Below are 61801 nucleotides of genomic sequence, written 5' to 3'. Positions count from 1 at the left end.
GTGACCTGGCAGAACAAGGTGCCCTGGGGGGGTGGGAAGTTCTGGGGTGCCATTGGGAGGTTCTGGAGGGCCATGGAAGGTTGTGGGGGGCCATGGGAAGTTCTGGGAGGCCAATGGAGGTTCTGAGGTGCCATGGGAGGCTCTGGGGTGCTGTGGAAGGTTCTGGAAGGCCATGGGAGGTTCTGGGGTGCCATTGGAAGGTTCTGGAGGGCCATGGAAGGTTCTGGGGTGCTATGGGATGTTCTGGGGTACCATGGAAGGTTCTGGAGGGCCATGGGAGGTTCTGGGGTGCCATTGGAAGGTTCTGGAGGGCCGTGGGAGGTTCTGGAGGGGCGTGGAAGGTTCTGAGGTACCAAGGAAGGTTCTGGGATGTCATGGGAGGTTTTGGGATGCCATGGGATGTTCTGAGGTGCCATGGAAGGTTCTGGAGGGCATGGGATGTTCTGAGGTGCCATGGAAGGTTCTGGAGGGCCATGGAAGGTTCTGGGGTGCCATGGGATGTTCTGGGGTGCCATGGGAGGTTCTGAGGTACCATGGAAGGTTCTGGAGGGGCATGGAAGGTTCTGAGGTACCATGGAAGGTTCTGGAGGGCCATGGGATGTTCTGAGGTGCCATGGAAGGTTCTGGAGGGCCATGGGAGGTCCTGAGGTACCATGGAAGGTTCTGGGGTGTTGTGGGAGGTTCTGGGGTGCTGTGAGATGTTCTGGAGGGCCGTGGGAAGTTCTGAAGTGCATTAGGAGGTTCTGGGATGCCATGGGAGGTTCTGGGGTGCCATGGGGACCCCCTGGATCCAGCCTGGCCCAGGGTGCTGGGGTTGGGACGCAGAGCAGCTTTCAGCATCCCTGTTTCATCCTTGCTTCCACTCTGGTTTCCCAACCTTAACCCCACCTCCAAACCCCAAAACCAAGCGGGTCAACACCTCCCAAACCCTTCTAAACCCCACCCACATCGCCTGGGGATACATTCCCTTTCCCAGTTAAAGACAAATAAATAAAAAGAAATAAACCACAATAATAAAGAACGAAACAAAAGCAGTGAAATCTTTTGAGGCCCCGGCCATTTGCCAGCTGTGACTCAGGAGTGCGGCGCTGATTCACGGCACTCGTGCTGTGCTATAATCGGCCGGGAATGCGAGCCCGGGTCCCGCGGGATCCCGTCCAGGCCGGCAGAAAACAGAAACAGCAGCGCCAGGGAGGGCAGGGACCCAGCCGGGATTTGGGATTTGTTGTGCCCTGGGGTTGGGGAAAATGAAACAGGAAAGCCTTATCAATATGATTGTCTGGCAAAAGATTTTGAGAATATGGAAACTGTAAGCGAGATTGAAATGAAAGCAAGCTTTGAGATCCCTCAGTTACTGAACAACAGGAAAACAATGGTGTGGCCAGCTGAAGGTGATCCCCTTTGGATGGAACAACACCCTCTGCTTGCAGACAGGCCCAAGGGTCAGAGCAGACCCTACAGCTTGGCAGAAGGGGCCAAAGAGGAGTTTTTAGGGTTTAAAATGTAACACAGTGTGGTAATGTAATGATTCTTATAGGCTGTATGGAAATGCTGTAGGATTTGTATGTTGTACTGGATTGGTTAGTGAGAATCAGAATATTCAATACAGAAGGAGATTTATTGTATTGGAATGGGAACCTCACTCTCTTACCCTTTTACTCTCTCCCCCTCTCATCCTCTCTCCCCCTCTCTTCTCTCAGCCTGCTCTGAGCTGTGTTTGGCAGCTCCCAGCAGGGCCCTGCACCCAGGCCCTTTGCAATAAACCCCAAATTCCAAACCTGGCTGCAGAGATCTCTCATCTCCATCCATCCTGACCATCCTCATCAATCCTGCACCGCGGGGTTTTTGCAGCCAGAGGTGTTTATCCTGCTCATCCCACCCTGATGAATTCCTGGCAGGAACAGAGCTTGGAGCAAAGCCCACTGATGTGGTTTGAAATTGCATTTTTGGGGTGACGCCGGTGTCCCCCTGTGTCTCGGTTTGGAAAGACAGGAATCTGTAAAGTGTGAAAAGCACCAGTCACGTGTTTTTAAAATGTTAAAACTTGAATAGTAATAAAATGGTTTTAAAAATAGGAATACAATTAGAGTAATAATAATTTGGACAAATTGAATTAGGAAAATATGAGACAACAAATACAAAGAGTTGTGGACATCCGGGTACCTTTTCTGGGCAGCAAAGCCCGAAAAAGGATCCACATTAACAAAGGATTAACCCTTAAAAGCAACAGCCTGTTGCATATTCACACACTTCATACATGATGCATAAATTCCATTCAAATACAGGATTCTGTCTGGTCATCATCAACTTCTTCCTCCGAATCCTAACAGCGCCTTCGAGGCAGGAAAAAGTTCATTTATTCTGATAATGGAGAAATAAATTCTTATTCTCTGAAAGATTCAGGTGTCCTGTGGCTGCTATCTCCCTGTGAGTCCTTTCTTTAAACAAAGTATCCTACACAGCATAGTTTCTATTTTAATATTTTTTATAACCTAAAACTATATTTAACACAGTACTTAAAAGAATTAATACACCATTACTTTCTAACACAACACATATAATATTCATTTGAATATTTGCAAAAAGCCAACCATAAAATACATGCATTTTTCACACTAAGGAAGGCAGGAGCCTCCCCTGAAATGGAGAATGTAAACCCTCCTCACCCCTCCAAATTGCTATAAATTTTAAATTAAGGGGCTCTCAGGCAAAAATATGGGGGCAGGAAATAACAGTTCTTTAATAGGGAAAAGGAAAATAAATAAAAGGATAAAATAAACAATGCAGTGCACCAGAACAACAGTGACAGAGTCAGAACCCAGCCTGACACCCTGTGGGTCAGGGTGTTGGTGGCAGTGCCATTGGAATTGTGGCTCAGCCCTCCTGCAGTGCCAGGGGTGGTTCTGTTGGAGCAGGGGGATCTGCAGAGAAGGATGTATTCTGCCTCTGAAGATCCAGTGGAAGGAGAGGCAGCTGCTGTTCCTCTGGGGAATCCAGTGCAGAAAGCCGTGCTGGTGTCTCAGAACCTCTGGATTATATCTGGGTAGCAATGCTTGGCTCCTCCCTCTGGGCTCACATCTCCCGATGGGATGTTACAGTTCTTATCAGCCATGCAGGGACATTCAATAGCTGTTATCAGCAATGTCCCCTCCCAGGGAGGTGTGATTGTGGTCACTCAAAGAGAGAGATAAGGCAAACTGCCCACTTGACAAAGGTAATCTGCCACACAGATGGTGATGGAAAACATCTTGCATTGCAATCTTCAACACCCTGTCCCCAAAGTCCTCAGGAAGAGCTTTATCCCCCCCAAACACAGCCCAGATGTGTCCCCAGCTGTGGCAGCAGCTGCCCAGGTCTGGAACCACAGCATAAAACTCTGTCCCAGGCTGCTCAGGTGCTGTCCAGATGTCTCCCTGCATGCGCAGATGTTGCTCTGGCACAAGCAGAGATTGTCCCAGGAGCCCCCAGTGGTTGCTCTGGGTGCCCAGATGTTGCTCAGGACACACAGACATCACCCAGGGTGCCCAGATGCTGCTCTAAGAGCCCAGATGTCCCCCCAGGAGACTCAGGTGTCACTCCAGATGTTGCCCAGATGTTGCTCCAGCCTGCCCTGCTCTCGGGGGCCTCAGGGCAGGCTCAGGGTGGGCACAGCAGGAATTTCCCCACGGAAAGGGTGCCCAGGCCTTGGGAGAAGCTGCCCAGGCAGGTTTGGAGTGCCCATCCCTGGAGTGTCCAAGGAATTCCTGGATGTGGCACTCAGGGCTCTGGGCTGGGGAAAAGGGTGGGGACAAGCAGAGCCTCGATGATCCCAGGGGTCCTTCCCACCCTAAACCCTTCTGGGGTCTGTGTGAGTGAGGCTGCACACTCACACTCACACTCACACTCACACTCACACTCACACTCACACTCACACTCACGCTCACGCTCACATACTCACACTCACACTCACACACTCACACACTCACACTCACACTCACACTGACACTCACACTCACACACTCACACTGACACTCACACACTCACACACTCACACTGACACTCACACACTCACACTCACACTCACACTGACACTCACACTCACACACTCACACTGACACTCACACACTGACACTCACACACTCACACTCACACACTCACACTCACACTCACACTCACACTCACACTCACACACTCACACTCACACACTCACACACTCACACTCACACTCACACTCACACACTCACACTCACACACACACACTCACACTCACACTCACACACTCACACTCACACTCACACTCACACACTCGCACTCACACTCACACACACACTCACACTCACACTCACACTCACACTCTCGCACTCACACTCACACACACACTCACACTCAGGGCTCTGGGACTGGCACCTCCCGGCTCCTTCTGCTGCCCCTCCCCGGTGTCCCCTCACTGGGGACAGTCCCCTGGGTGTCCCCGGGTGTCCCTCTGCTGGTCAGCCCCGGTTAGCCCCGGTCAGCCCCGGTCAGTCCCGTTCAGCCCCGGTCAGTCCCGTTCTCCCCGTTCAGCCCCGGTCAGCCCCGGTCAGCCCCGGTCAGCCCCGGTCAGTCCCGGTCAGTCCTGTTCTCCCCGGTTAGCCCCGTTCAGCCCCGTTCAGCCCCGGTCAGTCCCGGTCAGCCCCGTTCAGTCCCGTTCAGCCCCGGTCAGTCCCGGTCAGCCCCGTTCAGTCCCGGTCAGCCCCGGTTAGTCCCGGTCAGCCCCGGCACAAACGGTTAACAGAGCCCGGCTGCCCCGTGGCTCCTCCCGGTCCCTCCCCGCGGGCCGGCCCCGGTCACGGCCCGACCGCCCAGCCCCAGCCCCAGCCCCGACCTCCGCCACCGCCCAGCCCGGTTACACCGGCCGGGACACCGGGAGCGACACAACCGGCCGGGACACCGGGAGCACCGGAGTCCCGAAACACTCCCGAGACACCGGCGGTACCGGGGATAGCGGGGGTCCCGGGCCATGATCTGCGGCAGGAGGGCGCGTCCCGCCGCCGAGCAGCTCCGAGCCCCGTCCGACGGTGCCGGTGGCTCCCGCCGGCCCGGGAGAGCCCTGAAGAAAATGGGTGAGTCCGGGGGGAACCGGGCACGAACCGCGGCGGGGATGGGGCAGGGGGGTCCGGGAGGGTCCCCGAGGTTGTTGGGGACCCCTGTGACAGGAACGGGTCCCCGTGGCTGGGATGGGTCCCCAGGGACGGAAGGGTCCCCCAAGCAGGGAGGGGTCCCCAAAATATCTGTGCATGGCCCCAGCCTTTGGGGGACAGCAGGGTCGGGGTTTGGCCACATCACAGGCGACAGGAGCCCCCCTGCTCAGGGCATTTGCTGTCCCCAAGGCTCGGGTGCCACTCCCCAACACCGTGCCTCAGTTTCCCCTGGCACAGGGGGCACAGGGGGCCCGGCAGGGTGGGAGCAGCAGGAAGGGGCAGGGCTGGCCCTGTGCCCCCAGCCTTGGACATGGGGCTGTGTGTCTGGAGCTGCTGCAGCTCCGTGTGTCCGTGTGTCTGTGTGTCCGTGTGTCCGTGTGTCCGTGTGTCTGTGTGTCCGTGTGTCTGTGTGTCTGTGTGTCTGCGTGTCCGTGTGTCCGTGTGTCCGTGTGTCTGTGTGTCTGCGTGTCCGTGTGTCCGTGTGTCCGTGTGTCCGTGTGTCTGTGTGTCTGTGTGTCCGTGTGTCCGTGTGTCTGTGTGTGTGTCTGTGTGTCCTTGCACCCATCTGTCCCTGTACCTCTATATCCACATATCCATGTGTCCGTCTGTCCCTGCGCCTCTGTATCCATGCATGTCTGTCTGTCCCTGCCTCCCGGTGCCCGTGTGTCCATGCCTCTCCTGGGCAGTGTCTGGGAGCACCCACCCCTATGTCCGTGCATGTCCATGTGTCTGTCTGTGCCTCAGTGCTTGTGCACCCACGTTCCCACATGTCCGTGTGTCCTGCAGCAGTGTGTCCGTGTGGATCCATGCATTCCTGCATCCTGTCAGTGCATCCCTTTGTCCACTGCGACTGAACACCTGTGTCCATGCACCTGTGCATGCACCCACCCTCCTGAATGTCCGTGTGTCTGTCTGTCCTTCCATCAGCAGATCCCCATGGATCCACACATCCCTGTGTCTCTGTATCCATCACCCACGTGTCCTGGTGTCTGTGCACCCACAAACCTGTGCCCATGGATCTGATATTTCCTGTGCCCATCCCTGTGCCCATGGATCTGACATTCCATGTGCCCATGGATCTGATATTCCTGTGCCCACCCCTGTGCCCATGGACCTGTATCCATGTGTCCATCCCTGTGCCCATGGATCTGACATTCCTCGTGCCCATGGACCTGTATCTATGTGTCCCTACATCCCTGTGCCCATGGCTATGACATTCCCTGTGCCCACAGATCTGACATTCCTGTGCCCATTGCTGTGCCCATGGACCTGTATCCATGTAACAATCCCTGTGCCCACAGATCTGACATTCCTGTGCCCATCCCTGTGCCCACAGATCCGACATTGCCTGTGCCAATGGACCTGACATTCCCCGTGCCCACAGATCTGACATTGCCTGTGCTCATCCCTGTGCCCATGGACCTGACATTCCATGTGCCCATCCCTATGCCCATGGAGCTGTATCCCCATGTCCCTCCCTATATCCACGTGCCCATCCCTATATCCATGTCCATCCCTATATCCATGTCCATCCCTGTATCCACGTGCCCATCCCTATGCCCATGTCCATCCCTATGCCCATGTGCATCCCTATATCCACGTGTCCATCCCTATGCCCATGTGCATCCCTGTATCCACGTGCCCATCCCTATGCCCATGTGCCCCCAGATCCCTGCAGCCCCCTGTTTGTGTCCCCATGTCCCCATACCCTCTGTCCTGCACCTCGGGCAGGATGTGACCGTGCAGGGGGTGCTGGCAGCTGTGCCCGCATCCCCGAGGCCACGGTGGCTCACGGTGTCCCCAGAGCCCCCAGACCACCCTTTGCCAGCCCACGAGTGGAATCTCCATCCAGAGCAGGACGTGGCCACTGGAGATCTTGGGAATGGCTGCCAAGACAATAAAGGGAGGAAATAACCATGCTGAGAACAGATGGAAAAATCCTGGCTGAGTGAGGCGTGGGCCTGCCAGTCCCCCGAGGCCACCCTGTCATTGTTCCCAGCCTGAGCTCTGCTGCTGGCACCGTCCTGGCGCTCTCCATGCAGGATCTGGGCAGCTTTGCTGGGATTTGGCAGCTGGGCTGTGTCCCTGCTGTGCCCTGAACAGCCACACTGGGCTCCTCGGGGGCCCAGGGCAGTGACATGTCCTGTCTGTCCTCTCCTGCCTGTCCTGTCCCATCCCATTATCTCATTCCCATTCCCATTCCAACCTGTTTGTTCCACCCCATCCCATCTGCTCTGTCCCATCCCATCTGCCTCATCTTGTCCCTGCCCACCCTGTCCCATCCTGTCCTGCCCACTCTGTCCCATCTAATCCAGTCTGCCCCACCCCTCCTGTGCAGTCCTACTTGTCCCATCTTGTCCCATCTTGTCCCATCTGCATTGTCACATTGTGTCATTCACGTCCCACCCCATCAGCCTCCCCTGTCCTGTGCCATCCCTCCATCTGGTCCTGTGCCATCCCATGGATCCCATCCCATGGATCCCATCCCATCCCATCCCATCCCATGGATCCCATCCCATCCCATCCCATCCCATCTCATCCCATCCCATCCCATCCCATCCCATCCCATCCCATCCCATCCCATCCCATCCCATCCCATCCCATCCCATCCCATCCCATCCCATCCCATGGATCCCATCCCATCCCATGGATCTCACCCCATGCCACCCCATTCCATAGATCACATCCCATGGATTTCATCCCATCCCATGGATCCCATCCCATGGATCCCATCCCATGGATCCCATCCCATCCCATCCCATCCCATGGATCCCACCCCATCCCATCCCATCCCATCCCATGGATCCCATCCCATCCCATCCCATCCCATCCCACCCCATTCCATCCCATCCCATCCCATGGATCCCATCCCATCCCATCCCATCCCATCCCATCCCATCCCATCCCATGGATCCCATCCCATCCCATCCCATCCCATCCCATCCCATCCCATCCCATCCCATCCCTCCTCTCCCATTTGTCCCATGCCATCCCGCAGGATACAGATGTGCACCCAGATGTGCACCAATCCCCCCCAGCCTGTGCCCCCCGTGCCCCCCGTGCCCGCGCTATCCCAGGGCTGTCCCCGCAGGGCTGACGGAGGATGAGGATGTGCAGCGGATGCTCCAGGGGTCGCTGCTGTGGAAGGTGAAGGCCCGGGGGGGCTCCAGGGCGCGGCTGTTCCGCCTGCAGGAGGACGGGGTCACCGTGTGCTTCGAGGGACGGTTCCGGCGCGCCCGCGCCCCCCGCAGCTGTGAGTGCTGCCACTGTCACTGTCACAGTCACTGTCACTGTCCCAGAGCTGTGAGTGCTGCCACTGTCACTGCCACTGTCACTGTCACTGTCACTGTCACTGTCACTGTCCCATCCCCGGAGCTGTGAGTGCTGCCACTGTCACTGTCACTGTCACTGTCACTGTCACTGTCCCATCCCAGAGCTGTGAGTGCTGCCACTGTCACTGTCACTGTCACTGCCACTGTCACTGTCCCGTCCCCAGAGCTGTGAGTGCTGCCACTGTCACTGTCACTGCCACTGTCACTGTCACTGTCACTGTCACTGTCACTGTCACTGTCACTGTCCCATCCCAGAGCTGTGAGTGCTGCTGCTGTCACTGCCACTGTCACTGTCACTGTCCCATCCCAGAGCTGTGAGTGCTGCCACTGCCACTGTCACTGTCACTGCCACTGTCACTGCCACTGTCACTGTCACTGTCACTGACACTGACACTGTCCCAGAGCTGTGAGTGCTGCCACTGCCACTGTCACTGTCACTGTCACAGTCACTGTCACTGTCCCAGAGCTGTGAGTGCTGCCACTGTCACTGTCACTGTCACTGTCACTGTCACTGTCACTGTCCTTGTCCCAGAGCTGTGAGTGCTGCCACTGTCACTGTCACTGTCACTGTCCCATCCCAGAGCTGTGAGTGCTGTCACTGTCACTGCCACTGTCACTGTCACTGCCACTGTCACTGTCACTGTCACTGCCACTGTCACTGTCCCATCCCCGGAGCTGTGAGTGCTGCCACTGTCCCACCTTGGGGCTTGGGGACGCCAGACACCGCCTGGGCTGTCCCTGTCCCACCCCAGACCCATCCCTACACCCCACCTAGGACCTGACCCTTACCCAGACCCCACCTGGGACCCCGATCCCAATCCAGGACCTCGCCCACAGCCTTGGGTCTGGATTCCCACACAGAATCCAGATATGGACATGTCCATGTGAGACCCAGACCCCAACCCAGGAATCCAGACCCTACCCCAGGACCCAGAACCATTCCCAGCACCCAGAACCCCCCTGGATCCTGAGCACAGCCCAGTTCCCAGACCCCCACCCAACACCTGGACCCCCACTCAGACCCCAGACCCCTCCCTGAGTTCCAGGACCCAGATCCCAGCCCAGGACCCAAATCCCGCAGTGAGAACCAGGGGATCGCCACTCCTGGGACATGGAACTCCACAATCCAGACCCCAATTGTGCCCCAGGTACCCCCTGGGACCCAGATCCCAGCCCAGGACCCAAATCCCGCAGTGAGAACCAGGGGATTGCCACTCCTGGGACAGGCAACTCCACAATCCAGACCCCACCTGTGCCCCAGATTCCTGCCTGGGTCCCCACCTGTGACCTGGACCCAGACATCCCCCCTCACTCAGACCCCAGCTGGGGACCCAGACCCCAACCCTGCACCCCAATCCTGGCCTCCAGACCCTCACCTGAGCTGAATCCAACCCAGAATGGGGACCCCCACCCAATACCGGCCCTCCAGCACCCTTCACCCAGCGGCTCCCAGAGCCTTCCAACCCTTCCCAGCGCCTCCCAGTACCTGGAGCTGGGAGAGCCCCCGCCCTTCCCCATCCCCCCGAGGTCCCGTCCCCATCCCGGCCAGACTCTGTCCCCCTCCCCAGTGTCACCCACCCGGGACGGGTGCCCGGGGCACGGCGGCTCCGCCCCCTCCCTGGCAGTGTCCCCGTCCCCATCCCCGCGGGGACAGCGGCTCCTGGCGCGCCTGGGATTAGCGGAATAAGCCCGGCAGCGGCGCCGAGCGGGGCCCGGCCTCGTGCCAGGGGTGTCTGTCTGTCCCGGGGGGTGTCTGTCTGTCCCGGGGGTGTCTGTCTGTCCCGGAGGGTGTGTGTCTGTCCCGGGGGGTGTCTGTCTGTGCCAGGGGTGTCTGTCCGTCAGCAGCCAGGGTGTCTGTCTGCCCCGCGGGTGTCTGTCCCGGGGGTGTCTGTCTGTCCCGGGGGTGTCTGTCTGTCCCGGGGGTGTGTGTCTGTCCCGGGGGGTGTCTGTCTGTCCCGGGGGTGTCTGTCTGTCCTGGGGGTGTCTGTCTGTCCCGGGGGTGTCTGTCTGTCCCGGGGGGTGTGTGTCCGTCCCGGGGGTGTCTATCTGTCCCGGGGGTGTCTATCTGTCCCGGGGGTGTCTGTCCCGGGGGGTGTCTGTCTGTCCCGGGGGTGTCTGTCTGTCCCGGGGGTGTCTGTCTGTCCCGGGGGTGTCTATCTGTCCCGGGGGTGTCTGTCCCGGGGGGTGTCTGTCTGTCCCGGAGGGTGTGTGTCTGTCCCGGGGGTGTCTGTCTGTCCCGGGGGTGTCTGTCTGTCCCGGAGGGTGTGTGTCTGTCCCGGGGGTGTCTGTCTGTCCCGGGGGGTGTCTGTCTGTCCCGGGGGTGTCTGTCTGTCCTGGGGGTGTCTGTCTGTCCCGGGGGTGTCTATCTGTCCCGGGGGTGTGTGTCTGTCCCGGGGGTGTGTGTCTGTCCCGGGGGTGTCTGTCTGTCCCGGGGGGTGTCTGTCTGTCCTGGGGGTGTCTGTCTGTCCCGGGGGTGTGTGTCTGTCCCGGGGGTGTCTGTCTGTCCCAGGGGATGTGTGTCTGTCCCGGAGGGTGTGTGTCTGTCCCGGGGGTGTCTGTTTGTCCCGGGGAATGTCTGTCTGTCCCGGGGGTGTCTGTCTGTCCCAGGGGATGTGTGTCTGTCCCGGAGGGTGTGTGTCTGTCCCGGGGGTGTCTGTCTGTCCCGGAGGGTGTGTGTCTGTCCCGGGGGGTGTCTGTCCATCAGCAGCCAGGGTGTCTGTCTGTCCCGGGGGTGTCTGTCTGTCCCGGGGGGTGTGTGTCTGTCCCGGGGGTGTCTGTCTGTCCCGGGGGTGTGTCTGTCCCGGGGGCTGTGTGTCTGTCCCGGGGGTGTCTGTCTGTCCCGGGGGGTGTCTGTCTGTCCCGGGGGGTGTCTGTCTGTCCCGGGGGTGTCTGTCTGTCCCGGGGGGTGTCTGTCTGTCCCGGGGGTGTCTGTCTGTCCCGGAGGGTGTGTGTCTGTCCCGGGGGGTGTCTGTCCATCAGCAGCCAGGGTGTCTGTCCGTCCCGGGGGATGTCTGTCTGTCCCGCAGGGTGTCTGTCCATCCCACGGGGTGTCTGCCTGTCCCGAGGGGTGTCTGTCCGTCAGCAGCCGGGGTGTCTATCCGTCCTAGGGGGTGTCTGTGTGTCCTGGGGGGTGTCTGTCCTTCCCGGGGGGCATCTGTCTGTCCCAGGGGATGTCTGTCCGTCAGCAGCCGGGGTGCCTGTCCATCCCAGGGGGTGTCTGTCCGTCCTGGGGGGTGTCTGTCTGTCAGCAGCTGTGTGTCTGTCTTTCCCAGGGGGTGTCTGTCTGTCCTGGGGGGTGTCTGTCCGTCCCAGGGGCTGGCTGTGTGTCCCGTGGGGTGTCTGTCCTTCCCGGGGGGCATCTGTCTGTCCCAGGGATGTCTGTCCGTCAGCAGCCGGGGTGCCTGTCCACCCCGTGGGGTGTCTGTCCGTCCCAGGGTGTGTCTGTGTGTCCTGGGGGTGTCTGTCTGTCCGTGCCGGGGGGTGTCTGTCCGTCCCAGGGGGTGTCTGTCTGTGTGTCCTGGGGGTGTCTGTCCGTCCCAGGGGGTGTCTGTCCGTCCCGGGGGGTGTCTGTCCGTCCCAGGGGGTGTCTGTCTGTGTGTCCTGGGGGTGTCTGTCCATCCCAGGGGGTGTCTGTCCGTCCCAGGGGGTGTCTGTCCGTCAGCAGAACGGGGTGTCCCGCAGGATGCTGGCAGGTGTCTGACCCGCCCGCTGTCCCCCCTGTCCCCGCAGTCTCGGTGGCGCTGATCGAGGCCGTGCGCGAGGGTCGCCGCTCCGAGGGGCTGCGCAAGCACGGCGCCGCCTTCCCCGAGCGCCACTGCTTCAGCCTGGCCTTCAAGGGCCGCCGCAAGAACCTGGACCTGGCAGCCCGAGGGGAGGAGGACGCCCGGCACTGGGTGCAGGGGCTGGGCAAGCTGATGGGGAGGCTGCAGGCCATGAGCCAGATGGAGAAGCTCGACCAGTATCCTTGGAGGACGGGTTGGGGACAGGGTGGGTATATGGGATATAATGCCAATATTTGCCAGATGGAAAGTGCCTGGGCTCATCTGGCCCTTGCTGCTTGACCAAGGGCGGCAGCTGTGGTGGTTTCACCTCAGAGACACCTTTGGCTGGCTGGATGCTGCAGCAAAAGTGAGGGCGCCACCTCAGGGGTCTCTTCCCTGACTGATCCATCCCCAGGATGGAGCTGCCCCACGTTGGGCGCCAGTATATTGGAATTAAATACCAACATATTGGAATTAAATGACAATATAGCTGGATGGAACATGCCTGGGCTCGTCTGGCCCTTGCTCCTTGACCAAGGGTGGCAGCTGTGGTGGTTTCACCTCAGAGACACCTTTGGCTGGCCGGATGCTGCAGCTGGCACTTGGAACAAGTCCAGTCATGCAGGAGCTCAGGTTTTAACTCTGGAGGAAAGGCTTTAGGCGAGGTGAAGGAAAAGGACACGGGTCCTGCCGGAGGGTTTCGATCCAGAGTTTTTTTCCCTGCCCTCAGGCCTCTGAATGCTGCAACAGCTCCAACAGAACAAGAACTGTGTGGTTGCTGTGAGTTTTAACCCCAGGGAGAGGGGCAGGGAAGGGTAGGGAGCCACCAACCAGGTAAGGAGGGGGAAGTCTCAGGGGACAAATGACACCTGGATGGCTCAATGTCCCCCAGGGCTGAAAGGCATCTTTTGAACTCTGCCAATCACACGATGCCCTTGCTGGCATACCGAGATTGGCTGACAGCTCTCAGCAGGTAGCAAGGGAAAGGAACGGAGAGGGTGTTGGCACACCTGGGGGAGGAACTGGGATAGCTGAAACAGGCTATTCCATCCACTGCAACAGGTGGGGATGGCTGTGGGTGACTCTGAGAGGTTTCCTTAGCCCGGTGCAGTTGGATCCACGGGGTCCTGCAGCGAGCAGACAGGAACAAGGACAACAAGATGTCCTTCCGGGAGGTGAAGAGCATGCTGAGGATGCTCAACATCGACATGGATGATGTCTACGCCTCCAAGCTCTTCAAGGTACCTGAGCTGCACCACCCAGTGCCTCCTTCTCTGCATTTCCCAGCACAGAGAGCTGACAAACTCCTCACACCAAAGCCACCAAGGGCTGGGTCCCACCAGGAGCACGTGGTGGAGAGGGGTGAGGTTGGCTGAGCTGTCCCAGCCACTGCTCTCTGTGTCCCCAAGGTGGGACATTTCTCCTCCATGGAGAGCTGCTCCTCAGGGCATCTCCCACACATGGACATGTGTTTGTGTGGGTATAGAGGAACAAGGACAGATGGACACATGGATGTGTGGATATAGAGAAACGAGGACAGATGGACACATGGATGTGTGGATATAGAGGTGCAGGGACAGATGGACACATGGATGTGTGGATATAGAGAAACGAGGACAGATGGACACATGGATGTATGGATATAGAGAAACGAGGACAGATGGACACATGGATGTGTGGATATAGAGAAACGAGGACAGATGGACACATGGATGTGTGGATATAGAGAAACGAGGACAGATGGACACATGGATGTGTGGATATAGAGGTGCAGGGACAGATGGACATGTGGATGTGTGGACATGGGGACAGGGCACGTCCCTTGGGGATGGTGAGGACGGGCAGGTGGTGGACTTCCACATCTCATGGGTGGTATGATGCCAGTTGTGCTATGAATGTGTAGATATAGAGGCACAAGGACAGAAACTGAGGCACGGGGCTCTGCTCTGCTCCATCCCAGAGTGGGGGCTCAGGGGGCTCTGGCAGGGGGATCAGAGGGCACAGGACTCACCCCACTCACCCTGCCCGCTCCAGGGACAGGCAGAACAAGGCAAGGGGTGGCTGTACCCCGTCCCCACAGGCAGGGGACAGTCCCTGAGGCTGGGCTGTGCCACCAGGAGTGCGACCACTCGGGCAACGAGCGGCTGGAGGGCCGGGAGCTGGAGGAGTTCTGCCGGCGGCTGCTGCGGCGCCCCGAGCTCGAGGAGCTCTTCGGGCGCTACTCGGGCGAGGACCGGGTGCTGTCGGCCGAGGAGCTGCAGGATTTCCTGAGGGACCAGGGCGAGGAGAGCAGCCTGCGCCAGGCCCGCGCCATCATCCGCACCCACGAGCTCAACGACAAGGGTGAGGCGGGGGATCGTGGGGTGGGCGCTCATGGATGTAGGGATGGGGCTCTGATTTGGGGTATCACCACCCCAAATGGGTATGGGGTCCTGCAAGGTTCCTACACTGTCCTGGTACCCATTTCCAGTGTCAACCATCCAACACATGGCCTGGCTGGCACCTGGTGGATGTGACACCATGGGGACAGGGCACGTCCCTTGGGGATGGTGAGGATGGGCAGGTGGTGGACTTCTGTGTCTTATGGGTGGTGTGATGCCAGCTCTGGCATGAATGTGACACTGCTGAGGGACTTTTGTCCTCCTCAGGTGCCACCATGGCAGATGCAGGGTGAGCACAGCTCTAGGGGACATCATGGTGGGGATGAAGGAGCTCCATGTCACAGTAGTACCCTTAAGGCAGATGTGGCACTGATGGAGGACATCAGATGGGAGATGGGACACAAAGGGGACCTCCCCTGAGTGCTACAGTGCCAGGTCTGGGTGACACAGCACTGGGAGGACAGAGGGCATCAGGGTGAGGACAGGGAACCTCCACAGCTCATGGGTGTCACCATGCCACATCCAGAGTGAATGTGGCACCAGCAGTTTGGGTGACATCAGGATGGAGATGGGACACACTTACACGTCCCCTGGGTGCCACAGTGCCAGGTCAGGGACGAACATGGCACCTCCAAGTGACATCTGCCACTGTGTCCCACAGCCAAGCAGCAGGACCTGATGATGCTGGATGGTTTCATGATGTACCTGCTGTCAGCTGCTGGGGACATCCTCAACCAGGAGCACACCAAGGTGCACCAGGACATGAGCCAGCCCCTGAGCCACTACTTCATCTCCTCGTCCCACAACACCTACCTGACCCGCAACCAGGTCGGCGGCAGCAGCAGCACCGAGGCCTATGTCAGGTGTGTGTGTCCTGGGGCCAGACGGACAGATGGACACATGAATGTGTGGATATAGAGGTACAGGGACAGATGGACACGTGGGTGTGTGGATATAGAGGAACAAGGACAGATGGACACGTGGGTGTGTGGATATAGAGGTACAGGGACAGATGGACACATGAATGTGTGGATATAGAGGTACAGGGACAGATGGACACGTGGGTGTGTGGATAGAGAGGAACAAGGACAGATGGACACATGGGTGTGTGGATATAGAGGAACAAGGACTGATGGACAGATGGACATATGGATGTGTGGATATAGAGGTATAAGGACAGATGGACACGTGGGTATGTGGGTATAGAGGAACAAGGACAGAGGGATAGACGGACACGTGGGTATGTGGATATAGAGGTGCAGGGACAGATGGACACGTGGATGTGTAGGTATAGGGGTACAGGGACAGACGGACATGTGGATGTGTGGATATCAAGGTAAAGGACAGATGGACAGAGGGACACATGGATATAGAGGTGCAGGGACAGACGGACACGTGGCTGTGTGGGTATAGAAGTACAGGGACAGACGGACATGTGGATGTGTGGGTATAGAAGTACAGGGACAGATGGGTGGGAGGACACACAGCCACAGGGACACACGGACACAGGGACACACAGCCACAGGGACACACGGACACAGGGACACAGGACACACAGCAGCTCCCGTGGCCCCAGGGCACAGGGCTGACCGGTGCCCGTGTGTGCAGGGCGCTGCGGGCCGGGTGCCGCTGTGTGGAGCTGGACTGCTGGGAGGGCCCGGACGGGGAACCTGTGGTGTACCACGGGCACACCCTCACCTCCAAAATCCTCTTCCGAGACGTCATCGAGAGCATCCGTGACTCTGCCTTCGAGGTGAGACTGGGCGGGAGCCCTGGGGGTGCCTGGTGCCCAGTGCCCGGTGCAGAGTGTGGAGTGTGGAGTGTACAGTGCCTGGTGCCCAGTGCTGAGTACGGAGTGTGGGGTGCCCGGTGCCGGTGCTGAGTGTGGAGTGTGGGGTGCCTGGTGCCCAGTGCTTGATGTGGAGTGTGGAGTGTGGGGTGCCCGGTGCCCAGCGCTGAGTGTGGGTGCCCGGTGCCCAGTGCCTGGTGCCCAGTGCTGAGTATGGAGTGTACAGTGCCCGGTGCTTAGTGCTGAGTGTGGAGTGTGAAGTGCCCAGTGCCCAGTGCTGACTGTGGGGTGCCCGGTGTTGAGTGTGGAGTGTGGGGTGCCCGGTGCTCAGTGCCCGGTGCTGAGTGTGGAGTGTGGGGTGCCCAGTGCTCGGTGCCCAGTGCTGAGTGTGGAGTGTGGGGTGCCCAGTGCCGGTGCCCAGTGCTGAGCGTGGTGTGCCCAGTGCCCGTTGCTGAGTGTGGAGTGTGGGGTGTGAGGAGTCCAGTGCCTGGTGCTGAGTGTGGGGTGTAGGGGTGCCCAGTGCCTGGTGCCCGCTGCTGAGGGCTGCCCTGCCCACGCCCAGAAATCGCCCTACCCCGTCATCCTGTCCCTGGAGAACCACTGCGGGCTGGAGCAGCAGGCCACCATGGCCCGGCACATGAAGGCCATCCTTGGGGACAGGCTGCTGACACAGCCCCTGCAGGGACAGGACCCCCACGAGCTCCCCTCACCAGAGGTAAGGCCACCCGTGTGCCACCACCACGGCGTCCCCGCGTCCCCTCCGAGCCCTGAGCTCGCACCTGCCCTCTGCAGCAGCTGAAGGAGAAGATCCTGGTGAAGGGCAAGAAGCTGCCAGAGCTGTGGCAGGAGCCACGGGGTGTCACCTCCCTTCTGGACCCCGAGGAGGAGGAAGAGGAAGAGGAGGAAGAAGAGGAGGAGAAAGTGCAAGAGAGAAGCCCCCGGCGGGTGAGAGACTTCCCCAGGGATGTGGTTTTGGGGGACCATGGAATCCTGGTGGTCCTGATGGATCAGAGCATCCTGGTGGTGCCAGAGGACCATGGAATCCTGGGGGTCCTGGATCAGAGCATCCTGGTGGTTTTGGGGGATCACAGGATCTTGGTGGTCCTGATGGATCAGAGCATGCTGGTGGTTTTGGGGGACCATGGAATCCTGGTGGTCCTGATGGATCAGAGCACCCTGGTGGTGCCAGGGCATCCTGGGGCTGTCCCAGGTGGGCACTGCCAGCTCTGCCATGCCCTCTGCAGCCTGGCTCTCTCCTCTTTCAGTCGCTGCAGTCACTGCAGGAGATCAAACCTCTGCAGGTGGGTGATGCTGGAGCTGGGGGGGCTGACAGGGTGGGTGCTGTGGGGGTGATGAGTGACTGTCAGAGGGGACAGAGCTTGGGGACCTCTCAGCTGTGCCTCCCTCTTCCTGTTTCTGGGGTTTCCAACACTTTGATTTCTCTGTCACCTCAAGTTCTCCATCATGTTGGGCCTTCATCACATCCAGGGTGACCTCTTGGGGTTGGCATCACTTTGGGGTCTCTGTCACCTCAAGTATCCCATCCTCTTGGGGTGCCCATCACCTCAGGGTCTCCAGCACTCTGGGGTCTTCTTCATCTTGGGGTCTGGAACATCTTGGGCTGTCCATTCCCTTGGGTTCTCCAGGTTCTCAACCTCCTTGGGTTCCCCATCAGCCCTGGGTCCATCACTCCATTGCCTGTGGTTCTGCACCCCTTTGGGGTCTCTGCCACCTCAAGAATTTATCCTTTTGGGGTGCTCATCACCTCAGGGTCTCCAGCACTTTGGGGTCTCCCTCATCTTGGGGTCTGTAACATCTTGGGCTGTCCATCCCCCTGGGTTCTCCATGACTTCGGGTTCTCCATGACTTCAGGTTCTCAACCTCCTTGGGTTCCCCCAAGCCCCTGGTTCATCACTCCATTGCCTATGGTTCTGCACCACCTTGGGGTCTCTGTCACCTCAAGTGTTCCATCCTCTCGGGGTCTCCAGCACTTTGGGATCTCCCTCATCTTGGGGTCTGTAACATCTCGGGCTGTCCATCCCCTTGGGTTCTCCAGGTTCTCAACCTGCTTGGGGTCCCCATCAGCCCCAGGTCCATCACTCCTGGGGTTCTGCACCACTCTGGGTTCTCCACAGCCCTGGGGGTCTCAGCACTCAGCACTAGCAGGGCAGGGGGTCTGTAGACCCTCAGATGGCACCAAGGCCAGCTTGTCCCTGTGGCTCCCGCAGGCCAAGGACGCGTCGCAGGTGTCCCCGGAGCTGTCGGCGCTGGTCGTGTACTGCCAGGCTGTGCCCTTCCCCGGGCTGGCCCAGGCCCTGCGCCACCCCCAGCCCTGCCACGTGTCCTCCTTCAGCGAGAGGAAGGCTCGGAAGCTCATCAAGGAGGCAGGTGAGGGCCACCAGATGGGGACAGGGATGGGGACAGGGTGGGTCCCCATTCCTGAGTCACTGGGATGCAGGATGGGCTGGGAATGGTGGGCTCGGTCTCTAGGGTGGCTCCATGAGGGGACAGGGCCACGCTGGTCTCACCCAGGCTGCCCTGGATGGGTGGCACTGGGGTCTGCTGGCAGGGCCTGAGGCCAGGGATGGGGTCACACAAACAGGATAAAGGTCTGGGATCAGGATTTGGGATGTGGCATCTGGGTCCAGGATCTGGGGATGGGAATAAGGTCTGGGTCAGAGTCCAGGACTGAAGTCTGGAGTCAGGGTCAGAATCTGAGGTCAGGGCCTGAGATTAAGATCTGAGTCAGGTTTTGGGTGTTCAGGGTCTGGGGGCCAGGGTCAGTGTCTGGAGTCAAGGATTAGGATCTGGGTCAGGGCTTGGGGCTGGGAATAAGGTCTGGGTCAGAGCCCAGGGACTGAAGTGTGGGGTCAAGGGCTTGGGGTCAGGGTCAGGGTCAGAATCTGAGGTTAGGCAGGGCCTGAGATCAAGATCTGAGTCAGTGTTCAGGGTCTGGGGTCTAGGGTCAGTCCAGGATCTGGAGTTAAGGGTTAGGATCAGTGTCAGGGCATAGGCTTGAGGGTCTTGGTTTGGAGCCTGAGGTCCAAGGATCAGGGTCAGGGTCTGGGTTCCATGGTCAAGGTCCAGGGTCAGGGGTCTAAAGTCCAAGTGTGGGGTCAAGATCACGATCAAGGGTCAGAGGTTTGGGGTCAGCGGTCCAAGGTCAAGGTCCAGGTTTGGGGTCTGGTTTCAGGGTCATATGTCAGGCTGTCCCACCCATCTGGGCAGGCTCTGTGTCCTTGGGCCCCTCAGCCTCTGTAGGGACCCCCAGCAGCCCCCCTGAGCCGTGTCCCCCTCCCCAGGCCCAGCCCTGGTCCGGTACAACGCCCGCCAGCTCAGCCGCGTGTACCCGCTGGGGCTCAAGATGAACTCTGCCAACTACAACCCCCAGGAGATGTGGAACGCTGGCTGCCAGCTGGGTGAGAGCCCAGTCCCCCTGACCTGGCACCCATCCCTGGAGGTGTCACCCACCCCTGACAGCCCATCCTGCTGTCCCCGCAGTGGCCCTGAACTTCCAGACGCCGGGCTATGAGATGGACCTGAACGCCGGGCGCTTCCTGCCCAACGGGCGCTGTGGCTACGTCCTGAAACCGCCCTGCCTGCACTGCCCGCCCAGAGAGGGCTCCCGGCGCCTGGCCCTGCACATCAGGGTGAGGACACGCCACCAGCCTGTCCCCAGGGCCAGCCGAGTGCCACCCACATCCCTGCGGGGTCACATCCGTGACATTCCAATGGCAACGTGGGTGCCACCTGCGTCTTTTCGCAGGTGACACAAACCCTGTCCCCATATTCAGCTGGTATCAGCCATGTCCCTTCTCTGAGATGGCATCAGCCACCTGCCTCCTCCTCATCCCATCCTGACTGTGCCACCCATGACACTTCTGGGTGACACCACCCTGTCCCCAAATCCAGCTGGTATCAGCCACGTCCCTTCTCTGAGATGGCATCAGCCACCTCCTTCCTCCCCACCATGTCCCCAGTCCCAGCCAAGTGCCACCCACATCTCTTCTCCTGATGACCCAGCCACATGTCACTCATGTTCCTTCTTCTGTGTGTACCAAAAATGTCCTTCCTCTTCATCCCATCCCCACTCCTGGCTGGGTGACATCCCCTTCTGGGGACACCACCTTGTCCCCAGCCATGTGTCACCTTCTCCTGGATGGCACCGGCCACCTCCCTCCTCCTCACCCCATCCCCACTCCTGACTGTGCCCCCCATGACACTTCAGGGGGACACCAACCCTGTCCCCAAATCCAGCTGGTATCAGCCATGTCCCTTCTCTGAGATGGCATCAGCCACCATGTCCCCAATCCCAGCCAAGTGCCACCCACATTCCTTCTCCTGAGGACCCAGCCACATGTCACTCATGTCCCTTCCCCTGTGTGGTACCAACAATGTCCTTCCTCTTCACCCGATCCCCACTCCTGGCTGGGGGACATCCCCTTCTGGGGACACCACCTTGTCCCCAGCCATGTGCCACCTATGTCCCTTCTCCTGGATGGCATCAGCCGCCTCCCTCCTCCTCATCCCATCCTGACTGTGCCACCCATGACCCAACATGTCACTCATGTCCCTTCTCCTGTGTGGTACCAACCATATCCCTCCCCTTCACCTGATCCCCACTCCTGGCTGAGTGCCATCCCTTTCTGGGGGACACCACCTTGTCCCTTCTCCTGGATGGCACCAGCCACCTCCCTCCTCCTCATCCCATCCTGACCGTGCCACCCACCATGACACTTCTGGGTGACACCAACCCTGTCCCCAAACCCAGCTGCCGTCAGCCACTGGGTGGCATCAGCCACCTCCCTCCTTTCACCGTGTCCCCAGCCCCAGCCAAATGCCACCCAGGTCCCTTCTGGGGACACCCACATGTCCCCTGTGCCCAGGTGATCACAGCCCAGCAGCTGCCCAAGCTCCACAGGGACAAGGGCAGCTCCATCGTGGATCCCTTCGTGCGCGTGGAGATCCACGGGGTCCCGGCCGACTGCGCCAAGCAGCAAACCCACCACAAGCTCAACAACGGTGAGTGGGGGCACCTGGGCACCCTGGGGACACCCTGGGCACCGTGGGGACATCCAGTCACAACCCCATTACTGCCCAAATCCCAGCAATGCCCAAGGACAAGCCAGGGTTCCTCAGGGCACCCTGATCCCTGCAGACGCCCCATGGAACCTGATCTCCAGGGGTGCTCCAGGACACCCAGGGTTCCTCAGGGACACCTCAGGGCACCCTGATCCATGGAACTTGATCTCCAGGGGTGCTCCAGGACACCCAGGGTTCCTCAGGGACACCTCAGGGCACCCTGATCCAGGGACACCTTGATGCCAGGGGCACCCTAATCCCCGTGAAGGACATGGGCACCCACAGCCCAGCACTCACTGCCAGTTGAAGCAGTGCCCAGCACATCCCAGTGCCCAGCACATCCCAGTGCCCAGCACATCCCAGTGCCCAGCACATCCCAGTGCCCAGCACATCCCAGTGCCCTCCCCAGCACAGCCAGATTTCCACCAGCGGCAGGATCCATCATGTCCCAGTTCTCCCAGTGCTGCTCCCTCACGGTCCCCAGTACACCCAGCCCAAGCCCAGTGTGATGCCCTGATGCCCATTCCCCCCAGTGTGACCCCCATCCCCCCAGCATACCCCAGTACAGCCCCAGTATGACCCCCATTCTCCCAGTACAGCCCCAGTATAACCCCCATTCTCCCAGTATGGTCCAGCCCAGCCCCAGTATAACCACCATTGCCCCAGTACTCTCCATCACGGCCCCAGTATGACCCCAATACCTCCAGTATGACCCCCTTTTTCCCAGTACACTCCACCCCAGCCCCAGTATGACCCCCATTCCCCCAGTACAGCCCCAGTATGACCCCCATTCCCCCAGTATGACCCCCATTCCCCCAGTACAGCCCCAGTATCCCAGTATGACCCCCATTCCCCCAGTACACTGCACCCCAGCCCCAGTATGACCCCCATTCCCCCAGTTCAGCCCCAGTATGACCCCTATTCCCCCAGTACAGCCCCACTATGACCCCCATTCCTCCAGTACAGCCCCAGTATAACCCCCATTCCCCCAGTACAGCCCCAGTATGACCCCCATTCCCCCAGTTCAGCCCCAGTATCCCAGTAAGACCCCCATTCCCCCAGTACAGCCCCAGTATGACCCCCATTCCCCCAGTACAGCCCCAGTATCCCAGTAAGACCCCCATTCCCCCAGTACAGCCCCAGTATGACCCCCATTCCCCCAGTATGACCCCTATTCCCCCAGTTCAGCCCCAGTATGACCTCCATTCCCCCAGTATGACCCCCATTCCCCCAGTACAGCCCCAGTATGACCCCCATTCCCCCAGTATCCCAGTATGACCCCCATTCCCCCAGTACACTCCACCCCAGCCCCAGTACGACCTCCTTTTCCCCAGTACACCCCACTGTAGTCCCAGCATCACCCCCATCCCCACACCCCCCGTGCAGCACGGCAGCTCAGCGGGGCAGGGGCGGTGCCCGGGGTCCCGCCGGTGCCCGCCGGTGCCCGGTGGCCCCACGCAGCCCCTGCCGGTGCCTCAGGTTTCAACCCGCGCTGGGAGGAGACGCTGCGGTTCCAGGTGCGGGTGCCCGAGCTGGCCCTGGTGCGCTTCGTGGTGGAGGATTACGACAGCACCTCCTGCAACGACTTCGTGGGGCAGTTCACGCTGCCCCTGCCCAGCATGCGCCAAGGTGGGGGCAGGTGCCACCCTGGGGGGACACGGGGACGGCCCCTGGCACGGGCTGAGCCCCCTGTGTGTCCGCAGGGTACCGCCACATCCACCTGCTCTCCAAGGATGGCACCTCCCTGGCCCCGGCCACGCTGTTCGTGCACGTTCGAGCCAAGAGCCTGTGAGGGAGCACAGCAGGGACAGCCTGGTGTCCCCAAGGAGGTGCCCATGGGGACATTGTGGCTGTGAGGGAGCACAGCAGGGACAGCCTGGTGTCCCCAAGGAGGTGCCAGAGGGACATTGCGGCTGTGGGGCAGCACAGGAGGGACAGCCTGGTGTCCCCGAGGTGTCCATGGGGACATTGTGGCTGTGAGGGAGCACAGCAGGGACAGCCTGGTGTCCCCAAGGAGGTGCCAGAGGGACATTGTGGCTGTGGGGCAGCACAGGAGGGACAGCCTGGTGTCCCCAAGGAGGTGCCCATGGGGACATTGTGGCTGTGAGGGAGCACAGGAGGGACAGCCTGGTGTCCCCAAGGAGGTGCCCATGGGGACATTGTGGCTGTGAGGGAGCACAGGAGGGACAGCCTGGTGTCCCCAAGGAGGGACATTGTGGCTGTGGGGGTGCACAGCAGGGACAGCCTGGTGTCCCCAAGGAGGTGCCCACGGGGACATTGTGGCTGTGAGGGAGCACAGGTGGGACAGCCTGGTGTCCCCATGGAGGGACATTGTGGCTATGTGGGTGCACAGGAGGGACAGCCTGGTGTCCCCATGGAGGGACATTGTGGCTATGTGGGTGCACAGGAGGGACAGCCTGGTGTCCCCATGGAGGGACATTGTGGCTATGTGGGTGCACAGGAGGGACAGCCTGGTGTCCCCATGGAGGGACATTGTGGCTGTGTGGGTGCACAGCAGGGACAGCCTGGTGTCCCCATGGAGGTGCCCATGGGGGACATTGTGGCGTGGGGGGGACAATAGGCTCCTCCATGAGTGGGGACAGCCTGAGGACACTGCTCACCCAGTCTGTGGCTCCCCTACCCAGTGCCACCCACTGGTGTCCCACTCCTGTCCTTGAGGGGACAGAGATGCTGTGACAACCAGGATTGGGCCAACAACCAGCACAGCCCCACGGGGGTGACATGGGTGACAACAACCAGCAAATCTCACCGGCTTTGGCCACGTTTGGTCCCCACGCCTCTCTTGGAGTGCAAGGATGGTGCCATCACCACCCTGGAGTCCCTGAGGGGACCCTGCCACCACACACTCCATTGTGCCCAGGTGGGGACACATTGCCAAGCTCTGGCACAGATTTACAGCCCTGGGATCAAGCCACTGGAATAAAGGTTTTATTTTAACAGAGCCTGTCCCTGTGTCCCTGTCACCCTCCGGGGCCCATGGTGGCTGGATCAGGGCTGAGCCCACCCCCAGAGCAGCAGGGAGCTGGGGGGATTCACTGGAGCAGCCATGGGGACAAGGGGAGGGTCCCCCACCCACGGCCAGGACAGCAGGGACACACAGGGGGGGACACAGAGGTACTTGCATAGGTGACACAGGACCCCGAGCAGGGGGTGTGATGGCACTGCCAGGGGGGTGTGATGGGCTCCTGGTCCCCTCTGAGGCCCCACAGGTCCAGGCTGAGGTGGGCACAGGCTCTCAGGTGCCACGGGGTGTGACAGGGACACGGCAGCACGGGGAGGTGCGACAGTGCATAGACAGGGTCTTGGCCTTGGTGTGCAGCTTTGGAAACCTTTGGCTGGGCAGGCAGGAGCAGCTCGGAGCTCTGGGCTCAGGACGTGGCAGGAGGATGCCCTGGCACTCCTGGATGGGATGGAGGGTGGCCATGACAACGTTTCCTTTCTCTCAGAGGATCCCACAGCACGGGGTGACACCGGGGAGGATGATGCCAACGGAGAATCCAGATTTCCATGCTTCCAGAGAAAAGCAGCTGAGCAGAGAGGCTGTGGCAGTGGCAGTGGAGCATCCCCATGGGGAGGCTGAGGGGAAGCAGAGCAGGGCGTGCCTGGAGCTGAACCCCCCTGGATCCATCCAGCAGGAAGGGTTGGAGTCTCTGTGGCTGGGCAGGAGGTGGGACAAGGCATCTCTTGCACAAATAGCCCTTGGAAAGGAATCTCCCCCTGTCAAACAGAGTCAGGAGCAAACCTGGGGCAAAGAGCCTGAAGCACCCTCGGGGCAGGCAGGAGGGTTTTGACCAGCAGCCACCATCAGCATCAACCTCAGCTGTCCCAAAGGAGAAAAAAAAGTCCCAGTCCAGCAGCCCAGTGGTGACCTCCAGCAGCCGAATGTAACTCATGGCAGTTGGGAACAGGAAAGATTTTAAAATATATATAATATATACTTTTATTATTCACCCGTTAAATCCATTATATGCCAATCATGATCTAGTTTCAGCAGTTACATTCCCTTGATCATGTCTTTAGGAGGATGCAGTTAAATCAAACAAGGAGGTGGCTGGCAGCAGCAGGGGGGCTCTGGTGCCCCTCTCTCCTGGCGTGGCTCCGGCTTTGGCAGAAAGGATGAGGGCAGCACCTCCTCAGGCCCGGCTCCTCCACGCTCTCCTGGCAAGGGCTCCCTTACTGCAGCACCAATCCAACCTGGAAATGGGGATCAGGACAGAAATTGGGCTCATCAGGACAGAAATTGGGCTCAGGAGGTGCCCTCTGCTCCATACCCAGCTCGGTGCTGCCTGTGTTGGTTTCTGTCACACCCATCTTTTATGGAAAATCCACATGGAAATTCCACAGTGCTGGATTAAAAAATGCTGCTCTGGATGTGGCACTTGAGACAGCCCTAAGTTCCTCCAGCTGGTTTATCTGCAGCTCCAGCAATTCCTTCCCCTTTAGGATCTCAAATCATCAAACTACAGCCCCATCTACAGCACTGTCACACACATCTTTTATGAAAAATCCTTTCCTTAGGATTTTTCCTCCTGAGAAGCTGAGAGGCCTCAGCAACAAAATGCAAACAATGGTTATCTGCTGCTGTGGAATGCAACAGGTGCATCTGGGATTGGTCTCATGTGGTTGTTTGCAATTAATGGTCAATCACAGCCCAGCTGGCTCAGACTCTCTCCAAGCCACAAGCCTTTGTTATCATTCTTTCCTTTTCTATTCTTAGCCAGCCTTCTGATGAAATCCTTTCTTCTATTCTTTTAGTAGAGTTTTAATATAATATATATCATAAAATAATAAATCAAACCTTCTGAAACATGGAGCCAGATCCTCATCTCTTCCCTCATCCTCAGACCCCTGTGAACACCATCACAGGTTTCCCCACTGGTTTTGGGGTGTGTGAGAGCAGCAGAGCCCTGGGTTTGTGGCTGAGTGGGCACACAGGCCCTGCCCAGCTCTGATCTGGGGAGGTGACCAATGTTTGGGGTGTGACAAGCCCCACCAGGTTATGAGACAGCCTTGATTCATGAGCCAGGGGTGTTTCTCAGCTCATGGTGAGTAGAGGTGGGGCTGTTCAGCCTGGAGAAGGCTGCAGGGAGGCCTCAGAGCCTCTGCCAGTGCCAAAAGGGCCACCAGGAGGGACTTTGGACAAGTATCTGGAGTGACAGGACAAGAGGAATGGCTTCCCACTGCCAGAGGGCAGGGATGGATGGGATATTGGGATGAATTCCTCCCTGTGGGCAGGCCCTGGCACAGGGTGCCCAGAGCAGCTGTGGCTGCCCCTGGATCCCTGGCAGTGCCCAAGGCCAGGCTGGACACCTCCAGGGAACCTCCTGGGGCTTCCTAAGAGCAAGCAGGTGAGGCTGGTTTAGGGCACAGGGCCACAGGGCTTGTGCCCAAGGACAGACCTGGCTTCACACCAGGGAACCAAAACCCTGTGACTGCCATCAAGGCATTAATTAGCTGTTAAGGCATTAATTAGCTGTGATGTAGCTGGGCAGATTCTGGTCTGCAAGGTGCTGAATCACATCCCTGGTGTGGAGGGACAGCAGCAAGCAGGGGCTGCCTCAGAATGGCCCAGGACAGGCAGGTGGGGACCCAGCACAGCTCTGGGGAGAACAGGCTGCTGGCCTTGGGGACAAATGACATCCTGGGATCCTGTGGCTCAGCTCCTTTGTCACAGGGGCTGCTCCAGCCCACCTGCTCTCTCCAGAGGGGTGGCTGTCACAGACATCTTTTATGAAAAATCCTTTCCTTAGGATTTTTCCTCCTGAGAAGCTGGGAGGCCTCAGGAACAAAATGTAAACAATGGTTATCTGCTGCTGTGGAATGCAACAGGTGCATCTGGGATTGGTCTCATGTGGTTGTTTCTAATTAATGGCCAATCACAGTCAGCTGGCTCAGACTCTCTGTCCCAGCCACAAACCTTTGTTATCATTCTTTCTTTTTCTATTCTTAGCCAGCCTTCTGATGAAATCCTTTCTTCTATTCTTTTAGTATAGTTTTAATAGAATATATACCATAAAATAATAAATCAAACCTTCTGAAACATGGAGTCAGATCTTTGTCTCTTCCCTCATCCAAGAACCCCTGTGAACACTGTCACAGGTGGCTGCTCCTCCCAGTCCACCAGGACACAGTGACACCCATGAGGGATCACAGGTGGCTGTCACAACCCCCGATGTCACATCTGTCACCCTGCAGCCCTCTGTGCTTGGCCTCCTTCCTTAGAGGGAAAGAACTGGTGTGAAGGACTGAACCTGCACTAGTCCAGGAATAAAATTAACTTTGGGAGATGAGTGTGGAGGGGCTTTTTCCAGGGACACAGTCTGCATGCACAGGAGGTGACAGAGGGATCCACCCTCCCTGTGTGTGACACTGCAGGGACACCAGCTGGGCTGGAATGCTGAGGTGACAGCCAACCCCTGTCCCCAGGGCTGAGGGGACAAGCCCCCTCCTCACAGCACTGACCTTCTCTGGTGCCATGCTGGGACATTTCCAATTGTACAGGTAATACTGCAGGTTCCCATCCCCGATCCCAAACTTCAGCTTCTCCAGGAAGGTTTTGTTCTCCATGAGATCCAGTGCATTGAAGACATCAAATCCTTTCTGCACAGAGAGACATGAAGCCATCAGCTCCTGCTTTAGTGCTGGGCAGTTCCTCTCACCTGTGTGAGCAGCCTGGCCCCCTTTCCTGACTGGCTTTGAATCCCAGAAAAAGGGAAGAGCTTTTGGTGTTCTCATCCTCAATCCAACTCTTTGCTGTAGGACATGAGCAACCACCACAAGCTGGAAGGTTCAAGGTACCCCAGCATCCCTCTCCTGGGTGGCAGATCCTTTTGGATTTTAATTTTCATAGTGCTGGGATCAGGCCCTTCCCACAAACCCAGGGTGGCCAGCCTGCAGTGAGTTCCTGTGAGCTGCCCAGTGTCCCACAGTGCCAGCCCAGCCCTGCATCCCTCACCTGTGGGAAAAATGGATTTGTAAGGATTCTCAAAGCTTGACAGAAGGCTTTGAGGGCAATTTGAGGTGATTGGCTTCAAGGCATTTACAGCATGCTAAAAAGCTGACAGGCCAAGAAACACTTATAGTGTATTGTAATTAGGAAATAATTGGCTTCTGATTGTGATGGTGTGAATTGTAACACCTTGGTGTTCTCACCCTCAATCCAACTACTACAGACTGCTGTAGGACATGAGTAACACAAGCTGGAAGGTTCAAGGTACCCCAGTATCCCTCTCCTGGGTGGCAGATCCTTTTGGATTTGGATTTTTATAGAGCTGGGATCAGGCCCTTCCCACAACCCAAGGGTGGCCAGCCTGCAGTGAGTTCCTGTGAGCTGCCCAGTGTCCCACAGTGCCAGCCCAGCCCTGCTCCCTCACCTGAGGGAAAAATGGATTTGTAAGGATTCTCAAAGCCTGACAGAAGGCTTTGAGGGCAATTTTAGATGATTTGCTTTAAGGCATTTACAGCATGGTGTGACAAAAGCTGCTAGGCCAAAATACACTTATAACATAATTAGGAAATATTTGGCTTCTAATCGTGATGGCGTGAATTCTAACATCTGTATTGTCTCACCCTTCACATGAGGCTGAAAATGGAGTGAAAGCTTTTTAAAACACCCCTCAGCTGCCCCAGGTGTGGCTCAGGGAAGGGCTCAGGGCAGCACTCACCGACTTGGCGAGGATGAGCGCGTCGCTCATGAGGTCGATGAGAGGCGTCTTGGTGTGGACGTTGTAGAAGGAGTAAGCAGCTTTCAGGCTCTTGTGAGTTGGGTGGTTCATGATGGTGGAGGGCAGGGTGTAAAAGCTCAGGAAGTCTGTCACCTCTCCTGGGGCACTCTGGAAGGCAGAAGTGACATCATGACTGTCACTGGGATATTTTCTGAAAAATCCTCTTTGCCCAGGACTCTTCCCCTGGGAAGCTGAGAAGCCTCAGAGAAAAAGGAAAACAATAATTATCTGATTGCTTCTCTTATGTTTTGCTGCCTTGGAATGTGGTTTGGAGATTGTTTATCCAACAGGTGCTTGTTTGATTGGTTTCGTGTGAATTGTTTTGACTTAATGACCAATCACTATCAGCTGTGTCAGGACTCTGGGGGGAGTCACAGGTTTTTCATTATTATCTTATTAAACCTTCTGTAAATATCCTTTTCTCTATTCTTTAGTAAGTTTCAGTATAGCAAAATATAATATAATATAATATGATATAATATAATATAATATAATATAATATAATATAATATAATATAATATAATATAATATAATATAATATAATATAATATAATATAATATAATATAATATAAGATATGATATAATATGAAATAATATAATTTATATATTATATATATTATATAGTATAGTATGATATAGAACAGTATGAGATTATATAAGATACAATATAATGTAATATAATACCATGTAATATAATGTATTGCAATATAATGAAATGCAATGTAATGTAATATAAGATAACAATATGATATATGATATGATATGATATATGATATAATTTATATGTGATATATTTTATTATATATTATAGTATGAGATTATATAGTATGAGATTATATGATAAGATATGATGTAATGTAATGTAATGTGATGTAATATATATTATATTATATTATATTATATTATATTATATTATATTATATTATATTATATTAGCCTTCTAAGAACATGGAGTCACATTCATCATTTCCTCCCTGCCACAGAGGACCCTGAAAACACCACCTATGACATGTCAGGCTCGGATAAACCCTGGCCAGGGCCTTAGAAGCTGTCCCAGTTGGAGTGGTGGCTGCAAGGACACCCAGGCCCAGCATGGAGGCACCATCTCCAGCAAACTGCCATCCTGGAGAGCCATGGAGCTGCTCCCTGATGGCTCCCACAGCTCCAGCAGAGGCCAAATCCCAGGAGAACACCCCTCCCACGGTGCTGCTGCCCTCACCTCCACCACAAAGGTGTCGATGATGTTCTCCTGAGGCACAAACCAGTGCTCCACCTCCTCTCTGCTCATCACAGGGGTCAGGTGGAACTGCTTCAGGTACTCAGTCAAGAGCTTGTGCACAGCAGGGATGTCCTTGTGCTCCATGGGCCGCAGGCCAGGAGTCTTGGGAGTCTGCAGCAAGTGGGACAAGTTGTTTTGTTGCTTGCACAGTGGTTTTCATCACCCAAGGGCTCTCCAACGAGCAGCACAGAGACACTCTGTGCTGAGATCAGCCCATTTCCAGCCCCCCAGCCCTGTGTGCCCAGCAAAGGATGGATGTGATCTGCTGTGACACTGATGGCAAAGATCACAGAGAGCACAGCACGCCCCAAAGCCCCAAGTGCCAGGTCAGGTCCCACTGGAAGTGCTCCTACCCACTAACAACACAAACTGTGCTTCCCTCAGGGTCCTGTTCCCACTCACAGCAAGCACAGGTTGGGAGATGTGTCCCAGGCTCCACAAGATGTAATTCCCAGTTGGCCTCAATTACTAATTTAGGGTTGGGATGGCTCAGCAAGCCCAGATCTGCTCTGGGGCTGAGTTTCTGTGCAAAAACCAGTAGCTCCAGCCCAGCAACTGCTGTCTGTGGGCTGTGGGAGGCAGGAGCTGGGAGCTGCCCAGCGTGAAAGCAGCACCTTCCACCCCAAAGGGGGGACAGAAAGGAGCCAGCAAGGTCAGGGAAGGTGGTGGCAATTTGAATGCAGTTTGCTTCTTTCTCTTCCATCTCCAGCTGGGGAACTTCCCCAGCAGAACAACTGCAGTGCCAGAACTGATCAGTGTGACTGAGGAATGAGGGACTAACTCGATCCAAGGTCACACTGAGGCTGTGTTTGGACAGATGAAGGCTGTCACATCTGCCTGCTTGTTTCACCAGAACGACAGGCTGTGACTCACCAGCAAACAAAACCTCCCAGGCTCCTCTAACTGCAAGAACTTGCCCTTAAAATGCAGGTACCCAAGCAAAAATACATCAAAATTAAATAAAGCACAACAGCTTGACAGAGCCATTTACTACATGGAGCAAACCCTGAGTCTCCAGGCAGAGGACCTGACCTCGACCTCCTTTGTGTGTTCTGCCCAGGGAGGAGCAAGCCCTGAGCCCTGTCTGGCTGTCACCCACCTCGGGCAGGCGGTACAGCTTCGTGGTTCTTTGCATAGTCATGTTCCTGCTCAGGTGGGAGAACTTGACCTCGATGAGTTTCCGAGGGTTCAGGGAGCGGTGCCAGTACCTGCAGAAACAAACTGGCAGTGGGAAACTCGTGCTGGGGCAGTGGGGTGGCTGCAGGGGCAAGGGAGAACATCAGGGAAGCAGCTCCTCACTGACAGCAACATGATTATTGTAGGTGAGATGGGGGTAAGATGGTGGGGATGGATGGAGATGAGAGATCTCTGCAGCCAGGTTTGGAATTTGGGGTTTATTGCAAAGGGCCTGGGTGCAGGGCCCTGCTGGGAGCTGCCAAACACAGCTCAGAGCAGGCTGAGAGGAGAGAGGGGGAGAGAGGGTGAGAGGGTGAGAGGGTGAGAGAGCAAAGGGGTAAGAGAGCAAGGCTCCCATTACAATCTTCTGTGTTGAATATTCTGATTCTCACTAACCAATCTAGTACAACATACAAATCCTACAGCATTTCCATACAGCCTATAAGAATCATTATATTACCATACTGTGTTACATTTTAAACCCTAAAAACTCCTCTTTGGGCCCTTCTGCCAAGCTGTAGGGTCTGCTCTGACCCTTGGGCCTGTCTGCAAGCAGAGGGTGTTGTTCCATCAAAAGGGGATCACCTTCAGCTGGCCACACCATTGTTTTCCAGTTGTTCAGTGACTGAGGGATCTCAAAGCTTGCTTTCATTTCAATCTCACTTACAGTTTCCATATTCTCAAAATCTTTTGCCAGACAATCATATTGATAAAGCTTTCCTGTTTCATCTTCCCCAACAGTTCTGAAGTGATTCTGCTGCCAAAGCCTCCTCTCCTGTGTTACATGAGCAGCTTTAGCAAAGCCACTGCATTTAATCCTGAGAGGAGAAACCTGGGCTGGGATCACACTCCCCTGTGCTGGGGAATCCCACACTGGCCACAGAGGGAAGATCTGCAGACAGAAATCTTGGGAAAGCCACAGACACTCACCTGCAAGTCCCCACAGGCTTTGGCAGCACCACTCCTGCAGTGTAAACAGCCTGGAAGATTCCCTCTAGATGCACCCTCCTGGTGATCTCACGGATCAGAACCGGAGCCACCCGTTTGGAGCGCAGCTTTTTGTGCACACACAGGAAGTTTATCTCCACCATCTTCTTCTCTCTTGGGGAAGAAACAATGCAGAGCATGAGGACTGACTGTCCTGACCTGGGAGGATCAGGCCAACACCCTGGGCAACCTCCAAACCCCTTCAAGGGAATGAGGAATCAACACCTCAAGGAAGGGGCAGGGGTTTTGGAGAAACCTTCCTTAAGGTGTCACCCAGGGATTCTCAGGGAAAATGGTCTGAATCTGGGTCAGGGGAGGGTCAGGTTGCATATTAGGGAAAGGTTCTTGCCCCAGAGGGTGGCTGGGCACTGCTCAGGGAATGGTCACAGCCCCAAGGCTGCCAGAGCTGCAGGAGAGTTTGGACAATGCTCTCAGAGACAGCGTGGATTGCTGGGTTGCCCTGTGCAGGGCTAGGAGCTGGATGATCCTTAAGAGATTCCTTCCAGCTCAGGATATTCTATGATTTTACATCCCCATCTAACCCTGGATAATTTCTGTAAGCCCTAAGTTAACCCACCTCCTTGAGGAAAACAGCCTTCACAATGGTTAACTACCAATGTCCCTGCCCAGAACCTCCCTGCCAACCCTTAAATATCCCTTAAATATCCCCCACCCTCGCCTCCAAGCAGTAAAACACCTCCAAAGCTGAAGAGTGCAGGTGTTTGCTGGGGAAGACAATGGAGCCAGACCCCTGAGCACTCCTGGAGGCCCAGCAAGGGGCAGGATGAGCAATGCAGCAGCACTCACGTGTCATAGATGTGGATGGTGGCTGGAATGGCGCTGATAAATCCCACCAGCTTCTTGCTGGACACCACTCGGACCCCACAGTGCCACTGGGGCAGCCAGCCTGGAGGACGCAGTGCCCTGGGGAGGGGACACACCTCAGGACCACCCTGGTGTACCTGCTCCTGCCTCCCACCCTGCCCTGGGACACCCCGAGTCCTGCTGGCCAGCAAGAGGATGACAGAGTGACAGGGATGTGACAAGGACTGTAGGGATCATCCAGGACAATTCCTGCACCCCACAGCCAGTCCTCACTAGGGACACAGGAGGAAATCTGTTCCTGGATTTAGGAACACCCTGAGGATACAGCAGATCTGCTGCAACAGGACTCCAAGGGTAACTTGGCAGCTGTCTTCATCCCACAGCTCCAGGGCACTGAGGAGCTACTGGGATTTTCACAAACACTTGAGGGATCAAACCAAAGAGGAGAAAAATCCACTTTTAAGCTCCCACATCCCCAAGGAGCCAGAGGCAGGCAGGGCTGGGTGACAGCCCCTCTCACCGTGTCCCTGGGACACCATCCACAGTGACAGATGGGGAAGGGACATTTCAGCAAGAAGGGAGATGGCAGAAGCAAAGGCAGCTGCAGCTCTGTCAGGGGGATCAGGCCTGTCAGCACCCCACACCCCTGCTCTGCAGTGCTGCTGCCACTCACCACAGCAGGAACTCGGGCGAGTAATCGAAGCGGAACATGTTGTCATCATCCTCCACGTAGTTCTCGTTGAGCAGAGTGTACAGCTCCTTCAGCTGCAGCACAGAACACTCAGGTTAAGGAGTTTATTCACCCCCAGACAGGATTCTGAACATTTAATGTGTGGCCACAGCACTGGGGCACCATGTGCAGCCATGTCCCTGCTGCAGTGGAGCAGTGTCACACAGAGCAGGGCAGCAGCAGGACACTGAATTTTGGTCCATGCAGTTATTAGGGTAGATGGCTTTAGGGCTTTGGTTGTGTTTAGGGTGAGGAAAAACAGTTGCAGTTATTATAATGTATAGGTAGAAGTTGAGGAGGGTGAGTTTAGGGTTGTAGATGATAATGATTGCTACTCAGCATGGGTGGGAGATGGAAGGAAAGGCCAGGATTTTTCAGATTTGTGTTTGGTTAAGTCCTATTCATCCTCCCAGGGCTGCTGAGAGGATAGCCAGGATAGTTAGGAGTGCAGGGTTTAATGAGGGTTAGGTTATGTAGAGTATTGTGACAGGAGGGAGTTTTGTGACAGTGGATAGGAGGAGGCTGGTGGTGAGGTAAATAAACCCTGTGTCACCTCCCAGGGAGGTGGGACATGCTCTAAAAGGGGTTCTCACAGAACTCCAGGCTTCAGGCATCCTTACATCCCCTTGGAAAACCAGGCCAAGCTGCCCAGTGTGGGATGGAGCTGCAGTGGGGGGAGTCAGACCCATGCAAGCCCAAGCTGTGACAGAACCAGAGTCATCTGCTGTGCTGCAGGACACATTTCCATCCCCAAAACCATCTCCAACAGCCCAGGCATTGAAATGCCACCCAAAACACTCCAAAATGAATGTGCTGAGCTGCCTGGGACTGTGGGAAAAGATCAGGCACCACATGTGGAGCTGTGCTGAGCTGCCTGACCCATCCAAGCCATGGAGTCACCTACTGTGCTGAAGGACACATTTCCATCCCCAAAACCATCTCCAACAGTCCAAACATTGAGCTGCCATCCAAAACACTCCAAAATGAATGTGCTGAGCTGCCTGGGACTGTAGGAAAAGATCAGGCACCACATGTGGAGCTGTGCTGAGCTGCCTGACCCACCCAAGCCATGGAGTCACCTACTGTGGTGAAGGACACATTTCCATCCCCAAAACCATCTCCAACAGCCCAAGCATTGAGCTGCCACCCAAAACTCTCCAAAATGAATGTGCTGAACTGTCTGGGATTGTGGCATTGTGGGGAATGATCCATGTGTGGAGCTGTGCTGAGCTGCCTCACCCATCCAAGCCCAAGGTGTGACAGAGCCAGAGTCACCTGCTGTGCTGAAGGACACATTTCCGTCCCCAAAACCATCTCCAACAGCCCAAGCATTGAGCTGCCACCCAAAACACTCCAAAATTAATGTGCTGAACTGCCTGGGATTGTGGGGAAGAATCAGGAGCTGTGCTGAGCTGCCTGACCCATCCAAGCCATGGAGTCACCTACCGTGCTGAAGGACACGTCTCCGTCCCCAAAACCATCTCCAACAGCCCAAGCATTGAGCTGCCACCCAAAACACTCCAAAATGAATGTGCTGAACTGCCTGGGATTGTGGCATTGTGGGGTATGATCCATGTGTGGAGATGTGCTGAGCTGACTGACCCATCCAAGCCCAAGGTGTGACAGAGCCAGAGTCACCTGCTGTGCTGAAGGACACATTTCCATCCCAAAAACCATCTTCTACAGCCTAAGCATTGAACTGCCATGAAAAAACACTCCAAAATGAATGTGCTGAACTGCCTGGGATTGTGGGGAAGAATTAGGAGCTGTGCTGAGCTGCCTGACCCATCCAAGCCATGGAGTCACCTGCTGTGCTGAAGGACATGTTTCCATCCCCAAAACCATCTCCAACAGTCCAAACATTGAGCTGCCACCCAAAACACTCCAAAATGAATGTGCTGAGCTGCCTGTACTCACCACACCTCTATCCCCCAGGTCCAGGGCGTCCCAGGTGAAGCCCTGGGGCAGGGTGTAGGGCTCCTGGCGGATGTTGTCCTTGTCTGGCTCCACTGGGCCGTGGGTATTCACCACTTCTCCTGTAAAACAGAGCAGGGAGACATGAAGGAGTTTGAAACAGGGGTCTCCCTCGAGTTTCTGTGGTTGAGATGACCCCTGAGGGATCAGAAAGTTTCTTTTTCCCAGCCCTGTGACGAAAAAAGAAATCTAAATTCATCAGTTCTGCTTTTCAAGGTTTATTTTATCTATTTCATTCTTTCTCTGAGCTGCTGAGGTCAGGTTGTGACACAGTGACTGCCCTTGGGGTGGTGTTAACTTTTTATATTAAAAACTACATGTACTTTATTTACAATAATTTTCCAATACCTATCACCTATGTCAGACAGTCTGTCTCTACTCTAAACCAATCCAAAAGTGCCACCAGCACAGCAGGAGATGGAGGACAAGAAGGAGAAGGACAGGACACGCCCAGATTCCTCCATCTTGCTTCTAAAACCCCAAAATTCTACTTTTTCACCCTGTGATAAATTCACTATCATTCTACTCAAACTCTTGTGGCTTGTAACTCCTCACACAAGGTTGGTCATTGTTTCCATGGGTTAAAGTCAAAGGCACAGGTGTCTGTGACTCCATGCCAAGGTCTCTGAGCCCCCTGCCAGAGTCTAAAATCACCCAGGGCAGCCAGATCAATGTCCTGGGTCCCAACAGGTCTCCTCCAGCCAGGTCTCAGAAGCTCTTGGAGATCTCTTTCACAGCCAGGATAGCTCAGCTACCTCAGAAAGCATCAAATCAGCAGGATGGCTTCTGTGGCAGTGTTGGAAACAAAAAGGTTTTATAATACAAGGCAAAATAACAAAGCTCTTTACAGAGAAAAACTGAGCCAGGTGCAAGAGGTTCTTGTTGCTGGTAAAACACCTCACAAAAGCAATTTAGTTCCTTTGTTCTCTTCTTTTTCTGTGAATTGCTCAGGCAGGACTTTTTGGCTCCTGTCCAATTGGCTATCCTTAGGTTTGAGGTGAAGTCCCCCAGGTCCTATGAGGTGTCTTTTTCCCTAATTGAGGAAAGAAACTTCTGAGCTTTTTTCCTTTTTAAGGAGACAAAAGACACTTTTGTCACTCTGTCAACAAGGGCCACACTCCTACAGAAGTTCTCTGCTGTGTGAGGCCTCCACAACACCTCAGTCTCACATCTCCCACCCCTGCAGTGGCACACAGGGATTGTCACCTCACCCACCCAGTCTGGGATGTGACAATGGGCAGGGAATCAAAACTTCCAGGGCCAGGCTGGAGCCCCCTGGGTGACCAAACACAGCCACAGCTGCATCCTCCAGCTCCTCACGTGGAGCCTGATCCTTCCCCATCCCCACAATCCCAGCACTTCCCTGGCAGCCCCTTCAGGGGACAGGGATCTTCCCAGCCCTCTGTATCCAAGTTTTGTGTGTGGTGCTGCCAAGATTGGTGCTCCCAGGAAAGTTTTTGAGACCCAAAAAGGCCTCAGAAAAGTGGTGTGGACAACATGGAATGGGAATGAAACACTGCACCTGCAGCAAAAGGGATACAAACTCATTGTCACAGACATCTTTTATGGAAAATCCTTTCCTTAGGATTTTTTCCTCCTGAGAAGCTGAGAGGCCTCAGGAACAAAATGTGAACAATGGTTATCTGCTGCTGTGGAATGCAACAGGTGCATCTGGGATTGGTCTCATGTGGTTGCTGCTAATTAATGGCCAATCACAGCCAGCTGGCTCAGACAGAGAGTCTGAGCCACAAGCCTTTGGTATCATTCCTTATTATTCTATTCTTAGCTAGGCTTCTGAGGAAATCCTTCCTTCTACTCTTTTAGTATAGTTTTAATATAAAATATAACATAAAATAATAAATCAGCCTTCTGAAACATGGAGTCAGATCCTCATCTCTTCCCTCACCCTCAGACCCCTGTGAACACTGTCACAACTCATGAAGGGAAATCCTGAAGAGCAGCAAGTCTGAAGCCATGACAAGTTTTGGATAAATCTATAAACTGTGGACTTGGACTCAGTCTCTAATTCCCCTGAGCTCTGGGGGATGCAGATGAGGAGAGGGAAGGAAAATGCTGAAGGGAAATGCTGAAAAGCAGCAAGTCTGAAGCTCTGAGATTGGTGCTCCCAGGAAAGTTTTTGAGACCCAAAAAAGCCTCAAAAAAGTGGTGTGGACAACATGGAATGGGAATGAAACACTGCAGCAAAAGGGACACAAACCCATGAAGGGAAATCCTGAAGAGCAGCTAGTCTGAAGCCATGAGAAGTTTTAGATAAATCTAGAAAACTGTGGGTTTGGACTCCCTCTCTAATTCCCCAGAGCTCTGGGGGATGCAGATGAGGAGAGGGAAGGAAAATCCTGAAGGGAAATCCTGAAGAGCAGCAAGGCTGAAGCTCTGAGACTGGTGCTCCCAGGAAAGTTTCTGAGACCCAAAAAAACCTCATAGTGGTGTGGACAACATGGAATGGGAATCAAACACTGCAGTAAAAGGGACACAAACCCATGAAGGGAAAGCTGGAGCTGGAGGATGCAGCTGTGGCTGTGTTTGGTCACCCAGGGGGCTCCAGCCTGGCCCTGGAAGTTTTGATTCCCTGCCCATTGTCACATCCCAGACTGGGTGGGTGAGGTGACAATCCCTGTGTGCCACTGCAGGGGTGGGAGATGTGAGACTGAGGTGTTGTGGAGGCCTCACACAGCAGAGAACTTCTGTAGGAGTGTGGCCCTTGTTGACAGAGTGACAAAAGTGTCTTTTGTCTCCTTAAAAAGGAAAAAAGCTCAGAAGTTTCTTTCCTCAATTAGGGAAAAAGACACCTCATAGGACCTGGGGGACTTCACCTCAAACCTAAGGATAACCAATTGGACAGGAGCCAAAAAGTCCTGCCTGAGCAATTCACTAGAAAAAGAAGAGAACAAAGGAACTAAATTGCTTTGGTGAGGTGTTTTACCAGCAACAAAAACCTCTTGCACCTGGCTCAGTTTTTCTCTGTAAAGAGTTTTGTTATTTTGTCTTTTATTAAAACTTTTTTGTTTCCAACACTGCCACAGAAGCCATCCTGCTGATTTGATGCTTTCTGAGGTAGCTGAGCTATCCTGGCTGTGAAAGAGATCTCCAAGAGCTTCTGAGACCTGGCTGGAGGAGACCTGTTGGGACCCAGGACATTGATCTGGCTGCCCTGGGTGATTTTAGACTCTGGCAGGGGGCTCAGAGACCTTGGCATGGAGTCCCAGACACCTGTACCTTTGATTTTAACCCATGGAAACAATTACCAACCTTGTGTGAGGAGTGACAAGCCACAAGAGTTTGAGTAGAATGATAGTGAATTTATCACAGGGTGAAAAAGTAGAATTTTGGGGTTTTAGAATGGGGGTTCAGGAAGCAAGATGGAGGAATCTGGGCATGTCCTGTCCTTCTTCTCCTTCTTGTCCTCCATCTTCTGCTGTCTGGTGGCACTTTTGGATTGGTTTAGGATAGAGACAGACTGTCTGACATAGGTGATAGATATTGGAAAATTATTGTAAATAAAGTACATGTGGCTTTTAATATAAAAAGTTAACACCACCCCAAGGGTGGTCAGTGTGCCACAATCCAACCTGCTGGAAAGATCTCAGAGAAAGAATGGAATCGATAATAGAAATTGAAAAGCAGAACTGATGAATCCTAACTTCTTTTTTGGTCACAGGGCTGGGAAAAAGAAACTTGTGTGAAATAGATCTCTAAGAGTTTCTGAGACCTGGCTAGAGGAGACCTGTTGGGACCCAGGACATTGCTCTGGGTGATTTGAGACCCAGACCAGGACTGGGATTAAGGGATACACAAATGCAGGAAGCATCAGCTGAGGTGTCTGAAGGGATTCCTTGTCACTCTGTACCCCCTGAAATGCTTGCACAGCTCTTCAGACCCTCCCCACTCACCCAGCATTTGGTGGGGAAGTGATTTTGGTGCCTTTGAAGCCCAGGCCAGGCAGGGATCACCTGGTGGCCATAGATCAGCATCTCCAGGATTCTCTGAGGGCTTCCTGGAGACCACAGGGCCTCCCCCAGGGCCCACAGGACATTGAGGGGCTGCACATACCTAACTTGGGCACTGGCTGTGTGTCCCAGAACTGGTAGCTCCTCTTGCTGGCTTCCTCCATGGTTTTGGCAGGTCCCTGACCTACAGAGAAGAGCTCGATGGCTTTTTGAATCTCCTGGATCCTCTCAGCAGGTAAAGAGTTCACCTGAGGGCACAGAAAGACAAAATGTGTAAGGTGAGCCAGCAGGGCTCCTCATCAGGGGAATATGGAACTGATTCTGTCATGGAGAGCAGGCAGGAACCTCCTTTCCCATCCTCAAGCCTTGATTTTTTACCAGTCACCTGCCCCTCACCTAGATCTGGTTCCAGGCACTCCCAGGACAAAGGGGATGGAAAAAATTTCTGAAAAATGCTTGAAGTGGGTGCTGTGAGCCCCAGGAGCAAAGCTCCCCACCTGCAATCCTGCACAGACAGATGGATCAGCCCACACCCAGCACTTGAGACGCTTTCAGTGGCTTTTCTCTCACTGTTCAGCCTCCTCCCTCTAAGCTGGATCTGTATCCACAAACTGCAGCCTGGACACCAGGGACTGGGACAAGGCAGAGAAGCTGAGTCAAGATAAAAAACACTTTCATCCTCCTCTTCCTCAGGGTGGATGGCTCTGCACTGAATTCCCAACCCCAGCTCCTCTCTGATCCCTGAGGAATTCAATATGAAAAACACAAAGCCCAAATTTAAAGCTCTGCAGTGTCAGATGGACAAAATATTCAAAATATTTGGACAGAAAACAGCCTGTGCTGATGTGTGTCCTCTGCCACAGGAGCAGAGGGGACAAGAGGGACAAACCCTGTGTGCCCCATTCCTGAGTCCCTGACTGCTGGACAGGATCAGGCAAAGCCCAGAGGGATAAAACAGACCCTGCTCTCCCCAGCTGCTGTTCTTGGGATCATCAAGCAAAAAATCAACACCAGCACATGTCCCCTCTGTGCTGCTGAGGGCAGCACTCACCTGGCAGGGTGAATCTGGGAAGAATAACTTGGAGGTGCCAGTCTGACCCTGGAACTGGCTGAGATATCCAGCCAAAGACTTCATTACCCCTGGAGGGCTCTGCAAACACCTTCTGCACCAACAGGAATCCCCACAACATGGAAAAATCATTCAAAATCTGAAGTTTTTTGAGGAACCAAGTGCCAAAAACCAGAGCTGGGAATTCTTTCCTTGGCCTAAGTAACATGGAGGGGTTTGGGATGGGGCTGGGATTTTGGGAAAGGGGTGCTCACCTTCACTGGCTGGTCCTGAGCCTGGTCAGCCTGGTCACCTCCTCCCTTCTCTTTCTTCCTTTTGGGTTTCTTTTTCTTCTTTTTGGCTCCACTGTCATTTGCTGGACTCAGGCCCCTGGGGAATAAAACAAACATCATTGGAGCTTTGGGTTTTTTTCTTTTGGGACAACATTTTTTGGTTTCTGAGGCACTCTAAAGAAAATGCAAGCTCCTGCTGAGTCCAAGTGTCCAGGAAGAGGAATATTCTGTGCACAGAAATCCCTGGGAGCCCCCAAAAAGGGACAGCACCAACACAGGTGTGCTGGGCAGTGGGGACTGTGCCCTGTGCTGCAGGTGACCCCATCCCTGCTCTGCCACCTGTGCCCAAACCCACCCTGGGGAGTGCTGGGGTGCTCAGCTTTGGCTTTTTCCTCTTTTCCAAGCCCAAGGATGAATGTGGAAGCAGAAATAACTGATCCAGCCCCAGAGATGAGGTCCCAGAGCAGATTCAGGCACCACAGAGAGGTGGTGACACTGTGCCAAGTGTCACCTCACCTGCAGAGGTGAAGCTGTTTATTGGGAAATCACCATATTGTCATGCTGGAGCTGGAAAATTGAGAGTGAGGAGCAAATTCCTGGGAGAAAAGGTGGGAAATGCCCACAGGAGGGCACAGCTGCTCCTTCCACAGCTGCAGGGCAGCCCTGGCCATCCAGATCATCATCACCATCATCATCATCATCTCCAAACAGCTGCTGGTGTGAAACCCCTCACTGAATCCTGGATTTTGTTCCAGTTTTTCCCCTCACTGATCCTGGATTTTGGTCCAGTTTTGTCCCCTCACTGATCTTGGATTTTGTTCCAGTTTTTCCCCTCACTGATCCTGGATTTTGTTTCAGTTTTTCCCCTCACTGATCTTGGATTTTGTTCCAGTTTTTCCCCTCACTGAATCCTGGATTTTTTTCCAGTTCTTCCCCTCACTGATCCTGGATTTTGTTCCAGTTTGTCCCCTCACTGATCCTGGATTTTGTTCCAGTTTTTCCCCTCACTGATCCTGGATTTTGTTCCAGTTTTTCCCCTCACTGATCTTGGATTTTGTTCCAGTTCTTCCCCTCACTGATCCTGGATTTTGTTCCAGATTTTCCCCTCACTGGTCCTGGGATTTTGTTCCAGTTTTTCCCCTCACTGGTCCTGGGATTTTGTTCCATTTTTTCCCCTCACTGATCCTGGATTTTGTTCCAGTTTTGTCCCCTCACTGATCCTGGATTTTGTTCCAGTTTTTACCCTCACTGATCTTGGATTTTTTTCCAGTTCTTCCCCTCACTGATCTTGGATTTTGCTCCATTTTTTCCCCTCACTGATCCTGGATTTTGTTCCCATTTTTCCCCTCACTGGTCCTGGGATTTTGTTCCAGTTTTTCCCCTCACTGAGCCTGGCTTTTATTCCAGATTTATCCCCTCACTGATCCTGGATTTTGTTCCACTTTTGTCCCCTCACTGATCCTGGGTTTTGTTCCAGTTTTTCCCCTCACTGATCCTGGATTTTGTTCCAGTTTTTCCCCTCACTGATCCTGGATTTCGTTCCAGTTTTTCCCCTCACTGATCCTGGCTTTTATTCCAGATTTGTCCCCTCACTGATCCTGGATTTTGTTCCATTTTTTCCCCTCACTAAGCCTGGCCTTTGTTTGCCATCCTGATGCCAAAACGCAGGACAGGTTCCTGCTCCCAGCATGGCAGAGGGCAACTCATGATGATGATGATGATGATGATGATGATGATCTTGTGATCCTGCATGGAATGACCTGACACAGGATATTCAACATTATGGGGGAGCTGGGAGCCTCTGAGACACAGCACAGGTGTTCCCCTCCTTGCACCCCAAAACAGGGAAACCCCACAGATCTGACCTGCCCAGAGGTACAGCCTGGAATCCCCCCAAAAAACCCCAATTTAATGTCTTTACAAACACAAAATAGTGGTGAAAATGGCGGAGAAGGGAAAAAGAAAGAAGAAATATGTTGGAAAATATGTTGGAGCAGCATCCAAATATTTATTTCAGGGAGGAAAACAGAGCTTGGAAGGTGGAAGGTGTCCCTGCCTGGATGATCTTCAAGGTCCCTTCCAACCCAAGCACTCTGTGTAATCCCTGGGCTGAGCAGCCAGGTTACGAAACTGGGGAAAAGTGGATGGAGAAATGGTTTTGGAGGATGGAAAATGGGATGTGGAATGGAAATCCACCATGATGGGGAGCAGAGAAGGGTTTGCAGGACACTGGGGAGGGTTTTCCTCTGGATAAAACCTGAGCAGCAGCAGCAGAGACTCTGCAGAAAGGATCCCCATCCATCAGCAGAGCCTGTGTGGGACACGTGGGGATGGATGGAAGGGACACCTGGAGATGGATGGAAGGGACACCTGGAGATGGAGGGAAGGGACACCTGGAGATGGAGGGAAGGGACACCTGCAGATTGGACACCAGGAAGTGGAAGGGACACCTGGAGATGGATGGAAGGGACACCAAGAGATGGATGGAAGGGACACCAAGAGATGGATGGAAGGGACACCTGGGGATGGATGGAAGGGACACCAAGAGATGGATGGAAGGGACACCTGGAGATGGAACGGACATCTGGAGATGGATGGAAGGGACACCTGGGGATGGATGGAAGGGACACCTGGAGATGGAGGGAAGGGACACCTGGGGATGGAAGGGACATCTGGAGACAAAAGGGACACCAGGAGGTGGAAGGGACACCTGCAGATGGATGGAAGGGACACCTGCAGATTGGACACCAGGAGATGGAAAGGACATTAGGAAATGGAAGGGACACCTGGAAAGGGAAGGGACACCTGGAGATTGGACACCAGCAGATTGAGGGGACACCTGCAGATGGAACAGACACCAAGAGATGGAGCACTCCTGGTGTGGAACGAGCAGAGGTTCAGGGCAAGCTGCTCCACAAAAGAGGGTGAAGATAAACGCCCTTTTTCTCCAGAAGAACATGAAGGAGAGGAGCAGGAGCAAAGCTCCAAGGTCCAGCATCCCTGGGGGGAATGTCACCTTCCCTCCCTCTGCCAGGAAAGGGCTTTGCCCCCACCTGGGAGATGCAGCTTGGGCACGGCAGAGCAGCAATGACACCACGACTGGTTCCAGTGACAAATGTGTGCTGGCTTTTTGAACTCTCTGAGGAGGAGCACAGGCAAATCCTGGCCACTCTGAAGGGCTGGCATGAGCAAAGCCACCTTGGAGCTGCCACAAACACATCCAAACCATTTCCCAGCAATTCTGACAGCACCAGGAGAATTCCTGAGCACACCCCAAGGGCTGACACTGAAGCTGTCCCTTCCAAAGGGGAAGGACACAAGTTCCCAGCTCAGCTGCACCTTGGGATGCTGGGACAGACAAAATGCTCTCCTCATCCTCTGTCAGCATTGCTTTGCTTCAGAAATCAGAGCTGCCAACTCCCAGCTTGGTGCTAATGAGCTCAGCCCAAGAAGGCAGTGAAAGCTCAGAGAAAATTCCTCCCTGATTTATGAGCTGGAAGAAATCAGGGTGCCAGAAGGTGCCATGAGGTTTGGCATTGCAGGTGGCATGGCCAGGAGATGGAAACAAACCTGGCAGAGGAAGCACCAGCTGGAAAATGCTGGAAAACCCAAAGTTCCCACTCACTACACCCAGAGAAGCAACAATTACAGGTATTTTTTTATTTTAAATCTATTTAGGAAAGCAAATATCTTCTTTCCCCAAGGTAGCTACACCTCCCAGACACTCCCCAAATTAATGACAATGTGTGGGACAAACCACCACCACCCAAAATCTGCAGCTGGCCTGACAAAGCTGAGAGGGCTGGAGGAGTTTCATCCCCAGGAGGGGTGAGGTGCATCCTAAATCCCACATCCCAAATCCCACACCCCAAATCCCAAATCCCACATCCCACATCCCAAATCCCACATCCCACAGCCTTCCCAGATGCATTTCAGGCCTTTTCCCCTCCCAAATCCCTTTGCAGCAGGACAAAGGCAAAGCTGCAAACATCTCCCAGCTCCCTGTGGGATCACCATGGGCTCTTTTTCTGGTTAAGGGAAACTTTTCCCTTCTCCTGGGAAAGGCATCCCCACCACCATTGTCACTACTCAAATCCTTCCTTTCCTGTTTCCAGGTGTCTGCAAAGGCTCCACTGCCCAGAACTCAACCTCTGTGACCTGAGTGATCTTGAAAATTGATTTTTGGGAGCATTTAAAGACAGCAACCAGGCTTGGTCAGGGTGAGACCTGCTTAGATTGGCTCAACCTCTTCAGAGGCTGGAAAACAGCAGGCTCACCCAGTACCAAACTGGGAAACACCAGGCTCACCCAGTAACAAACTGGGAAACACCAGGCTCACCCAGTAACAACAAACTGGTGCTCAGCACCCACTCATCCACCCCTGGCTGCTCCCAAAGCTCAGGGAGGGAACAAATCCAGCTGTGGGCAGCTCCCTGAGCCTGGTGGGAGGCTGGAAGTGTCAGATGAGATCCCTGCTCTGTATTTAGGGGATGGAAAATCCTTCCTGCTGGGAAAGGCATCCCCACCACCATTGTCACTACTCAAATCCTTCCTTTCCTGTTTCCAGGTGTCTGCAAAGGCTCCACTGCCCAGAAACAACTCCTGTGACCTGAGTGATCTTGAAAATGGATTTTTGGAAGCTTTTAAAGATGGCAACCAGGCTTGTTCAGGGTGAGACATGCTTAGATTGGCTCAACCTCTTCAGAGGCTGGAAAACAGCAGGCTCACCCAGTACCAAACTGGGAAACACCAGGCTCACCCAGTGCCAAACTGGAAAACAGCAGGCTCACCCAGTAATACCAAACTGGTGCTCAGAACCCACTCATCCACCCCTGGCTGCTCCCAAAGCTCAGGGAGGGAACAAATCCAGTTTTGGGCAGCTCCCTGAGCCACATGGGAGGCTGGAAGTGTCAGATGAGATCCCTGCTCTGTATTTAGGGGATGGAAAATCCTTCCTGCTGGGAAAGGCATCCCCACCACCATTGTCACTACTCAAATCCTTCCTTTCCTGTTTCCAGGTGTCTGCAAAGGCTCCACTGCCCAGAAACAACTCCTGTGACCTGAGTGATCTTGAAAATGGATGTTTGGAAGCTTTTAAAGATGGCAACCAGGCTTGTTCTGGGTGAGACCTGCTTAGATTGGCTCAACCTCTTCAGAGGCTGGAAAACAGCAGGCTCACCCAGTACCAAACTGGGAAACACCAGGCTCACCCAGTAACAATAAACTGGCGCTCAGCACCCACTCATCCACCCCTGGCTGCTCCCAAAGCTCAGGGAGGGAACAAATCCAGTTTTGGGCAGCTCCCTGAGCCACATGGGAGGCTGGAAGTGTCAGATGAGATCCCTGCTCTGTATTTAGGGGATGGAAAATCCTCCTGCCATGCCAGGGGCTAATCAGGCAGGGTGCTTAGGCTGTAATCTCTGTAATCTCGTTAGGGAGGATCTCCAGATGGCAGAGCTCAGATTGCCACCAGTGCCTGTCCCTTTTCTTGGGGCTAAAACCCCTCTGTCCCCTCACACAGGGGCACTCCCAAACTCTCCCAGCCTGGAGCAGCTTCCCCAGGTGGCTCTGAGCTGTTTCAGGGGATTGGGACACTCCTGATCTTGCTGCCACCAGTTCCAGAACCAGGGAATAAATCCTCCACAGCAGAAGCTCCCTCCACACAAAAGGAAATATGAAAAATAACCAAGTGGGATTTTTTTTTTTTTTTTGAAAACCAGCTTGGATAGGCACAGCAGAGAGCAGGGCAGCCACTTCCCTGTTTGAAACTCAATTCCTCTTTCCTGTCCTTAAAAGGAAAGGAAGTGTTGCTTTCACTGAGGAATACTTTTATGTTTTAAACCTCGGGGCCAAAATCCAGTGAGTCCCAGGCATAGGAAGGGCTCTGAGTGTGGCTCAGCAGCTCAAAGCCCTTCCCTTGCCCTGGTTTTGGGGACAGTGGCACTGGGGTGACAGGAAACACTCCCACACCCTGCTCTAATGGTATGGATGCTATGGAATCAACAGAATTAATGCACCCTGTAAGAATTCCATCCTCCTTCCCAGCACTTGGTCTCTCCCTGATGGTTTTTGGGGGTTTCCCAGAGAAAAACCTCTCTGTTTCATGCTCCTTATGTGCCCACCAGCCACAATTTTGGTGTTTTTTTATCCAAATTATTTCCTAGTGGATATTCCCAGCTCCTCTTGGTGCCCAGGATGCCAAGGAGGGCTCCAGAAAACACCTTTTCCTGGCAAACGGCATGAGGAACTGCTGCAGCAGTGATTGAGCACCCTGTCTCCTGTGCTCAGCTCTGGCTTGCACAAACCCAATCATGTCAGAGGCAAAGAAAATAAAAATCTCCCCCAAGCACGGCTAAAGAGATTAAAGTGAGACACGGTGCCACACCCGGGAGGCAAATGAAATATAAATGGGCAGCTGTGCTGTCAGAATAAAAAACCTCTGCGATATTTCTTGGGTGACCTTTTGTTCACTTTTGGGTCCTGGGCGGGCAGGATTGGAGGGGGAATGGCTCTCCAAGCCCACGGTGGGGAAGCTGCATCAAGAGAGAAAGGGGAGCCCAGGAAAAACAAAGTGAAAACTGCAGGGAACCTCTGGAAAGCCACACGTTGGTGCTGGATTCCCAGCAGGAACGAGGACAGAGCCTCTCCCCCAAACCCCAGGCATGGTGAGGCAGCTCTGCACTGTATTAATTAAGGCAGTGAGTAATGAGGGCGCTACGTTAAGCATTTCTGCTGAGATAAGGACCTGCCTGGCCGCCTGCGTTGTTGTTATTCCACCGCTCCATTGCCCTGCAGGCTCCGACCACGAGACAATGTAGGCAGAGCTTTGCAAAACCCTGCGCTGTGTTTAGGATAACGACGGCATGAGTGTGCAGAACGCCGCGATTATTTGGGGGATGCCACACGCTCCGCACGGCAGCGTGTCACCGTGCCACCACCCTGGGTGGCACCGCGGGGATGGAGATGCCACGAGTGGGCTGAGGCTCCTGTGGGAGGGCAGAGGGAATGCGGGGAGACACACCCTAATGCACAGCCAGGAAGAGCTGCTAAATACGCTCGTTTCTGCCCCAAAAAGGCGCTCCGGACCCATCCCGGCCGCCCTGCAGCACCGCGGCCGTCACCCATCCACGCCGCGGCCGCGCCCGACCCTGCTGAGCTTCGGACACGCTCCCGCAGCGGGCGTGAATGGGCGCCAGCGGCACCGCCCCCCCGCCAGACTGACCGGCGCCTCGACCAATCGCTGCCCAGGACGCTGCCCAGCGACCAATCAGCGCACGCAAGGGGCGGGGCGCCTCTCACTTCCCGGCCGTTCCTCGCCTCAATGGGCCCGGCCGCCGCCGTGGCACGCGGTCCCGGCCGCCGCTCACCCCCGGTTGGAGCCATGCTCCGCCTCGTTCTCGCAGTCGCTGCAATGCTCGTGGTCGTTCTCCTCCGCCGCCGGCCGCGAAGGCCTCGCCGGTGGCCGCCTCACTGCTGTCTCACTGTCGTCCGCCATCTTGAACGGGGCCTCCGCGCGTGCCGCGCCCCCGCAACAAAGCGCGCCGCGATTGGCCGGCGGGCCGTGGGGCATGCCGGGAGTGGTAGTCCGCGTGGGTTTGCGGGGGCCGGGCTGCGCCGGGACCGGAACTACAATTCCCGTGAGGCCTCTGGTGGGGTCTAGGGGCGGGCCGCCGGTGGCGGGAGAGCTCCCTCACACCGGGCAGCCGCGTGGATGTCCCGGCGGACGGAGAGCCGCGACCCGTTCCCCGCTGACGCCGCGTCTCCACCCGTGAGGGATGGGTCGAGTCTAACGAGGGCAGCGCTGATTGGCTGGGATAGACGCCTCCGCTGCCCGCTAGCCAATGGGAGCGCGGGACACTGCGGCGTGGGTGAAGCCGGGCGGAGGGTGAGTGTGAGGGCCGCGGCCATGGCGGTGCCCGCGGGGTCGGTCACGGTGTTTGTGGCGGCTCTTTCCCCGCCAATTAACGATGATTCTTCCCTTTGGCTGCAGCCTCCTCCAGCCAAACACCTCTTAGCCGCAGCAGAGATGAGGAGAGAGGGGTGAGGATGGTGCTGGAGCTTCATCCCCACTCCCTGTGCCTGCCTAGTGGATGGGTTGAGGCTGGAAGCTTGTGCTGTGCTCAAATCCCCCAGGAACTGAGACACGGGAATTTTTAGGGACTTAGTTCTTTGAAAAACATTTCCTCAGTGCTCTGGGTGCATCTTCCCCAAAAAGCTCACCGAATTTTCTTCTTTGGGTCGTGTTCTGGTTTTTCCCCATGTCTGGTTTAGTTGGAACAGGCCAAATATATAAAAAATGCTGTGTTTTGGGGGAAACGACTTCTGGCTCCTGCCAGTAACATCTGCAGGAGCAAGCTGCCCTCTCCCCTCGTGTGCAGTTCAAAGCAGAGCTCGTTAAATATTGATGGGTGAGATCTGTGCAGGCCCTTGGACAGATCTGAACATCCCTGCCTGGCCCTGCTTTCCAGGATAACCCTTCCAAGGGCTGCTCTACCCTGCAGTGATTCCTGTGGAGGAGGGACAGAAATAGCAGGGTTTTGGGAGCAAGTCCCAGAACTCTGGAATTACTGCAGCTAAAACCCTGTTTACAAGGGCAGGAGAGTTTTCAGGGTACTTTTACAAAATGTATTTTTACAAAGCAGGAGCCCTGCACTGATCCAGCTCCTCCTCCTACGAGCTGCAGCAGTGGGAGGATAAAATCCTGGTGGGATGGCAAATAAATAATAAATAAGCAGCTCCTCTGTCACTCCAAACCACCTGGGACACCCCTGTGGGGTCCAGGTCCTGTTTGGGATGTAGATAAACCTCCACAGTCTCTGCTTTTGCTGTTCATATTTTGGCCCTCTGTTTTTCCTTGTTGCTGCAGGGGAACAGATGTTCCCATCTGCTGGCCTGGTGTGTGGAAAAGAGAAGGAAAAGAGAAGAGAAAGGGAAGATGTTCCCACCTGCTGTCCTGGTGTCTGCTCCAGCTCTGCCACAGGACCTGCCCACCCCTTCCTCCCCCATAAAATGTGAATTTGGCTCCTGTTTGAGGACTGAATTATGACTGAAATATCTTTTTGTTGTTGTTGTTGTTGTTGTTTTCTGTTTTGTTGTGTTCCCAGCCATCCTCTGTGCCCACCTGCTGTCCTGAGGGGCACCCTGGGCAGTTTGTACCTGGCAGGGTAAAACTGTCTGAATTCTGCCCTTTTTTATTGCTTTTGTGTCCCACTCCTGGCTCAGATGGGGCAGAACTCAGACAATATCTGAGCCAGGACTGGGACACAGGAGCAGGGAAAAAATTGTCTGAATTCTGCCCTTTTTTATTGCTTTTGTGTCCCACTCCTGGCTCAGATCTGAATTCTGCCCTTTTTCCCTGCTCCTGTGTCTCTGGCTCAGATATTTTCTGAATTCTGCCCTTTTTCACCCCCTCCTGTGTCCCACTCCTGGCTCAGATTGGTCAGAACTCAGACAATATCTGAGCCAGGATTGGGACCCAGGAATAGGGGAAAAAGGCAGAATTCAGACAATTTTTTCCTGCTCCTGGATCCCACTCCTGGCTCAGATTTTGTCTAAATTCTGCCCTTTTTTATTGCTTTTGTGTCCCACTCCTGGCTCAGATCTGATTTTTGCCCCTTTTTCCCTGCTCCTGTGTCCCTGGCTCAGATATTTTCTGAATTCTGCCCTTTTTTCACTGCTCCTGTGTCCCAGTCCTGGCTCAGATGGGGCAGAACTCAGACAATATCTGAGCCAGGATTGGGACCCAGGAGCAGGGGAAAAAGGCAGAATTCAGACAATTTTTTCCTGCTCCTGGATCCCACTCCTGGCTCAGATTTTGTCTAAATTCTGCCCTTTTTTATTGCTTTTGTGTCCCACTCCTGGCTTAGATAGGGCAGAACTCAGACAATATCTGAGCCAGGATTGGGACACAGGAGCAGGGCAAAATTGTCTGAATTCTGCCCTTTTTTATTGCTTTTGTGTCCCACTCCTGGCTCAGATCTGAATTTTTCCCCTGTGTCCCTGGCTCAGGTATTTTCTGAATTCTGCCCTTTTTTTCTGTCCTGGCTCAGATATTTTATGAATTCTGCCTTTTTTTTTCAGTCCTGGCTCAGATATTTTCTGAATTCTGCCTTTTTTTTTCTGTCCTGGCTCAGATATTTTCTGAATTCTGCCCTTTTGAAATTTCCTGATTTCTCTGAGCAGATCCAGAGGGGGCCGTGGAGATCCATCAAGGGCTGGAGCTCCTCTGCTCTGGATCCAGCTGGGGATGATCCCCTGGAGAAAAGAGGGATACAGAGAGAGCTCAGAGCCAAAGGGGCTCCAGGAGAGATTTTGGACAAGAGGAGATGGGATATTGGGAAGGAATTCCTCCCTGATTTTGGACAAGAGATGGAGGGACAGGAAAAGGGGAAATGGGATATTGGGAAGGAATTTTTCCCTGGGAGGGTGGGCAGGCCCTGGCACAGGGTGCCCAGAGCAGCTGGGGCTGCCCCATCCCTAAAAATGTTCCAGGCCAGGTTGGACAGGGCTTGGAGCAGCCTGGGATAGTGGAAATCCCTGTCCATAGCAAGAGATGGAGTTGGATGGGCTTTAAAATCTCTTCCAATCCAAAAAATTCCATAATTCCATGGCCAGGGTGCTTGTGATGGTGCTCACAGGGGTCTGAGGGTGAGGGAAGAGATGAGGATCTGACTCCATGTTTCACAAGGCTGATTTATTATTTTATGATATATATTCTATTAAAACTATACTAAAAGAATAGAAGAAAAGGATTTCATCAGAAGGCTGGCTAAGAGTAGAAAAAGAAAGAATGATAACAAAGGGTTGTGGCTTGGACAGAGAGTCCAATACAGCTGACTGTGATTGGCCATTAATTAGAAACAACCACATGAGACCAATCCCAGATGCACCTGTTGCATCCCACAGCAGCAGATAACCATTGTTTACATTTTCTTCCTGAGGCCTCCCAGCTTCTCAGGAGGAAAAATCCTAAAAAAAAAAAGGATTTTTCATAAAATGTGTCAGTGACAGTGCTGTAGATGGGGCTGTGCTTTGATAAGTGGAGATGCTAAAGGGGAAGGAATTGCTAAACCAGGAGGGACTTAGGGCTGGCTCAAATGCCACATCCAGAAAAGCATTGTTTAATCCAAAATTAATTCCAGCCTGTGGAACACCCAGCTCAGAGCCTGCCAAAATCCTGCTGCTATCTCAGTGACACCCTGAGAAAATAAAAACCACGAGCTTCGAACAACGTTGCCCGTTTGGCACTAAATATTTGATGTGCTCAGCATGAGCAGAATTCAGACAATATCCCGGCGTGTTTTGCAGCTCTTCACCATGTTCCTGGTGGGACTCTCGGGTGGCATCGCGTCGGGGAAGAGCGCGGTGGTGGCCGTGCTGCGGGAGCTGGGCTGTGCCGTGATCGATGCCGATGTTATCGCCAGGCAGGGTGAGTTTCCAGCGCTCCTCCCTCTCCATGAGGTTCCCCTGACAACCGGCATCGCTGACGGCAGAGGGTGCTCTGGCTACATCGCAAAAAGGTTTTTTTCCCTCCTGCTTCCCAGTCCCAGCTGGCCCGGGAGGGGATTGGAACGGGGATATATTTTTAATAAAGGAAAAAAAATAAGATCGTGACCTAATAAACACCGTGGGGATGTTGTACTCTGAGTTTCCATCCTCTGGAGTGTGATGGTTTGAAAGCAAAAGGAAATGTGGTTTCCTGTCAAGTGGGATCCCTTGGTGAGCCCAACACACCCCCTGAGCCCCAGGACACCCATCCTGTCACTCGGGTATGTTGGTGGCTGAAAGAGAATGTCCCTTTGTGCTTCACGTTGTTATTCTGATGATACTGAGAGATCAGAGCACAGAATTAATGTGCTCAGAAAAAAAACCCAAACAACAAAAAATCCCAAAACAACAACAAAAACCAAACCAAAAACCCAAAACAAAACAAACCAAAAACCCAAACAACAAAAAAACCACTCCAAAACAACAGCAAAACAAAACAAACCCAAACAACAACAAAAACAAAGGGCTTGGGCTGGAGAAAAACCCCAAAATCCCAGCTCTGTTGACTCAGTAGGACCGCAGCAGAACTTGTTTTTCCTGATTACCTGGGAGATGTTAATCCCTTCACCCCACCAGGGTAATGAGGAGAGCAGAGGGTGCCCAGAGCAGCTGTGGCTGCCCCTGGATCCCTGGAAGTGTCTCAGGTCAGGCTGGATGGGGCTTGGAGCAGCCGGGCATAGTGGGAAGTGTCCCTGCCATGGCCTGGGTGAGGTTTTCCCCCAAACCGGTTTCTGAGTTTCTGCATGCAGCAGGTTTGGGGTCTGCTGTTGAACAATGTGTCATTTGGAAATGCCTGGGCTTTTCTGTTTGGTGAAGAACTTGCTGTGTAGCCACTCAAAGCTGTGATGCTTTAACATTTTATTGCACTGTAATTCCCCTGGAGGTGCAGGAGAAATTTGCTGGAGGTGCTAAAAGCCCTCAGAGACAGTAGGAAAACACTACAGATACCCTGTGAAAGTTTTCTGCCAATCACTTTATTTTGCACCAATTCCTTTTTTATATGTGTTTGTTTACTGTATGGAATTCACCCATCCTGAAACTGCCTTCCACAGGAGAAAAAAAAAATTGCTCTTAAAGACTTTTATGAGCTTGGCCTGAGGTTCCAACCTGTGGCAATGTTCCTGGATTTGGGAGAGATGATTATCTGTGCTCTGTCCTCGCTGTGGTTACCCTCAGCTGGAGCTTAATTATGGTTTTATTGCTTCATCCCTTTTGTTGGGGATTTTTTTTTTTTTTTTTTTTTTGTGGTGGTGGCTTTAAAGTTGTATACTCGTGTAACATCAGAGCCCCTGCAAGGGCTGGTTGGGGATTGAGCTTTTTCTGTTCATTTTTCTGAAGAATTTAGTGACTGATGTGAAAGATAATAAAAACAAAAGACCTCAGCAGCATCCAGAGCCATGTGAATATCTCCACAGAAGCTTCCAGCTGGTCCTGGTTCCTTTAGGATCTCCCTGCTCCATCCTGGTGGGAATTGGCTCAGCCCAGCTGCTCCCCCAGCCTTGGCTTGTGGCCATCCCCTTGTCCTCCCTGCTGAATGGTCACCCTGAGCAGCAGCACAGAGTGCCACGAGGGTTGTGGTGCTGAATTCATGTCTGCAAAGGGATGAGGGACCTTGGGCTGGCAGCAGCTGCAGATGTGGTGCCAGGCCAGATGTGCTGCCAGGGCGAGCATCAGCTCTGTGGTGAATGAGCAAAGCCCATCTGAGGGTGATTGCTGATGCAAACACCGAGTGTAAAGCTGTAAAACTGCCTCTCACCCCCAGCTCTTTGATGTTCTCAGTGGTGCAGCCCCACTCCAAGGCCCATCAGCAGATCCTGCAGCACTTTGGCACCGAGATCCTCCTGGAGAACGGCGAGATAAACCGCGAGGCTCTGGGAAGCATCATCTTCTCCCAGCCAGAGAAACGGCGGCTGCTGAACTCCATCACCCACCCTGAGATCCTGAAGGAGATGCTGAAGCAGATCCTGAAGTATTTTGTGCTTGGTAAGAGGCTTTGTCCAGGCTCCTGCTCCCTTGAATGTGGGGAGAGGGACAGGGGTGACAGAGGGAGGGAAGGGACGTTGAGTGACAGCCTTTGTGCTCTGCCTGCAGTGATCTTTGGTGTCAGTGTTTGGAGCATTCATTCCTGATTCACTCCTGCCTTTCACTGCTGCCCTTCACCGCTTTCCCCTGTGGTTTCAAGTGTATCTGTAGGGCCTGGGAGCAGCTTTGCTGAGATTCCCCGCTGGATAATGCCACAATCCTGAAATGGCCACACATCCCTCCCTGCCCCCTGCCTGCTCCAGCTTCACTGCAAGCTCTGGAGCCCTCTGAGTGTTGATAAGGTGAGGGATGGGCTGACAGCTGTGCCTTCCAAAGCGCCGCGTTCCCCCTGATAAAAGGAACAAATGCAGCTGTCAGGCTGGGCTGGGGAAATGCCAGATAAGATCAGCAGCTGTTCCAGAGGTCCCCGTGTAGACAGAAGGATGCCTTAATAGAGTCAGTCTGGATTGGTGCTGCTTATCAGAGCCCTGAGAGAGCTGAACAGGCTGGGGCACCACGGGGCCGAGCTCTGCTGCGGGGTGAGGAGGAGGAGGAGGAGGAAGCACAAAGGAAGCAACAGGCAGGAGTGCCAGGAGCCAGAGATGGAGTCTTGAACTCGGGGCTGCGGGCTGAGGAGGCGGATGCTGTCCTGGCCCTTGGCTAGAGCTCTGTGTGGCCTCAGCAGGCTGCTTTGTCCTCATTAGTCAGGATTTAATGATTTGGGATAGCTGGATGATGTCTCTGAGGATGGCTGTGTAAGGAAAGCTCTGATCGATGGAATCAGAGGGCGTGAGCAGCCTCTCAGGGCGGAGGTGCCGGTGGAGTGGTGGCTCCTTGGATGATGATGTCTTTTGTCAAGACTTCACTTGCTGTGGGCAGCTCAGTTTTAGGGGGGTTATAAAGAAGGGACACCAGCCTGAGATGTCCCCATGACTGGGGGACACACAGGGGAGTGAAGAGCTTTGTCCTCTCCCCCAGACTCAGCAGGGCATCTCCCACCTCCCCAAGGGCAGAGGCATGGAGAGAGCCAGGGGGGCAGTGATGGACTGTGAGAAGCTCCTTGGATGATGATGTCTTTGTCAAGATTTGCTGTGGGCAACTCTGTTTTAGAGGGATTATAAAGAGAGGACACCAACAAAACCTGAGATGTCCCCATTACTGGGGGACACACAGGGAAGTGAAATCCTGACTTAGAGCTTTCCCCCAGACTGAGCAGGGCATCTCCCACCTCCCCAAACACTGGCCAAGGGCAGGGGCATGGAGAGGACCAGGGGGGCAGTGATTGACTGTGAAAAGCCCCTTGGATGATGATGTCTTTGTCAAGATTTGCTGTGGGCAGCTCAGCTTTAGAGGGATTATAAAGAGGGGACACCAACAAAACCTGAAATGTCCCCATTACAGGGAGACACACAGGGAAGTGAAATCCTGACTTAGAGCTTTCCCCTCTCCCCCAGACTCACCAGAACATCTCCCACCTCCCCAAGGGCAGAGGCATGGAGAGAGCCAGGGGAACAGTGATTGGCTGTGAGAAGCTCTGCTCCCTGTGCTGTCAGAGGTTTTAAACCAAACTCAGCCAGTTTTGGTGAAAGTTCAGCCCCTGGGCTGTGCCTGGAGGCTCCCCTCACATTTCATGAAGTGTCACAGCTGCTGGAGGTCTGTGGAGATTTCCTTGCTCCCCTTGGAAAAATGGAGCTGTTTAACCAAAGCTTCTCATAAAGGGAGGAAAGCTGAGCAGGGAAATGCTGGCTCAGATGGCTGCAGCCTGGTGAAGTCTTGGACAAGAAGGAGAGGAGAGCAGATCCTGCTGGGGGCACTGCTTCCCAGGAGAGGCCAGCACAGCACACAGCTGCTGCTGCTGCCAGCCAGGCACTGCTGCTCTCGTTTCAGCTCCTCATTTCAGCTCCTCATTATATTTCTGCAGTTTCACCTTTGCTCTGGAGCAGCCAGGTTAGGGTTGATTTTTTTATTTTTTTTTTCCCCTCTGGAAACTTGGAATGAAACCATTTCCTCCCTGTGAGAGGGAGGAGGGCCAGCAGGCTCTGCTCTGCTGTGATCATGGAGCTGAAGATCTCCTGCTTGCTTTGCTTTTCCTGGCCATGGTGTGTGTGCAGCATGAAGGGATTTGGGAATGGGGGTTAACTCTGTTCCTTTCTTTGGGGAATGTTTCCATTTCCACAGGTTACCGCTACGTGATCCTCGACATCCCTCTGCTCTTTGAGACCCGTGGGCTGACCAGGCTGATGAAATACACAGTGCTGGTTTATTGGTAAGTGCTCTGGGAACCATGAGGACAGGGACAATGTCACCTCTCTCAGAGGGGACCATCATCCACTCTGGAGGTTCAGCCTCAGCCCTGGTGCAATTGAGAGAAGTGATATCTCCCTTTGTAGTGCATGAGGGCCTTCCTGAGCTTCCCTGGCACCATCATAGAGGGGAATTCACTGAATTCACTGCCCTTGGGCTTTCCACAGCCCATGTTCTATCAGGGCAGCATCTGGGGCATTGTGTCAATGCTCAGAACAGCCCAGGCAGCCGTGCCTCTGCTGCTCCAAGTGCGGCTGCTCCCCCAGAAATGACAAGGGGGCACCTCTCTCATTTCCACTTTATCCCGAGGAGGGCAGATCCCCCTTTCCCTCCCTCCCACCCCCAGCTCATCCCCGTGCTCCGCCCTGCAGTGACCCCCCGACTCAGCTGGCGCGGCTGATGAAGAGGAGCGGGCTGGGCGTGGCCGAGGCCGAAGCTCGGATCAGCTCGCAGCTGCCCCTGGAGGAGAAGCGCAGGTGGGCCACGCACGTCATCGACAACTCCGGGGACTGGGAGAGCACTCGCCGGCAGGTCCTGCAGCTGCACACCCGCCTCGAGGATTCCCTGGATTTCCTCTGGGCGCGGCTGGCCGTGGGCACGGCTGTGGCCGGGCTGGGCGGGCTGGTGTTCCTCCTCATCCGGCATTTCATCTCTTAATTCACCTTTTCTCTTAGGCAGGGAAGGGGGCCTGAATTTCCCCGTTTGAAAAGGGCACTGAAAGGCCACCTCTGTTAATGAGCTTTGCCAGCTGAATGCAGACAGAGGCGTCTCCTTGCACTCTTCCCAAGGTGAACACAGCCAGAGGTTTTTTCAGGCACATTCTCCCTGCTCAGGTTCTCACCCACCAGCTGTGCCTGTGGGATGATGCCCTTGTTCCCCTGTGGGTCCATTGTGGGACTTCAGTGAGTTGAGGCACTTTAATCTGGGACAATCTCACTTTAATCTGGGACAATCCCACTTTAATCAGGTACAATCTCACTTTAATGTCTTCCAGGACCATCTCCTCCCTAGGGCTGGGGCCTTCTCAGGCCTGCAGTGTCCCCTGGGGTGATTCCCCATAGCTCAGCCCTCTTAATGCAAATTTAGATTTGGGATTTTCCTTCTTTCATGGTGATTTAAAGGAAAGCTGTTAAATCAGTGAGGGGGAGGACAGCACCTCATTCACAGGGATGGGGTGCTCAGCTTGCTGCTCCTCCCCTCTGCCTCTGTGGCCATCACTCAAGGGTCACCCTTGGCTTTGGATCCAGGGCTGTGATCCAGCCTGGAGCAGGCTGAGACCAGGGCTCTGCCTCATTCCAACTCATTTCCTGCTGTTTGAGCTTCCTTTGGCAGCAGTTCCCTGGTGGGAGAGCCGAGCCCGGGCGAGGCGGGTGCTGGGTCTTCACTTTTGTTTTAATAAAACACTGCAAGCAGCTGCTGCACATCCCGTGGCTCTTCCCAGGCTGTTCCTATGCCTGGGCACGGCTGCACTCTGTAAAGTTCAGCACACGCAGGAAGAGCTGCTGCCTGCTCCTGCTTTTCCCAGTAAACATCCCTGAGCTGCTCCAGGAGCTGCTTGGATCATCATGACCTTCCTTTGGGGGGACTGTGGCTCAGTGTTGGCTCTGGGGTGGGTCTGGCTTGCTGGGATGTGATCCTGGCTCTGCTGTGGTTCTCTGTTCCCTCTGGGGTACCTCTGTCCCCAATGCCACTGCTTGTCCCCACACCATGACCATGATGATCCCTGGGATCCTCCACGGTGTTCCCACCCTCCTGCCTGCCCTTGAGCCTGTCCTGCCTGTCCCCTGTGCCATCTTTTAGGCACAGGGACCTTCCCAGGGTGTCCCCAGCCAGCACCTGCCCCTTTTTGGGGCCAGACACTCTTCCACCTCCATCCTCCCCTGAGAGAGGAGAGCCCCGGTGGTCCCTGTGCAGTCCCAGGGAGCCTCCCTTAGCTGTACCCCAGCGCTGACCCCTCCTGCTCCAAACGCTCCCTAATTGTGCAATGCCGCTGGAATCCCTCGCAGGCAGCCATCAATCAGGGCCGGAGCGAGATTTCTCGGCCGAGATAAGAGCCAGTTCCGCCTCCCTCGGATAAATGGAGCCCGGGGTGGGAGGATGGAGCGAGACGGGGAATAATCGCATTTGGCGCCGCGCTCCCGCCCGGCTGACGTTCGTTCACCCGCCGCTAACGAGTTTAGCGGGGCCGGGAAAGCGAGAGGATCCAGGGGGATGCTGAGGCCGGGGGAGCCTGGGCTGAGCCCCCTGCGTGGGCTGCACCCACGGGGAAAGGGCTCTGGAGCGTGGCTGTGGAGTTGTGTCGGTGGGAGCTGCCCCAGGATTGCACCAGTCCCACTCCTGAACATCCCACACCCCAGCCAAACCCCCTCGGGGTCAAGCCCAAGGAAGGGGGGATCCAGGAATGGGGTACACCAGGGAAGGGGGGGCTCCAGGAATGGGGTACAGCAGGGAAGGGAGCTCCAGGAATGGGGTACACCAAGGAAGAGGGCTCCAGGAATGGGGTACACCAGGAAAGGGGGTGCTCTGAGGAAGGGGTGCTCCAGGGAAGGAGTGCTCTGTGAAGGGAGTGCTCCAGGAATGGGGTACAGCAGGAAAAGGGGGCTCCAAGAATGGGGTACACCAGGGAAGAAGGGCTCCAGGAATGGGGTACAGCAGGGAAGGGGGGCTCCAGGAATGGGGTACAGCAGGGAAGGGTGCTCTGAGGAAGGGGTTACCCCAGGGAGGGGGTGCTCTGTGAATGGGGTGCTCCAGGGATGGAGCTCCATGGCCACCAGTGGCCGTGTGGCCAAGCCTCAGCCATCCCCTGTCGGTGACAGATGCTCAGCTCCCTGGACCGGCCATCAGTGACCATGGAGGTGGCCCTGGAGGACACCCTGGCTGAGCCCCTGAGCTCCTGGAACAGGTTCTGCCCCCTGAGCGGGCTCCACGTGGGCTCCCAAAGCCCCTGGGTGCTGATGGAGGGTTGTGGGTGCTGATGGAGGGTCGTGGGTACTGATGGAAGGTCGCGGGTGCTGATGGAGGATCGAGGGTGCTGATGGAGGATTGTGGGTGCTGATGGAGGGTCGTGGGTGCTGATGGAGAATTGTGGGTGCTGATGGAGAATTGTGGGTGCTGATGGAGGGTCGTGGGTGCTGATGGAGGGTCGTGGGTGCTCATGGAGGGTTATGGATGCTGATGGAGGGTTGTGGGTGCTGATGGAGGGTCGTGGGTGCTGATGGAGGGTTGTGGGTGCTGATGGAGGGTCGTGGGTGCTGATGGAGGAACGTGGGTGCTCATGGAGAGTTATGGATGCTGATGGAGGGTCGTGGGTGCTGATGGAGGGTTATGGATGCTGATGGAGGGTTGTGGGTGCTGATGGAGGGTTGTGGGTGCTGATGGAGGGTTGTGGGTGCTGATGGAGGGTTGTGGGTGCTGATGGAGGGTCGTGGATGCTGATGGAGAGTTATGGATGCTGATGGAGGGCTATGGGTGCTGATGGAGGGTCGTGGGTGCTCATGGAGGGTTGTGGGTGCTGATGGAGGATCGTGGGTGCTGATGGAGGGTTGTGAGTGCTGATGGAGCATTGGGGGTGCTGATGGAGGGTCGCGGGTGCTGATGGAGGGTCGCGGGTGCTGCACCTCGGCCCCGGCCCCGGCCCCGCGTGTTCAGGCCGCCCCAGCTCCCCGCACGTCCCGCCATCGATCGCGGAGCCGCCGCCACCGTCACCGCGGGCCCCGCGCCCACCAGGGCGGCTGGAGCAGAGCCGGCCCCGCGCCGCGAAGCCAAATATTTGACTGTGCAAATTGGCGGCCGGATCGATGCTGCTGCGGCTGGCGGGGGCTGTGACAGACGGACCCTCCTCCTGCCGCACCCCTGCTCCTGCAGCCCCTTCCGAACCGGAGCAGCCCCCCCCGAGCATTTCCTTCCTCAGTGTACCCCATTCCTGGGGTGCCCCCTCTCCTCTGCACCCCTTCCTCGGAGCATCCATTCCCCATTCCTGAAACCTCCTTTTCCTGGAGCTCCATCCCTGGAGCACCGCCTTCACCGAGCACCCCGTTTCCTGCTCTATCCCATTCTTGGTGCCCCCTTCCCTGGTGTACCCCATTCCTGGAGCCCCCTTTCCTTGGTGTACCCCATTCCTGGAGCCCCCTTTCCTTGCTGTACCCCATTCCTGGATCCCCCCCTTCCCTCGTGTACCCCATTCCTGGAGCCCCCCTTCCCTGCTGTACCCCATTCCTGGAGCCCCCTTTCCTTGGTGTACCCCATTCCTGGAGCCCCCCTTTCTTGGAGCTCCATCCTTGGAGCACCCCCTTCACAGAGCACCCCCTCCCTGGGATAACCCCTTCTTTAGAGCCCCCCTTCCCTGCTGTACCCCATTCCTGGATCCCCCCTTCCCTGGTGTACCCCATTCCTGGATC

The 61801-nt window shown here is 55.1% G+C and overlaps 3 protein-coding genes across 3 annotated transcripts; 2 read left to right on the top strand and 1 right to left on the bottom strand.

The window, feature by feature from the left end:
- The first annotated feature begins 4831 nt into the window (after positions 1–4831).
- On the top strand, positions 4832–23828 carry PLCD3 (phospholipase C delta 3). The gene is made up of 16 exons (XM_063179060.1): positions 4832–5081; positions 8251–8412; positions 12221–12449; positions 13364–13493; positions 14370–14595; positions 15295–15496; positions 16242–16386; positions 16985–17137; positions 17215–17367; positions 17688–17723; positions 18651–18810; positions 19725–19841; positions 19924–20023; positions 21221–21444; positions 22984–23133; positions 23208–23828. The coding sequence occupies exons 1-16, from the start codon at positions 4979–4981 to the stop codon at positions 23294–23296; spliced, it is 2379 nt and encodes a 792-aa protein (XP_063035130.1). The 5' UTR covers positions 4832–4978; the 3' UTR covers positions 23297–23828.
- A 609-nt stretch (positions 23829–24437) lies between these two features.
- Positions 24438–49116, bottom strand: NMT1 (N-myristoyltransferase 1). Its single transcript, XM_063179058.1, has 12 exons — positions 48899–49116; positions 41514–41628; positions 40294–40438; positions 36166–36284; positions 34192–34283; positions 33501–33617; positions 32637–32807; positions 31630–31738; positions 30471–30641; positions 29190–29357; positions 27988–28125; positions 24438–25719 (listed from the first exon to the last, which is right to left on the bottom strand). The coding sequence occupies exons 1-12, from the start codon at positions 49099–49101 to the stop codon at positions 25699–25701; spliced, it is 1569 nt and encodes a 522-aa protein (XP_063035128.1). The 5' UTR covers positions 49102–49116; the 3' UTR covers positions 24438–25698.
- A 190-nt stretch (positions 49117–49306) lies between these two features.
- DCAKD (dephospho-CoA kinase domain containing) lies at positions 49307–58954 on the top strand. The gene is made up of 5 exons (XM_063179059.1): positions 49307–49416; positions 52839–52959; positions 54858–55061; positions 57279–57366; positions 57776–58954. Exons 2-5 carry the CDS (start codon positions 52848–52850, stop codon positions 58059–58061), a joined length of 690 nt encoding a protein of 229 aa, XP_063035129.1. The 5' UTR covers positions 49307–49416; positions 52839–52847; the 3' UTR covers positions 58062–58954.
- Positions 58955–61801: the final 2847 nt, after the last annotated feature.

Source organism: Melospiza melodia, chromosome 30 (genome assembly GCF_035770615.1).
Source record: "Melospiza melodia melodia isolate bMelMel2 chromosome 30, bMelMel2.pri, whole genome shotgun sequence".
NCBI classification, from domain to species: domain Eukaryota; kingdom Metazoa; phylum Chordata; class Aves; order Passeriformes; family Passerellidae; genus Melospiza; species Melospiza melodia.
Note: the sequence above shows the minus strand (reverse complement) of the source record. Positions and strands in the feature narration are given on the sequence as shown.

Bases quoted from the DNA above. Each gene is read 5' to 3' on its own strand.
- PLCD3 (XM_063179060.1), top strand. From the start codon at position 4,979: ATGATCTGCGGCAGGAGGGCGCGTCCCGCCGCCGAGCAGCTCCGAGCC. The intron at 16,387-16,984 runs GTGAGACTGGGC...GCCCACGCCCAG, and splicing joins TCCGTGACTCTGCCTTCGAG to AAATCGCCCTACCCCGTCAT. The intron at 17,138-17,214 runs GTAAGGCCACCC...TGCCCTCTGCAG, and splicing joins ACGAGCTCCCCTCACCAGAG to CAGCTGAAGGAGAAGATCCT.
- DCAKD (XM_063179059.1), top strand. From the start codon at position 52,848: ATGTTCCTGGTGGGACTCTCGGGTGGCATCGCGTCGGGGAAGAGCGCG. The intron at 52,960-54,857 runs GTGAGTTTCCAG...TGATGTTCTCAG, and splicing joins CGATGTTATCGCCAGGCAGG to TGGTGCAGCCCCACTCCAAG. The intron at 57,367-57,775 runs GTAAGTGCTCTG...TCCGCCCTGCAG, and splicing joins TACACAGTGCTGGTTTATTG to TGACCCCCCGACTCAGCTGG.
- NMT1 (XM_063179058.1), bottom strand. From the start codon at position 49,101: ATGCCCCACGGCCCGCCGGCCAATCGCGGCGCGCTTTGTTGCGGGGGC. The intron at 36,285-40,293 runs GTATGTGCAGCC...TCTGTTTTACAG, and splicing joins ACAGCCAGTGCCCAAGTTAG to GAGAAGTGGTGAATACCCAC. The intron at 34,284-36,165 runs GTGAGTACAGGC...TCTGTGCTGCAG, and splicing joins ACCTGGGGGATAGAGGTGTG to CTGAAGGAGCTGTACACTCT.